The sequence below is a fragment of the Leptodactylus fuscus genome, chromosome 7 (genome assembly GCF_031893055.1).
Source record: "Leptodactylus fuscus isolate aLepFus1 chromosome 7, aLepFus1.hap2, whole genome shotgun sequence".
NCBI classification, from domain to species: Eukaryota; Metazoa; Chordata; class Amphibia; order Anura; family Leptodactylidae; genus Leptodactylus; species Leptodactylus fuscus.
Window position 1 is genome coordinate 140,369,392 of NC_134271.1, and position 72,089 is coordinate 140,441,480.

The 72,089-nt window shown below is 42.4% G+C and overlaps 6 protein-coding genes and 1 pseudogene across 6 annotated transcripts; all 7 read right to left on the bottom strand.

Annotated features, from left to right (window-relative positions):
- Positions 1–11,832: 11,832 nt before the first annotated feature.
- Positions 11,833–12,768, bottom strand: LOC142214282 (olfactory receptor 5AP2-like). Its single transcript, XM_075283183.1, has one exon. It carries the CDS (start codon positions 12,766–12,768, stop codon positions 11,833–11,835), a length of 936 nt encoding a protein of 311 aa, XP_075139284.1.
- A 14,554-nt stretch (positions 12,769–27,322) lies between these two features.
- LOC142213018 (olfactory receptor 5V1-like) lies at positions 27,323–28,259 on the bottom strand (annotated as a pseudogene).
- A 3,611-nt stretch (positions 28,260–31,870) lies between these two features.
- On the bottom strand, positions 31,871–32,821 carry LOC142213389 (olfactory receptor 5V1-like). Its single transcript, XM_075281706.1, has one exon. The coding sequence runs from the start codon at positions 32,819–32,821 to the stop codon at positions 31,871–31,873; it is 951 nt and encodes a 316-aa protein (XP_075137807.1).
- An 8,641-nt stretch (positions 32,822–41,462) lies between these two features.
- Positions 41,463–42,398, bottom strand: LOC142213019 (olfactory receptor 5AP2-like). Its single transcript, XM_075281163.1, has one exon. It carries the CDS (start codon positions 42,396–42,398, stop codon positions 41,463–41,465), a length of 936 nt encoding a protein of 311 aa, XP_075137264.1.
- An 8,284-nt stretch (positions 42,399–50,682) lies between these two features.
- On the bottom strand, positions 50,683–51,618 carry LOC142213020 (olfactory receptor 5AP2-like). Its single transcript, XM_075281164.1, has one exon. It carries the CDS (start codon positions 51,616–51,618, stop codon positions 50,683–50,685), a length of 936 nt encoding a protein of 311 aa, XP_075137265.1.
- A 6,147-nt stretch (positions 51,619–57,765) lies between these two features.
- On the bottom strand, positions 57,766–58,719 carry LOC142213021 (olfactory receptor 5AR1-like). Its single transcript, XM_075281165.1, has one exon. It carries the CDS (start codon positions 58,717–58,719, stop codon positions 57,766–57,768), a length of 954 nt encoding a protein of 317 aa, XP_075137266.1.
- Positions 58,720–64,158: 5,439 nt separating this feature from the next.
- On the bottom strand, positions 64,159–65,112 carry LOC142213022 (olfactory receptor 5AR1-like). Its single transcript, XM_075281167.1, has one exon. The coding sequence runs from the start codon at positions 65,110–65,112 to the stop codon at positions 64,159–64,161; it is 954 nt and encodes a 317-aa protein (XP_075137268.1).
- Positions 65,113–72,089: the final 6,977 nt, after the last annotated feature.

Genomic DNA, 72,089 nt, shown 5'->3' on the forward strand with positions numbered 1-72,089 from the left:
CCCAGTATTATACACCCCACCCAGTATTATAAGCCCCCTCAGTATTATACACTCCCCCCAGTATTATACACTCCCCCCAGTATTATACACCCCACCCAGTATTATAAGCCCCCTCAGTATTATACACTCCCCCCAGTATTATACACTCCCCCCAGTATTATAAGCCCCTTCAGTATTATACACTCCCCCCAGTATTATACACCCCACCCAGTATTATAAGCCCCCTCAGTATTATAAGCCCCCCCAGTATTATACACTCCCCCCAGTATTATACACTCCCCCAGTATTATAAGCCCCCTCAGTATTATACACTCCCCCCAGTATCATACACCCCACCCAGTATTATACACCCCACCCAGTATTATACACTCCCCCCAGTATCATACACCCCACCAAGTATTATAAGCCCCCTCAGTATTATACACTCCCCCCAGTATTATACACTCCCCCCAGTATTATAAGCCCCCTCAGTATTATAAGCCCCCCCAGTATTATACACTCCCCCCAGTATTATACACTCCCCCCAGTATTATAAGCCCCCTCAGTATTATAAGCCCCCCCAGTATTATACACTCCCCCCAGTATTATACACTCCCCCCAGTATTATAAGCCCCCTCAGTATTATACACTCCCCCCAGTATTATACACCCCACCCAGTATTATACACTCCCCCCAGTATTATACACTCCCCCCAGTATTATACACTCCCCCCAGTATTATACACTCCCCCCAGTATTATACACTCCCCCCAGTATTATAAGCCCCCTCAGTATTATACACTCCCCCCAGTATTATACACTCCCCCCAGTATTATACACTCCCCCCAGTATTATACACCCCACCCAGTATTATAAGCCCCCTCAGTATTATACACTCCCCCCAGTATTATACACCCCACCCAGTATTATAAGCCCCCTCAGTATTATAAGCCCCCCCAGTATTATACACTCCCCCCAGTATTATACACTCCCCCCAGTATTATAAGCCCCCTCAGTATTATACACTCCCCCCAGTATTATACACCCCACCCAGTATTATACACTCCCCCCAGTATTATACACTCCCCCCAGTATTATACACTCCCCCCAGTATTATACACTCCCCCCAGTATTATACACTCCCCCCAGTATTATAAGCCCCCTCAGTATTATACACTCCCCCCAGTATTATACACTCCCCCCAGTATTATAAGCCCCTCCAGTATTATACACTCCCCCCCAGTATCATACACCCCACCAAGTATTATAAGCGCTAACCCCCAACATCATATACACAGTGAGCCACTCTCATACTCACCCCTGAAGAGCCGCCGGCATCCACCTTCTTGTCACTGGCGGCGCTGACGTCATCGCGCCCGCGTCGGGGCAGAGGTCAAACTCTGCAGCCAGTGTAGGCCGCGGTCGCGCGATCCGCGGCCTACCCTGACAGCTTTCAGCTGTATGTGCATTTGCACATACAACTGAAGGCAGTGATCGCTCATCAACGGGGAATCCTGTACCGGATTCCCTGTTGGTGAGCGATCCGGGCGACCGCACGCGTGCCATAGGTTCGCCATCACTGGTATAGAGAGTTATATTTATACTTAGAGACTATAAGGAGCTTCAGCAATAAGTAACTTTGTATAGAGTGAGGAAAGTGAGTATATACTTTATATATAGACATCCATAGTCAGAGATTGTGAGTATATATCTATAGACATCCACAGTCAGAGATTGTGAGTATATAGCTATAGACATCCACAGTCAGATAATGTGAGTATATATCTATAGACATCCACAGTCAGATAATGTGAGTATATATCTATAGACATCCACAGTCAGAGATTGTGAGTATATATCTATAGACATCCACAGTCAGATAATGTGAGTATATATCTATAGACATCCACAGTCAGATAATGTGAGTATATATCTATAGACATCCACAGTCAGAGATTGTGAGTATATATCTATAGACATCCACAGTCAGATAATGTGAGTATATATCTATAGACATCCATAGTCAGATAATGTGAGTATATATCTATAGACATCCATAGTCAGATAATGTGAGTATATATCTATAGACATCCACAGTCAGATAATGTGAGTATATATCTATAGACATCCACAGTCAGATAATGTGAGTATATATCTATAGACATCCACAGTCAGAGATTGTGAGTATATATCTATAGACATCCATAGTCAGATAATGTGAGTATATATCTATAGACATCCACAGTCAGATAATGTGAGTATATATCTATAGACATCCACAGTCAGATAATGTGAGTATATATCTATAGACATCCACAGTCAGAGATTGTGAGTATATATCTATAGACATCCACAGTCAGATAATGTGAGTATATATCTATAGACATCCATAGTCAGATAATGTGAGTATATATCTATAGACATCCACAGTCAGATAATGTGAGTATATATCTATAGACATCCACAGTCAGATAATGTGAGTATATATCTATAGACATCCATAGTCAGATAATGTGAGTATATATCTATAGACATCCATAGTCAGATAATGTGAGTATATATCTATAGACATCCATAGTCAGAGATTGTGAGTATATATCTATAGACATCCACAGTCAGATAATGTGAGTATATATCTATAGACATCCACAGTCAGATAATGTGAGTATATATCTATAGACATCCACAGTCAGAGATTGTGAGTATATATCTATAGACATCCACAGTCAGATAATGTGAGTATATATCTATAGACATCCATAGTCAGATAATGTGAGTATATATCTATAGACATCCATAGTCAGATAATGTGAGTATATATCTATAGACATCCATAGTCAGAGATTGGAAGTGGAGAAACAGTTTGTGTTATCATTCATATTCTCTGACAAAAGGCTCAGAAATCTGCCGGGGGAGGGAAACTTTTGAGCTCAACTGTATATATATATATATATATATATATATATATATATATATATATATATATATAATGTCTTATCCATAGTGATGTTATACACATGCTATACATCCCATCCACCACTTAGTGTTTCGATGGGTCCCTATACTAACACTTTATACAGGACAGGAGATAATCTTCTTATATAGTCACTGTTACAGTGCAGTCTATATGTACTTTCTCTCTGGGGTCTTCCCTATAGGGGGCAGTACAGCATTTATTATAGAGGTATATTAGTCTTATTGTAGGGACCCATCTGAATGAGGTCGCCGTGACGGGGCAGATGGGCTCTCACAATTCATCCAACTGTGCGCTAAGAACCTCACATTTATAACTGGAGTTAGTGACAGAGGAAAGTGAAGATGAAGAATTTTATCATTTGGATGAAAAAACAATGTAATAACAAAATAGTTTTTTAGGGTTTTTTTCAGTCTGAAATATTATAACTGTGAAAGTTTGTGTGTTTGTTCCTCAATCACGCAAAAAAGTGAAAAAAAATGAAATTTGGCATATAGATAGTTTGTAACCTCGATTAACACTTAGGCTACTTTTTATCCCAGTAAATGACATGGCTTCACAACTGTTATGAATTTATGTTCACATACTATATTACACTGCTCTTGCAGCATCTTATCTCAAGTTCTGATAAAGCCAAGTCTGTTATCTCTCTGTGTAAACACACAGCTAACCCTCAGTGGATTGTGTACATGCATTTGCATATTATCTGATCTGCTCCAGACAACATGCTGACACACTGAATGGGAAAACACCTTTAATCCACATTGGCAGTTTGCTAATTTTGAACATGCCTGGAAAAAGAAAATCTAATTTGTCGCAAACAACGAGAGCTATGAAGGTAGCCAGAAGTCACAGAGTTCTCAAACGGAGATGAGGAGGATCATTGCCGCCAACAACACACTCATTATATGGCATAATATGGCGAGATGCCGGAGCAATCACAGGCATGGCGTGAAGAACAAGTTTAGCAGCAGGATAGCTTAAGAGCTGCCGAAACGCCGGTGCAGGCAAACCATCGATGGGAGCAATTTGCTGAATATAGGACAAAGTCGCAGGCAGAGGCTAGTCATTCATAAATCAGATTTTAAGCTTAGCATATGCCTGAATAACCTTTAAAAAGGCTATTTCAACCTCCAGTTCTTCCAAAGACCCCCACCCCTGTTTCTAGTAAAAATCGGTAAAAACGATATACTAAGGAGGCTCACCGAGCGCTCTGGGCGTTCCCCAGGGCCATAGAACATGCGTCATACCTCAGTAACGCCCCTCCGTGGCTTGTGCTCTGTTATGCCTTTCTACTCCACACTTGCTTTACCAATTACATCCTCTGTTGTCTCACTCCTTGCACTTCAAATCTTGTGCATGCGCAGTAATGCTCTGTTCTGAGTGCTACTGTGCATGCCCGAGCGCCATTTTCTTGTAGCTACCTATAGAACTCAGCATACCGCTCAGTATGATGTTCTATAAAAAGCTACACCACAATGGCGCTCGGGCATCTGCAGTACTGTGCGTCAGAGCGCCATTTTGGTGTAGCTCGCTATAGATAAGCATACTGAGCAGTATGCTGAGTTCTATAGGTACCTACAAGAACATAGAAGAACATACAAGAACATACAAGAACATACAAACTCCTAGCAGATGTTGTCCTTGGTAGGATTCAAACGCAGGACTCCACTGAAAAATGTAACCAATTTTGTATCCAACATGGTGAACACCATAAGTGATCAAAAAGTCATATGTAGCCTTCAACCAGCTCCATCCAGAAGCGACCTTCCCTTTCTTGCCGCAGATTCTGCTGCAGCATCCGCCGCAGTCTGATACCTCTCTCCTGCCAAGGCCCATTCATTTGGGCCTAATTGGAAGTGGAATGCCGCGACTGGATGCCAGTGCACTAGACGTTTTTTGGACCTGTTTCTGAGGCGGCCTCCACATCAAAATCCGGTCCAAAAATCCTCGTTGGCACCCAGCCTTACAGTCTTTCCCTTTAGTTATCTGTATGTTTTTGTCATCTTTTAGATCCTTCATTAAGCAGTTGATCAGTTTTGTCAGTAGAGGGAGCCAGAGTCTCATTATTTTCGGCTTCATAGAAAGGAGGTTTCTTTACATGAAGTGACCAGATAAGGGAATTAGACTGAATAAGTAAATTTCATTCACTCCAAGACGGCAACATTGAGATGATCCCAGTCTGCTCTAACTCCAGAAACAGATTTGTTCCTTTCTAATGTAAAGTTAATACCCCATGAAATTCTAGGCAAACAGAATACTGTTTATTATGTGCAGAAACAATATATGGCGGCTATACTAATCTATGAAGGCTGTCTTCTACAGTACACAGAACAAGGATCTCCATCTAAAGGTGAACATATAGGGTTTATTGCAACAAGCCCATGTGTACACAGAGGGCATCCATGTGCAAGCAATGCAGGAGGCAGTGACAATGTCCCGCGCCATTCACCCCAATAGGAGAGGACACATAAGGTGTATTAGAAGAGGAAAACTCAGTGTGCTCCTGATATATTCATCTCTTATAGTAGGAAAAGGGTAAGAATTACTGTGGAAAGGGAAAAGGTGTCACTGTTACTATAAGAAGAACAAAAGAGGCGCTAATATAGGAATAATGGGGGCACTGCTGTGACTAATGGAGGAAAAAAGAGGCACTAACATAGGAATAATGGGGGGCACTGCTGGGACTACTGCTGGAAGAAGACAGGCACTGATATAGGAATAATGGGGGGCACTGCTGTGAACTAATGGAGGAAAAAAGAGGCACTAATATAGGAATAATGGGGGACTGCTGTGACTAATGGAGGAAAAAGAGGCACTAACATAGGAATAATGGGGGGCACTCCTGGGACTACTGCTGGAAGAAGACAGGCACTAATATTGTACTAATGGGGGGCACTGCTGTGACTAATGGAGGAAAAAAGAGGCGCTAATATAGGAATAATGGGGGGAGAAGAGGCACTATTATTAGAGATGAGCGAACAGTAAAATGTTTGATATTCGATATTCGTTTCGAATAGCTGCTCAATATTCGACTATTCGAACGAATATCGAACCCCATTATAGTCTATGGGAGAAAATGCTTTGCTACAGCGGATCCTACTATTCGACTCAGGAGAGTCACCAAGTCCACTAAGACACTCCAGGAAATGATGCCAACACCCTGGAATGCAACTGGAACAGCAGGGGAAGCATGTCTGGGGGCATCAATACCTTTATTATGTCGGGATCCCTGTCAGCTTGTGATATGCCGGGGGTTACTTTTTCCAATCAACGCTGGTTCTGCCTGAGGAGGAGAGTCTAAGAGCCGTCCACAGCAGTTTCCATTCTGGTCCGATTTTAGACTCCGCCTCCTCCGGCAGAACCAGCGTTGATTGGCCGAATGCTGTACACTGGCCAATCAATGCTGGTCAATGCATACCTATAGCGAGATGAAGCAGAGCTAGCCATGCGGTTAGCTCGGCTACTCCGGACACTGGAGATGAAGCAGAGCTCAGCTCTGCTACACCCAACCATCCCTCCAACTACTCCTCCTGTCACACACACAACTCTGCACTACTGCCAACCATCCCTCCAGCTACTCCTCCTGTCACACACATCTTTGGTGTAACAGAGCTCAGCACACACTCAGCTCTGCTACTTCTCTACACTCTGTTGTAGAGATGTAGTAGAGCTGTGTGTGCGCTGAGCTCTGTTACACATAAGATGTGTGTGACAGGAGGAGTAGTATCCGATACTGCACACTCAGCTCAACTACTCCGGAGTTGATCTGAGCGCACGGCCCGATGTAGCAGAGCTGGCAGATGCCAGATGACAGCTCTCCTACATAGGGGTGTGTGCTTAGATCAACTCTGGAGTAGTTGAGTTGAGTGTGCAGTATCGGATTAACCCCCTTCCCCCCACAATTGTCCACTTACCTGCAGCTCCCAGCTTCTCTTCTTGGTCCGGTCTTCAGAGCGCCCTGCCCCCTCTCCCCCGACTAGTATTATAGAGAAGGCGGGGCTTAGGAGTTGTGGGCGGGTACTGGGTGGGGAGATGTTTTCCGCCTCAGTACCCGCCCACACTCTCCTAAGCCCCACCTTCTCGATAATACTAGTCGGGGAGAGGGGTGGGGCTTAGGAGAGTGTGGGTGGGTACTGTGAGGGGAGAAATGAGTGATGCACTCACTTCTCCCCACCCACACTCTCCAGCCACACTAAGCCCCGCCTACTCTCTGCATCTCTACAATACTAGTCTAGGGAGGCGGGGTGCAGGGCGCTCTGAAGAGGACATATATAGCTGTATAATTTCTGTAAATAGTTCAGCTATTTCTTATTATTTTCTAAAATTTTATAAAATTTCTAGAATTAGTTCAGTTATTTCTATTACTCTATACTTTCTAAAATTAGTTTAGTTCTTTCTATAATTCTATAACTTCTATAATTAGTTGAGTTTTTTCTAGAATTCAATATTTTTTGTAACTAGTTCAGTTATTTCTATAGCTCTATAATTTCTATAACTAGTTCAGCTATCTTTGTATAATTGTATAATTTCTTTAACTAGTTTAGTTATTTCTATAGTTTTGTAACTTCTATAATTAGTTCAGTTTTTCTAGAATTCTATAATATGTATAAATAGTTTAGCTATTTTTTTTATAATTTATAAATTTTATAAAATTTCTATAATTAGTTCAGTTATTTTTATAATTCTATCATTTTTATGGCTATAACTCTGTAATTTCTATAATTAGTATAATTTGTAATTTGTAGTAATTTGTATAATTCTATATGTTCTATAACTATAAGTTCTGTAACTAGTTCAGCTTTTTTTTTTTTATAATTCTATAATTTCTTTAACTAGTTGAGTTATTTTTATAATTCGATATTTTGTATAACTAGAAATTCTGTAACTATTTCAGTTATTTTTTGTAATTTTATAATTTCCATAACTTTTTTTTTATTCTATCATTTCTATAACTAATTCAATAATTTCTAAAACTTTATCATTTCTAAAATTAGTTCATTTATTTTATGATTCTATAATGCTATAACTACTTTACCTATTTTTTTTTTTTTATAATTCTATATTTTCTGTAACCAGTTCAGTTATTTCTATAGATTTACAATTTCTACAAAGTTCAGCTATGTTTTATAATTCTACAATTTATATAACTAGTTCAGTTTTTTTTTTTACAATTCTATAATTCCTACAACAAATTAAATTATTTCTATAACTTTATAACTGCTATTCAGGTTTTTTTTTTTTATAATTCTATATTTTCTGTACTAGTTCAGTTATTTCTATAATTCTATCATTTCATTAACAATAATAATTAGCTTAACCACTTCAGTACCAGGCCAATTTGTGGTCCAGGGCCAGACATATTTTAGGTTTATTCTGTATGTGCGGTTTTGAGGGCTGTAACATTTTTCTTGTATGTCTCAGTCAACTAATTTTTGCGTCTTTTTTCGGGGACACATAGGGCTTTATTTTTATGTTATTTTTATTTTTGAATGTGTTTTAATTTTTTTTATATCCAGGAAAATATAAACAAAATAGGAGGGAAATTGTGTCTGGTTTTCAATTTATTATTTTTTTTAATTTAATAACACAAAGTGTCACTGAAAAACTTTATAATATAGTTTTTCCTCTCCTTTATGGTAATTTTTATTTTGTATGGTGTCATCGGGGGTGGGGCTATAACCTTTAATAACCGCGTTTTATTAGCGTATTATTTATTTATTTTTTATTATTATTTTATTTACATTTTTTTAAAACTTTTTTATTATATTTTTTTTTTTTTTTTTTTTCAGATTGTGTCCCCATAAGGTGATGAGACCTTTGGGGACATCTGATCACTTATTTTTTGTACTGGAGGCTGATTTCTCCTATAACTGCGGCTGCTACATTTAACCCCAGTTGCAGGAGAAATACAGCCTCCTGCACCCTGTATACACAGCTTACTGAGCTGATCTGGGGTCCTGTAGGACCCAGCAGCTCTTGTAAGACTCTGCTCCCGGCGGATCACGTGTCCGCCGGGTCAGAGGGCAGCTGATTTATGGCAGCGTCCATAGCTGTGTATACAGCGCTCATTGAGTGCTGTATACACAGCGAACGAGAAGGCAGGAGAGGTAATAAATCTGCCCTGTCTTCTCTCTGGGAGCTCCGGCTGCAGTTACAGCCAGCTCCTATTGAAAGCAGCTGCACGATCTGTCTCTAACAGAACAAGAATAAGTACTCATTGGCTACTTGGCGTCTTGCAGTCTGAAGTATACTCCTCAAGATGCCACACACACAAGCCACTATTTGCTGTGCTAAGACTTCTCTTGCCATGTCAATACCAAGTTGCCATAAAAAGCCCCAATATCTGTCAATGCCCCCTTATAGCCAAAGTTATGGAATGACGGAATGTCACCAATACCATTGATGGCCAAATGGGTGGCTGTCCCACATAATTGATGCTCAATCAATGAAATGGCCTACCAAAAGAGGTAATAAATTCCTGCCTTGACCTGTGTCTTTTTTTTTTTTTTTAATGATATTTTCTGTCCTCTGCCTTGGTACCACACTCTACGGTAGTTATTGCTAATGGAGATTACTTTGCGAGCGCCAATTTACTAATTTCCTACGCCAAATACAAATTTACCTTCATGGGATTAAAGGTGCAGAGCTCCCCTAGACTTTGCTTCCCAAGTTAGCCCTACAGAAATATATTAGCAACCACGTGTGTCCTCTTCACCTTTAGTAGGCCTCAAAACAGCTCTTACAGTCCTCATTCCTTATTCTGCAGATGATGAATTCATTGGAGGTGTCATGGCTGTACCTAAGATGAAACCAGTGTAGTCTTTTTGCGTCAAATGGATAAAGTGAAATTTGAGATGTCAAATACATAATAATATAATAGTTATGTGGCAGAGGGCCACCACTGGAGAGAGGCCCAAAATTAAACAGAGTCAGGCCATTTTTACAAAATTATTGGATTTAAAAATAATCCAATTTTTTGTGGTTTGACAAAAATGGGCTAAAATGGTGGCAGGCGTGTGAAAGCATGGAGAAAGTAGAGAAGAAGGATAACATGACCTTAGGGATCACATGCACTTAGCAAAAAAAGGTAGAGACCGCCATGCTAAATAGCATAGTCCGAGATAACCCTTTTAGCCCTTTCCTGCACTGCCAAGAGCTACTGGCACCCAAGGTCCAGGCGTTGGACACCCACAGATCACACACCAGAATGACACATGTATTAGACACCAGAAAACACCTTTAAGCTTATGGCTGAGCCAAACACTTTTGATTGAACCTAAACCCTCCATCATTGTAGAGAATTTGGGGCAATTGTAAAAATAGAGCACACATTGTAAGAAGATGACATCAGCACTATCAAGTGTCCTCCTACTACCGACCATTGGCTGAGAGGCTGTGAGATGATGTCAGGTAATGCCAGAACATCAGAGTGAAACGTGAAACAAATCACCATTTATTCAGATTTGTTAAAAACTGAACAATTTGAATTATTTTGTTCGAATCCTGCTCAGAACTAATTGGTTTGTCCATCCCTAGGCAAACATTTTGCCCAAGATGTTCCTGTTAGTACTACTTATTAGAGATGAGCGAGTAGTGTTCGATCGAGTAGTTGTTTGATCGAATACTACGGTATTCGAAATTCTTGTACTCGATCGAACACTACTAGCTGTTCGAAGTTTAAGGTTCGATGCAGAACCAGCGTTGATTGGCAGAATGCTATACATTCTGCCAATCAACGCTGGTTCTTCTCTTACCTTTAGAAGTCTTCTCCGTGCAGCGTCCCCGCGGCGTCTTCCGGCTGGAATTCACTCTGCCTAGGCATCCGGCCTAGGCAGAGCCGACTGCGCACGCGCGGCATGCCCACGCATGCGCAGTTGGCTCTGCTCAGTCGTCGGGCCGGGCAGAGACGACTGCGCATGTCCGCGTATGACCACGCATGCGCAGTCGGCTCTGCCTAGGCCCTGATGCCTAGGCAGAGTGAATTCCAGCCTGAAGAAGACACGGGGACGCTGCGCCGGGATAAGACTTCAAGGAGAATCCAGCCCGACCATTACTCGTGGACTTGGTAAGTATAATTTTATCGAAGTTTTCATACCCCTGAAACGAGAATTTCCCCCCATAGACTATAATGGGGTTCAAAATCCATTCGAATAGTCGAACAGTGTGTGGCTGTTCGAATTGGATTTCGAACCTCGAACACTTTAGTGTTCGCTCATCTCTAATAATAGATATTTAAGACTGTCAAAAAAATCACCAATTTAAGTACACATAAACCGTGCTCTAGATAAAACGCGTTGGGTTGAAGGAAATAAGGGTAACTTATCTAATTTGATAGGGAGATACAGGGAGAGCTCTGAGGACTGTCTTTATTAGGACAGGAGTCATTGTGGCACATAGGGAAGAGAGGGTATAATTATATCAGCCCTTCATCTGCAAGTCCCATTGAGTCCTCCATGTCTCTCAGTAGGTCCAGGTAAAAATAGATTTTCCTGCACACACTGTTTTGTGATCAAAGGAATATAGAGATTTATTTTACAATATAGTTAACGCCTTTTGACACAATGCAAAATATTGGCATAGAAAGACAGGCTAGATCAATTGCATATGACGTTTCGGTCCTTAGACCTTCATCAGACGCGATCTAGTGTGGTAGCAGGATCAATATAAGTGTCAAGGCATGGGAGGCATCAAGGGCCATGCCTTGACACTTATACTGATCCTGCTACCACACTAGATCGCGTCTGATGAAGGTCTAAGCAACGGACATTAGCAAAGGTAGTGTGAACTCCCCTATCAAGATATTGCCAACCATTTTGGTCCATGTAATTCATGTTTAAAAAAAAAAAATAATTGAAAATTATCTGGTTACATCATGTGTCAACGGTTTGACCACTTAAAAAGTTTCAATCTGATGGTGTCTTTAACATCCTTGTTCCTTATGCTATAGATTATGGGATTCAACATGGGTGTCACCACTGTATATAATATGGACATGGTCTTGCCAATCTCAGGAGAGTATGCGGAGCGAGGTTTTAGGTACATGAAGATAATAGTCCCATAGTACAGAGACACCACGGTGAGGTGGGAGGCACATGTGGAGAAAGCCTTATCTTTCCCTTGTGAAGATATTGTCTTAAAGATGGTAGAGATGATGTTGATATATGAAATTAACGTTAATAAGAAAGCAAAGAGGATAATGATCTGTGCCGCAACGTACATGACTATCTCATTGGGGCGAGTATCTTTGCAGGAGAGTTTAAAGAACGGAGGCATCTCGCAGAAGAAGTGGTTGACATGATGGGATTTGCAAAAGGGAAGTTGGAATGTGAGGGGCGTATGAATAGTGGCGTTACCAAAGCCAACACCCCAAGACATGGAAGCCAAACAAATACACATCTTCTTGTTAATAATTGTTTGGTAGTGCAATGGTCTACAGATGGCGGCAAACCGATCGTAGGCCATGACAGCAAGAAGGACGCATTCTGTGGCTCCTAATGCCATATGGAAATACATTTGCATCCCACATCCCACCCGAGAAATACTTCTGTCCTTGGATAGAGTGTTTTTCAGAATATTCGGCACAATGGTGGAGGAGAAGCCAATGTCAATCATAGAGAGATTACTCAAGAAAAAGTACATGGGAGTGTGCAGCTTGGCGTTGATCCTCACCACAGTGATCAGTAGAACATTTCCTGTCAATGTCACCATGTACATTAATAAGAATATTAGAAAGCAGATGATCTGAAGATATGGGACATCTGACGGGCCAAGGAGGATGAATCTTTCAGTATATGTTTCATTTACGTGTTCCATCATATGTTCTAGTGAATGATAGTCAAGAGACAAAACAGTTAAAGGTACCCATAGTTAATATTTGTATATTCTGAGTGAAGAACATTGGCTTTGTACTGTTCGAAAGGACACAAACTTCATTTTGTAAAATTGTCCCGATTCAAACCGAACATCTTGTCAGGTCACCCTGATAATCCTAAAGACGTGCTGTGAGTCGTGTTTGCCATGCTACTCATAGAGGGGGCCTGTGAGTCCTCCTTACACCACACAGTCATGGAGAAAGTGCATGAGTCCTCCTTCCACCACCAATGCCTAATGGCAGCTCAAAATGTGGATAAATTCTGCTTGTCCGATCAGTATTGGCTTCAGGATTGTTTTCTGATACGTTATGTTCTGTTTATTCATCTGCTAGACCTGGATCTGTTTAACCCTATTTTCCTATCTGTGGATTCTACTTCTTCAATCCAGTTTCCAGTTCTTCCTGGAAGACTTGAATCTGTTTGGACCCCGAAACTTGAACTTGTAGCACGTATCATGAAACCCGGGCCTGTATTGTGGTATCCTGAGGACCCTGAAACCTATTCCCGTATCCTGAGCCTCAAACCTGTCAGTGTCCTATGAATCCTGAAGCCTGAGTTGTGTCCTAAATGATGTATGGGCCTTTATCCTGAGCTTGAATCTTACCTGCATCTGTTACCCCTATAACTTGAGACGAATCCCAAAACATGAGCCTGTATTTTGTCTGTATACAGAGTACCCTGAAACCAGTGCCGGTATGCCGGTATCCTATGTCTGGCCTAGTGAAACCTGCCTATAGTCTTTGAACCCTGAACCTGAGATGAACTCTTATACCTGTACCTTTGTACTGATCCTGAGCTGGGATACTGGTTCTGAGTCTAGGTCCTATGCCTGGCCACTGTCCTATCTAATGTTGTGTTAGTCCATGTCTTGCTATTGCACTGCCCTGCCTGTGCCATGCCCTGGCTTGACCATGATCTACCCAGCCATTTTGGTGTTTCTGACCTGTCTACAGCCATTGCTACTTCCTATTCCTAACCACTTGTAGTTTCAGGAATCCATAATCTCAAGCAAGAGTCACATTCCCACAAGAACTTCTATACAACATATACTTCTACGCTGTAATTTTAGTAGATATACAAAAGCTGAATTTGTCATTTAGTTCTCAGTTCCTGTACAATGTTCCCCACCATAATCTCCGAGACTTCTGTATTTTCTCGGCTAATGTATGTTAATAGCAGGGAACGCACATCTATATGTTTCCACAAACCCGGAATTAACTCGGACTGCAAAATGGGCAAGGATAGGACCTGTCCTTAGACTTCCAACCTGGTCTCACAACTCTCACTAGACCTGAGCTATTGTCTATTCCCAAAATGATTACTATATCACGAGACATACCTTATGAGTAAGACGTCTTTGGTTGCTCATTGACCTCTTCTGAAGACCTTCTGATGACTGATGTCAAAATGGTGTCTGCTCATTTCCGATCGGCATGGAGCAAGCTATTATGCTGACAAGACCCCTCATATATACCGTGCTGTGCTATTTATATAGTATGAGGTGTCACGCATACCTTCTTAATGAGTGCTTGGAGATTTGATACAGAGCTCTCCTGACACCCAATTATCAGAAGAACTAAGTTGTCTTAAGAAGTCAAGAAAGTGAAAAAAAGTTTACTTATTTCTAGAAGCAAAAATGAAAGCCAAAGTCAGATATTTGATGGAGTTGGCCATTTTGTGGTGTAAAGACCCTTAAAAAAGACTAATGTATATGTATGGATTCTATCAGGATGTATGGATATAGCATGTCTAATAGAGATGAGCGAACAGTAAAATGTTTGAGGTTCGATATTCGTTTCGAGTAGCCCCTCAATATTCGACTACTCAAATTGAATATCGAACCCTATTATAGTCTATGGGGGGAAAATGCTCGTTTCAGGGGTAGGCAACGTTCGATCAAATTATACTTACCAAGTCCACGAGTGAGGGTCGGGCTGGATCCTCCGAGAAGTCTTCTCCGTGCAGCGTCCCCACGGCGTCTTCCGGCTATTCATTCACTCTGCCAGGCATTGGGCCTGGGCAGAGCCGACTGCGCATGCCCGCACTACAAGTGGACATGCGCAGTCGGTTCTGCCCAGGCCCGATGCCTGGCAGAGTGAATTCAGAGCCAGAAGACGCCGCGCGGAAGCTGCACAGAGAAGACTTCTAAAGGTAGGAGAAGAACCAGCATCGATTGGCCGACTGTATTGCATTCGGCCAATCAATGCTGGTTCTGCATCGAACTTTTCCATTCGAATAGCGAGTGGAACTCGATCGAGTACGAGTATTTTGAATACCGTAGTATTCGATCGAATACCTACTCCTCGATCGAGTACTACTCGCTCATCTCTAATGTCTAACTATATAACTGTACATGAAGAGGAGCTTCCACACTGGGGGTTAGAGAAGACAGACTCGTAGTGAGCTTCACTTGGAAAAGGGGTTTCTAGATAAGACTGCCTTATATAAAGTTATAGAGAGTCCTTTGTAGATTTTTTTTCATTGTGACTTTTTTATTTTTCCTTTTAAGAAATTTAAGAAAATGAAATCACTTAAAACAAATAATCCGTGTCTGTGTTGGTGGAGCCATCTTCTTAAAGTTGGGCCTTTTTTTAGTTGAGGGCTCACTTTTTGCCAGACAAGATGCGCTTTATATTGTAACTCTTCTGGAGTACAAATCACATTTTAATTACTTTACTGAAGGCAAGGTGACAAAAAAAAATCTGTATTTATAACTTCTAATTCATAGCTTTTAATTTTTCATCTGATGGAGTTTTGGGTGTTTTTTTTTTTTTTTTAGGCTGATCTGTTTTTTTAATTGGTTCCATTCTGTGGGACTGTTCATGCCACTTTTTGATAAGACTATTAAATTTTTGAAGAAGGTGACCAAGAAACAGCATTTCTAGAGATGTTTTTTTTAATTTTTTTTTTTTTTAATTTATACTAACCAAATGGGATATACAATACATTTATGTGAAATTATGAGTCGTTGCAGATGTGACAATACTACATTTATAGTGGCTTTTATTGTGTATAATGTTTTTACATCAAAGAGAATTTTTAAATAGAAAAAGATTTTTGGTTATTGATAGCTTATAATTTGTGTTTCTGTACAAAATAATGTAGAGGAAAGAAGGTTTCCAAGTATTTTCCCACTGTCATAGAGGTTCTATTGAGTTTGGAAAGTGTGTAGTTGATAGGCTGTGATAGTGGGGTAATCCTGGGACTTGGGCTTGTTAGATGTCCCCAGACATGCTTCCCCTGCTGTCTCAGTTGCATTCCAGAGGTGTTGGCATCATTTCCTGGGGTGTCCAATTGGTCGAATGTTGGTTTCCCTGAAACGAGCATGTTTTTCCCATAGACTATAATGGGATTTGGTATTCGGTCGAATAGTCGAATATTGAATTCAAAATGAATATTGAATATTTCACTACTCGCTCATCTGTAAGCCCTACCTTAGAGCAATTTGTGAATTTCCAGCTGTGTCAAACTAAAACCCCCTTCTACCACAACAGTGGAAAGCCATAGGTTGGAGACCATAGTTCCAGAGAACAGAGGTACCTTTTTATTACCTTACTATATATCTTTCCTGTTTTTAATTTTCTACCAAAAGCAAGATGTCTTAGCCCACTGGTATAATAGAAGGTCAAAAAAGTCAAAGAAACTTTGTTGACCTTAGACCACATCTTACAACTTTAACTGTCCTTTCATGATAATTTCTATATGGTCAGAAATTGGCAATTACAGAGCACCTATTGAAATTGTAGCTTTTAAAGCTTGTCGTGTGTGGTATCTTCCCTCGAGAGGTTTAGCTTTATAAATAAAGACACAATTAAAAACATTTACACAAGAACTCTATTGGCTACTCTCCCTTTAACATCAGCTATTTCTTCCTTTTTTTTAAAAAAAAAAAAAAACTATTAAGAACTAGAGATGAGCGAACAGTGTTATATCGAACTCATGTTCGATCGGATATTAGGCTGTTCGGCATGTTCGAATCGAATCGAACACCGCGTGGTAAAGTGCGCCATTACTCGATTCCCCTCCCACCTTCCCTGGCGCCTTTTTTGCTCCAATAACAGCGCAGGGTAGGTGGGACAGGAACTACGACACTGGGGGCATTGAAAAAAGTAGGCAAAACCCATTGGCTGCCGAAAACATGTGACCTCTAATTTAAAAGAACAGCGCCGCCCAGCTTCGCGTCATTCTGAGCTTGCAATTCACCGGGGACGGAGGTTTCCGTCCAGCTAGCTAGGGCTTAGATTCTGGGTAGGCAGGGACAGGCTAGGATAGGAAGGAGAAGACAACCACAACAGCTCTTGTAAGAGCTAAATTCCAGGGAGAAGCTTGTCAGTGTAACGTGGCACTGACGGGCTCAATCGCCGCAACCCAGCTTTCCCAGGATCCTGAATGGAATACACTGTCAGTGTATTCCCGTATACCCGATATATACCCCCGATACCCGTTCCAACAGTGTGCCCCCCCACCTTCACCCCAGAAATACCCTGCAAGTCCCCTAGCAATAGAATTGGGGCTATATACACCCACTATTTTTGCTACTGCCATATAGTGCCATTGTCTCACTGGGAATTCAAAGAATATATTGGGCTTACATATAACTTCAATTCCAGGGAGAAGCTTGTCAGTGTAACGTGGCACTGACGGGCTCAATCGCCGCAACCCAGCTTTCCCAGGATCCTGAATGGAACACACTGACAGTGTATTCCCGTATACCCCATATATACACCCCAAATCACCGTTCCAACGGTGTGCCCCCCCACCTTCACCTCAGAAATACCCTGCAAGTCCCCTAGCAATAGAATTGGGGCTATATACACCCACAATTTTTACTACTGGTATACAGTGCCATTGTCTGACTGGGAATTCAAAGAATATATTGGGGTTACGTGCACCCACAATTTTTACTACTGGTATACAGTGCCATTGTCTGACTGGGAATTCAAAGAATATATTGGGGTTATAAATACCCTCATTTCTTGCTACTGGTATATAGTGCCATTGTCTGACTGGGAATTCAAAGAATATATTGGGGTTACGTGCACCCACAATTTTTACTACTGGTATACAGTGCCAGTTTCTGACTGGGAATTCAAAGAATATATTGGGGTTACGTGCACCCACAATTTTTACTACTGGTATATAGTGCCATTGTCTGACTGGGAATTCAAAGAATATATTGGGGTTACGTGCACCCACAATTTTTACTACTGGTATACAGTGCCAGTTTCTGACTGGGAATTCAAAGAATATATTGGGGTTACAAATACCCTCATTTCTTGCTACTGCCATATAGTGCCAGTTTCTGACTGGTAATTCAAAGAATATATTGGGGTTACGTGCACCCACAATTTTTGCTACTGGTATATAGTGCCAATTTCTAACTGGGAATTCAAAATGCGCAAGGCTCCCGGAAAGGGACGTGGACGAGGCCGTGGGCGAGGTCGGGGGAATGGTTCTGGGGAGCAAGGTAGCAGTGAAGCCACAGGGCGTCCCGTGCCTACTCCTGTGGGGCAGCAAGCATTGCGCCACTCCACAGTGCCAGGGTTGCTTGCCACATTAACTAAACTGCAGGGTACAAACCTTAGTAGGCCCGAGAACCAGGAACAGGTCTTGCAATGGCTGTCAGAGAAAGCTTACAGCACATTGTCCAGCAGCCAGTCAGACTCTGCCTCCTCTCCTCCTATTACCCAACAGTCTTGTCCTCCTTCCTCCCAAAATTCCCAAGCTTCACAGAACAATAACCCCAACTGTCCCTGCTCCCCAGAGCTGTTCTCCGCTCCTTTCATTGTCCCTCAACCTGCCTCTCCACGTCACGATTCCACGAACCTAACAGAGGAGCATCTGTGTCCAGATGCTCAAACACTAGAGTCTCCTCCATCTCCGTTCGATTTGGTGGTGGATGACCAGCAACCCACCCTCATCGACGATGATGTGACGCAGTTGCCGTCAGGGCATCCAGTTGACCGGCGCATTGTGCGGGAGGAGGAGATGAGACAGGAGTTGGAAGAGGAAGTGGTGGATGATGAGGACACTGACCCGACCTGGACAGGGGGGATGTCAAGCGGGGAAAGTAGTGTGGATGTTGAGGCAAGTGCAGCACCAAAAAGGGTAGCTAGAGGCAGAGGCAGAGGTCAGCAGCTTAGGCGAAGCCAGGCCACACCCGGAATCTCCCAAGATGTTCCAGTTCGTACCCAGCCCCGAAAAACTCCCACCTCGAGGGCACATTTCTCGAAGGTGTGGAGTTTTTTCAAGGAATGCGCCGAGGACAGATATAGTGTTGTCTGCACAATTTGCCTCTCGAAATTGATTAGGGGCTCTGAGAAGAGCAACCTGTCCACCACTTCAATGCGCCGTCATTTGGAATCCAAGCACTGGAATCAGTGGCAGGCAGCAACGGCAGGACAAAGGCCGCCTGCCGTTCACGCCACTGCCACTGCCTCTGCCACTGCCTCTGCCTCTGCCACTGCTGACTGTGCTGGCGATGCACTCCAGAGGACGAGCCAGGACACCACTTCATCTGCCTCCGCCACTTTGTTGACTTCTCCCTCATCCTCCCCTGTTCCTGTCTTATCTCCTTCTCCTGCACCATCAAAGGCACCATCAGGCGCTTCTTTACAACAACCCACCATCTCTCAGACATTGGAGCGGCGGCAGAAATACACTGCTAACCACCCACACACGCAAGCCTTGAACGCCAACATCGCTAAACTGCTGGCCCAGGAGATGTTGGCGTTCCGGCTTGTTGAAACTCCCGCCTTCCTGGACCTGATGGCAACTGCGGCACCTCGCTATGCCGTCCCTAGCCGTCACTACTTCTCCCGGTGTGCCGTCCCCGCCTTGCACCAGCACGTGTCACTCAACATCAGGCGGGCCCTTAGTTCCGCGCTTTGCACAAAGGTCCACTTGACCACCGACGCGTGGACAAGTGCATGCGGACAGGGACGCTACATTTCACTGACGGCACACTGGGTGAATGTAGTTGAGGCTGGGACTGCTTCCCAAACTGGCCCGGTGTACCTCGTCTCCCCGCCTAACATTCCTGGCAGGGACACGAGAAGAACACCCCCCTCCTCCTCCTCCTCTACCGCCTCCTCCTCCGCCACCGCCTCCTCCTCCGCCACCGCCTCCTCCTCCGCTGTTAGATTGACCCCAGCTACGAGTTGGAAACGTTGCAGCACTGGCGTTGGTAGACGTCAGCAGGCTGTGCTGAAGCTGATCAGCTTGGGGGACAGACAGCACACTGCCTCCGAGGTGAGGGATGCCCTCCTCGATGAGACGGCAATATGGTTTGAGCCGCTGCACCTGGGCCCAGGCATGGTCATTTGTGATAACGGCCGGAACCTGGTAGCAGCTCTGGAGCTTGCCGGACTCCAACATGTTCCATGCCTGGCCCACGTCTTCAACCTAGTGGTGCAACGTTTCCTAAAGAGCTACCCCAATGTTCCAGAGCTACTGGTGAAAGTGCGGCGCATGTGCGCCCACTTTCGCAAGTCGACAGTAGCCGCTGCTAGCTTAAAATCTCTCCAGCAACGCCTGCATGTGCCACAACACCGGCTTTTGTGCGACGTCCCCACACGCTGGAACTCAACGTTTCAGATGTTGAATAGAGTGGTTGAGCAGCAGAGACCTTTGATGGAATACCAGCTACAAAACCCTAGGGTGCCACTAAGTCAGCTGCCTCAGTTTCACATCCATGAGTGGCCATGGATGAGAGACCTTTGTGACATCCTACGGGTCTTTGAGGAGTCCACAAGGAGGGTGAGCTCTGAGGATGCGATGGTGAGCCTTACAATCCCGCTCTTGTGTGTTCTGAGAGAATCCCTGATTGACATCAGGGATAACTCAGATCACACAGAGGAGTTAGGGATAGCATCCGATCCGTCACAGCTGGAGAGTAGGTCCACACATCTGTCCGCTTCACTGCGTTTAATGGAGGAGGAGGAGGAGGAGGAGGAGGAGGAAGAAGAGTTGTCCGATGATGTGATGGTGATACAGGAGGCTTCCGGGCAACTTCGAATCGTCCCATTGTTGCAGCGCGGATGGGTAGACATGGAGGATGAGGAGGAAATGGAGATTGAACTTTCCGGTGGGGCCAGAGGAGTCATGCCAACTAACACTGTGGCAGACATGGCTGAGTTCATGTTGGGGTGCTTTACAACCGACAAGCGTATTGTCAAAATCATGGAGGACAACCAGTACTGGATCTTTGCTATCCTTGACCCCCGGTATAAAAACAACATCTCGTCTTTTATTCCGGTAGAGGGGAGGGCCAATCGCATCAATGCTTGCCACAGGCAATTGGTGCAGAATATGATGGAGATGTTTCCAGCATGTGACGTTGGCGGCAGGGAGGGCAGTTCCTCCAGTAGGCAACCAAGTTCTCACCGGTCCACACAAACGAGGGGCACACTGTCTAAGGTCTGGGACACCTTGATGGCACCCCCTCGCCAAAGTGCCGCCACGGAGGGTCCTAGTGTCACCAGGCGTGAGAAGTATAGGCGCATGTTGCGGGAATACCTTTCCGACCACAGCCCTGTCCTCTCCGACCCCTCTGCGCCCTACACGTATTGGGTGTCGAAGTTGGACCTGTGGCTTGAACTTGCCCTATATGCCTTGGAGGTGCTGTCCTGTCCTGCCGCCAGCGTCCTATCTGAGAGGGTGTTCAGTGCAGCCGGTGGCATCATCACTGACAAGCGCACCCGTCTGTCAGCTGAGAGTGCCGACCGGCTCACTTTGATAAAAATGAACCACCACTGGATAGAGCCTTCATTTTTGGGCCCACCTGTGTAAAGCACCCCAACATGAAACTCCATGTCTGTACTCAACCTCTCCAATTCCTCCGCATCCTCATACTCATCCACCATAAGCGTTGCACAATTCTGCTAATACTAGGCTCCCTCCACCCTGATTTCCCCCAACTCTGCTGGTTAGAGGCTCCCTCCACCCTGCTTTCCCACAACTCTGCTGGTTAGAGGCTCCCTCCACCCTGATTTCCACCAACTCTGCTGGTTAGAGGCTCCCTCCACCATGAATTGGTCCAAACTGGGCTGTTTAGCGGCTCCCTCCACCATGAATTGGTCCAAACTGGGGTTTTTAGAGGCTCCCTCCACCATGAATTGGTCCAATCTGGGCTGTTTAGAGGCTCCCTCCACCATGAATTGGTCCAAACTGGGGTTTTTAGAGGCTCTCTCCACCATGAATTGGTCCAAACTGGGCTGTTTAGAGGCTCCCTCCATCATGAATTGGTCCAAACTGGGGTTTTTAGAGGCTCCCTCCACCATGAATTGGTCCAAACTGGGGTTTTTAGAGGCTCCCTCCACCATGAATTGGTCCAAACTGGGCTGTTTAGAGGCTTCCTCCACCATGAATTGGTCCAAACTGGGGTTTTTAGAGGCTCCCTCCACCATGAATTTGCCCAAACTGGCCTGTTTAGAGGCTCCCTCCACCATGAATTGGTCCAAACTGGGGTTTTTAGAGGCTCTCTCCACCATGAATTTGCCCAAACTGGCCTGTTTAGAGGCTCCCTCCACCATGAATTTGCCCAAACTGGCCTGTTTAGAGGCTCCCTCCACCATGAATTGGTCCAAACTGGGCTGTTTAGAGGCTCCCTCCACCATGAATTGGTCCAAACTGGGGTTTTTAGAGGCTCCCTCCACCATGAATTGGTCCAAACTGGGCTGTTTAGAGGCTCCCTCCACCATGAATTGGTCCAAACTGGGGTTTTTAGAGGCTCCCTCCATCATGAATTGGTCCAAACTGGGGGTTTTTAGAGGCTCCCTCCACCATGAATTTGCCCAAACTGGGCTGTTTAGAGGCTCCCTCCACCATGAATTGGTCCAAACTGGGGTTTTTAGAGGCTCCCTCCATCATGAATTGGTCCAAACTGGGGTTTTTAGAGGCTCCCTCCACCATGAATTGGTCCAAACTGGGGTTTTTAGAGGCTCCCTCCACCATGAATTTGCCCAAACTGAGCTGTTTAGAGGCTCCCTCCACCATGAATTGGTCCAAACTGGGGTTTTTAGAGGCTCCCTCCACCATGAATTGGTCCAAACTGGGGGGTTTTAGAGGCTCCCTCCACCATGAATTTGCCCAAACTGGGCTGTTTAGAGGCTCCCTCCACCATGAATTGGTCCAAACTGGGGTTTTTAGAGGCTCCCTCCACCATGAATTGGTCCAAACTGGGCTGGTTAGAGGCTCCCTCCACCATGAATTTGCCCAAACTGGGCTGTTTAGAGGCTCCCTCCACCATGAATTGGTCCAAACGGGGGTTTTTAGAGGCTCCCTCCACCATGAATTTGCCCAAACTGGGCTGGTTAGAGGCTCCCTCCACCATGAATTTGCCCAAACTGGGCTGTTTAGAGGCTCCCTCCACCATGAATTGGTCCAAACTGGGCTGTTTAGAGGCTCCCTCCACCATGAATTGGTCCAAACTGGGTTTTTTAGAGGCTCCCTCCGCCATGAATTGGTCCAAACTGGGGTTTTTAGAGGCTCCCTCCACCATGAATTGGTCCAAACTGGGGTTTTTAGAGGCTCCCTCCACCATGAATTTGCCCAAACTCTGCTGGTTAGAGGCTCAATCCACCCTGATTTTCAAAACAAATGTTGGTGCCAACCTCAACTTACTACAAGGGCCAAATTCACTGCTGGTGACAAGCTCTCCTCACTGCAAGTGCCAAATACACATGTTTCAAGGTGTTTTCCTACTGTCAGAGAGGTGGTATTGCGTGTGTAAAGTGTGTAGTTGTTAGGCTGTGATGTTGGGGTAATAGAGGGTCTTTGGTGTGTTAGATGCCCCCAGACATGCTTCCCCTGCTGTCCCAGTGTCATTCCAGAGGTGTTGGCATCATTTCCTGGGGTGTCATAGTGGACTTGGTGACCCTCCAGACACGGATTTGGGTTTCCCCCTTAACGAGTATCTGTTCCCCATAGACTATAATGGGGTTCGAAACCCGTTCGAACACACGAACAGTGAGCGGCTGTTCGAATCGAATTTCGAACCTCGAACATTTTAGTGTTCGCTCATCTCTATTAAGAACCCTATTTTTTCCATTATTCCATCAACTGGGTCTTGTTTTTTGGGGGGATGATTTGCAGTTTTAAAATTTTACGGTACAAATAATGCTTTTTAATGCTCACTGACTATGTGCTTAAAGGGGCTCTATTAGCAAAATTTTGCTGTATGAGCCCCATCTATGTGTGAAAAAGGCTCTTCAGGCACCGCAAATGTTATTTTAAACCTCCCCCCCCCCCCCCCCGTTTTAAAATAAAACTATAAAAACATATATGTAAATCATACCTTAGCGTGTACGCTGGGCGGTTGTGCACTGTCCGACGTCATCCTGCTGTCACACCTTCTTCTTCTTTCTTCTTCCACGACGCCCTCCTGTCCTCGCTCTTCCACGCCTTTATCCTCTTTTCTTCCGGAATGAAGAAGCTCGCGAGCGTACTGTGCATGCTCGCATAGTTCTAAGGGATACTTAGAACACAACAAAAATGGCACCAGCGTCTGCACAGTAGCCCTCCGGAGGGAGCGCTACTACGCATGCGCAGGATTTGAACACAAACCGCTGGAAGAACAGAAGATCAAGGCGGAGAAGAGCCAGGACAGGAGGACATCGCTGGAAGAAGAAAGAAGAGGAAGGAGTGCCAGAAGATGACATGGGACAGTGCACGACCGCCCAGTGTGCACGCTAAGGTATGATTTACATATATGTTTTTATAGTTTTATTTTAAAATGGGGGGGGTGTTAAAATAACACTAGTGGTGCCTGAATAGCCTTTTTAAAGGCTATTCATGCATATGTGCGGCTCATATAGCATAATTTTAATGATAGAGCCCCTTTAAGACTAGAGATGAGCGAGTAGTGATTTGAGATTCGATATTCGTTTCGAGTAGAGCCTCAATATTCGACTACTCTATCGAATATCAAATCCCATTACAGTCTATAGGAATAAAATACTCGTTTCAGGGGAAACCACTATTCGATTAAAGAAGAGTCACCAAGTCCACGAGTAGCAGGAGGAGAGTGATTAGGAGGAGCGAAGTGCAGTTGAGGAGTCTTGAGGAGGAGTGCTGTGCAGTTTAAGCGCATGGACCCCATAGACTATAAAGGGGTCCGTGTGCTTGCAGCGAACTGCCCGCACGAATGCAAGCACACAGACCCCATTATAGTCTATGGGGTCTGTGTGCTTTAACTGCACAGCTCTTGCAGTTTCGCTTGTATTCCATCCGGGGGGGTCCTCATGTGGACTCCTTTTGTACGGAATACATAAGCTAGTGTGAACCGACCCAAAGAACCGTACAGAGCAGGACATGGTGCAGGGATAGTATTTTACCTTTGAGCAGCAATCCCCGCATCCGTCCTGCAGAACCAGGGTTGATTGGCCGAATGCTATACAGTGTACAGCATTCGGCCAATCAACGCTGGTTCTGCAGGACAGATGTGGGGATTGCTACTCAAAGGTAAAATACTATCCCCGCTCCATGTCCTGATCTGCAGACTGCATGTTTAACATTAGAACAGTCTACATTGTGTTCTGATCTTAGACTCTGCCTCGTCAAAGATGAGCTTTCTGCAGCACCAGCATTGATTGGCCGAATGCTATACATTGTATAGCATTTGACCAATCAATGCTGGTTTTGCAGGATGAAAGTGCAAGGAGACGGCGTGGGTAGAATGATAGACCCGCAGGATAGTATTGCAGCATCCCTCCTGCACAACCAGCGTTGATTGGCTGAATTCTATACAGTGTATAGCATTCAGCCAATAGCAAGTCGTATTCGATCGAGTATGAGTATTTCGAATACCGTAGTATTCGATCAAATACCTACTTGATCGAATACTACTTGCTCATCTCTACTTAAGACCCTGGTTGACGGTACTTTACCATGCCGTTTTTGTCTGGTTCTTCCATCCTGAGGTGTTACAGAAGTCTTCTACAGTACCAAGCACTTGACAGTCTACTTTTAGTATTTGAAGAAGTTGACTAAGTGTTCATTTAGGTCCTAGTCAGGTAGAAACAAGTATTCAGTAAAAGCCTAGTCTATATGGGAAGGGAAAAGGTCGGGGGAAAGTAAACATAGGAGTTTGCCTCCATTATCCACCCATAGAGAGGAGAAGACTCCAGAACTGGACACCAGGCAGGGATATCTGACCGCTGCCTTGGAAGGTCCATTGGCCTGTTTACTGGTCAAGCCACTATGGAAGGCCAGAAACATCTTTGCAAATAATACATACAGTCCAAATCTACACAAATTTATCTGAGGTATCTGAGTTTATTTCCACCAACCAGACACGTAGGGAGGAGATCACTGTGGACATCCAATGCTAAGGGATAGCGTTTCTAGCTGCAGATAAGAGGTGCCTGAGTAGTCCATTTTTCAGTTTGTAGAGCAGGATAGGAACAATGGTAATAAGGTGCGCAATCAGAGGTGCCACAATTGTAAAATCAGTTACCCTTTCATAAAGGCTGTGGATCCTCCAAAAGGTATGTAAGGCAGTACATTCCCACCAGATATGAAGTATTGTTCCAGGTGCCCTGATGTAATGCCAGAAGGCAACTGAAAATCCCATGCAGAAGAGTAGGAACCTGAGAACTTCTCTTGAAAATGTTGTAGTTCTTCTCTTGAGAAGAGCAAGCCAATGGGGGAATGTGCTTGAGAAGAAATTATTTTTGCCACTCCTCTTTGGATAGTTTCAGCTCCCAGGATTTGGCATAGGAGAAAATGAGGGCTAATGTAAGTCATGAGTGGTGTAGAGATTGGTGATGCATAAAATCATCTAAACAGGTCTTCTGATGTGTCAATTGGAGGGGGTGTGGTAAGAAAAACAAATTACCTTAGTTACCCCTCGCTCATTTCTGTGTTTGGATTCCATCTGGGGGAGTCCATATGGGGAACCTATCCAATTTCCTGCTCTCTAAGATAAACTCAGCAGACATTATTATACTCTGGGGTGTCTTCAAATCCAAAAGTATAATAAGTGGAGGCCCAGGAGATGTGTAAAAAAAAAATTTTAAAAAATTTATACTCACCTTTCTTTACTACTTTTGGGCCTTCTTGCGGTATCCAGTGCTCTCTCCCAGAGCCCTTAGTGATGGCATGCTCAGCATGCCCATATGATCGTTGGTGGCCCGAATATAAGCTTCAGCGTTGATCCCGGGCACATAAGGTGACCAGGAGAGTGCCGGATGCCTCAAGTGGTCACAAAAGAGGTAATAAAGGGCAAGTATGTTTTTTTTTTTTTTTTTTAACCTCCTCTGGACATCCAGACATTGTACTCTGGAGTCTGAAGAGACCACAGAGTATAATGTGATGACCATTTTAGTTCACCTGAGATGAATCTCCATTTTTGGTTACATAAAAAAACAAAAGATTTGAAATATTCGGGACAAACCCAACTTTATTTTCTCATCTCTAATTTTGATCAATAAAATCCTTGTGTTTAAAAGAAAAAGAACTCACTAAACCATTGTGTTTGATGGGTGTATCCTCGTTCAATAATTTGATTGCCTAAAAAGTTTAATTCTGATCATGTCTATAACATCCTTGTTCCTCATGCTGTAGATGATGGGGTTCAACATGGGTGTCACCACTGTATATAAAAGGGACATGATCTTGTCTATCTTGGGAGAGTATGCGGAGCGAGGTTTTAGGTACATAAACATAATAGTTCCATAGTACAGAGACACCACAGTGAGGTGGGAGGCACATGTGGAGAAAGCCTTGTCTTTCCCTTCTGAAGAACTCATCTTGAAGATGGTTGAGATGATGTTAATATATGAAAGTAATGTAAAGAAGAAGGCACACAGAATAATGATCTGTGCCTCAAGGTACATGGATATCTCATTCAGGTGAGTATCTTTGCAGGAGAGTTTAAAGAAAGGAGGTATCCCGCAGAAGAAGTGGTTGACATGATGGGATTTGCAAAAGGGAAGTTGGAAAGTGAGGGGCACATGAATGATGCCACTGCTGAAGCCCACGCTCCATGGTATGGAAGCCAAACAATGACACATCTTCTTGTCAATAATCATTTGGTAACGCAACGGTCTACAGATGGCTGCAAATCGGTCACAGGCCATAACAGCAAGGAGAAGACATTCTGCGGCTCCCAGACACATATGGAAAATACATTTGTATTCCACATCCCACCCGAGAAATACTTCTGTCGTTGGACATGGTATTTATTAGAATTTTAGGCACAATGGTGGAGGAGAAGCCAATGTCAACCACAGAGAGATTACTCAAGAAAAAGTACATGGGGGTGTGTAGCTTTGGACTGAGCTGCACCAAAATTATCAATAGAACATTTCCCGACATTGTCACCATATACATTGTCAAGAACACAAGAAAGCAGATAATCTGGAGATATGGGACATCGGAGAGGCCAAGGAGGATGAATCTTTCTGTAGATGTTTGATTTAAGTCTTCCATTAGATCTTCTGTATCTAGTGAAGGATAGCCAAGAAAACAAAACTGTTGAAGGTAGCCATGCTTAATTTTTTGAAGACCGTCTTTGGATGTTCATTAACCAGCCTGGAAACCTTCTGATGACTACAAAATGGTGTCTGCTCATTTCCGACCAGCATGGAGCAAACTGTTATGTTGGAAATGCCCCTTCATATTTACCATGCTGTACTGTACTATTTATATAGTATTAGGCATCACAAATATCATCTTTTTTAATGAGTCGTTGGAGATTTGATACAGAGATTTAAGTGCTAAGTGTTAATTCTACTGAAGGTCTCCTGATACCCAATTACCATAGCAAGGAAGGTAACAAAGGTAAAAAAAATAAATAATAATAATAGTAAAAAATAGAGGATGCAACACCAAGAGCATTACTGCAAATACCTGCTGTATATTGAAATACATGAGGTTCTTGGTTCTACGTTTGATAAAAAGCCCATCCGCCTGTTAGAAAAGTCTAATGTATCAGTACCTCAGGGACTCTATCAGAGCATATGGATTACAGATAAGCGAGTTGATTCATTGTGAGCCGACTTTACCTGAATATTTCACAATCCTTTGGGATGTATCTAAAAAAAAATGGTCTCCACTACATGCATTGGGCAGTAAAAAGACAGCCAGTACAGTTGAGCCGATCTTGCGATTTCAGGATCGATTTTAAAATCCGATTTCCGATAATTTTCCAGCCAATTCTGATTGGGAAATTCGCTTGATCGCCGATCGGGATCCGATCTTTCCCGATCCCGATTGCTCAACCCTAGTCAATGCTTCTCTATGGGAAAAGTCACTTTTAGGGTTGAGCCGATCTTGAGATTTCAAAATCTGATTTCTGATAATTTTCCAGCTGATCCCGATCGTGAAATTTACTTGATCGCTGATCGGGATCCGATCTTTTCTGATTCCGATCGCTCAACCCTAACAGTCAGCCAATGTCTGTGATGTTGGCTGGCTTCGGGTATCACCTGACACCACTTGACAGCTTCTCACCTAGTAATGACTGGCAGTGGCGTAAATAATGTCTTGTGGGTCCCGCTGCAATCTTTTTTCTGGGGCCCCCTACCTCCTCCCTACAGTGAATCCTTTATAGTGATGGGTGTGGGTGCTAAGAAGTTTAATCCACCTTAGTGTGGTTAGGATAATCTGTAGGTCTCCTTGGTTTATGGGATAGATGGAAGCTGCAATCTCAATATTGATGCCAGTGCTTATGATCCCCCTAAGGCTCCTGGGCACCCGCTGCACCCCTTCAAGTTACACCCCTGATGACTGCTAGTTGGATATATTACAGTGCTGATGCCACAGACACAATATAAGATTTTAGCTGAGGAAGGCAGGGCCATTTTGAGAGGTGTTTGAGCTCAGAGACACTTGTGCTATTGTCATCGCTGCATGACATAACAGCAACAGTGCAATAGAACTACACAATAATAGGATGAGGAGGAGAAGAATGAGCTTAATCATATTTGATCAATTTTAGTTAGTAAAGCAGATATATAATGAGGATAGACTCTGAAGGAACAGGAAGAATTGGTGGCAGCAACGATTCTAGTCAAAGTACAGCCTCAACATCATAGACTATTCATGTGCTTTCCTCGCGGTGTCCACATGGAACGTACTTTACAATCTACTTTCCTGTGCGCATGACTCAAGACGGCGTGGAAAGCACACGGACCCCATTGTAGTCTATGGGGTCTTTTTGCTTTCACTGCACACTGCTTGCCAAAGCTTTCGGTAGTCCATTCGGGGGGTCCCTATGCAGACTTCCCGAGCTGATTACCGAACACAGATGTGAACTGGGCCTAAATAAGAATTTACAGGGACCTAAAAAGTCCTAGAAGGTAGAGATCAGCTGTGGTAGAGCCATATTTCGGGTACCCTTGAACCTGAATATTGTTTTGATGGTTCCACTTTTCATGATCTTCAGCAATATATATTTTCTGGGTATGTACATCTAAAGTCCTTTCTTGGGTGTCTTGGGTTTGTCACTTGTCCTTCTCCTTAACGTATGCATATTGTATATAGGCTTTCTTTCTTATGGATGCTGCAGTGTTGGTGTCCGGATCCCTATCCGTGTCCAGGCTCCGGGACATTCAACGTTACGTAAATTCATGTCAAATTTAGGGAAAAAAAACTCTGGCCCACAATGCTCACACTTCCTCCTGGTCCTAGAAGAAGTGAAGTTGTATGGGCCAAAAAAAGCATATCCAAAGGAAGAGCCAATATAAATAAATGTCAAAATGGGCAACCTTTTAACTTTTAAATCTGCCGAAGGCCATTGCAAAAATAAAAAAAATGCTCATACTCTGTCCCTAATGCATTCGGAGTCATCTGGCATGTTCTGGTCCTTCTGCTGAACTGGTCTCCTCCTGCTGCTGAAGCCGCTGATTGCCCCCAGTGGTCATGTGACCAATGAGGCCAATCAATAAATGGCCTACAATGTCACTACCTGTGATATTTTGGGTCCCTTCCTGAGGCTTGCTGAGGCTGATGATTGGCCTAAGTAGTCACATGACTGTGGAGGCCAATCAGCATCTTCAGTGGAAGTCTGGAAGAGACCCGGGAGAAGTCGCTGGAGCAGAAGAATAAGGACTCATCGGAAGGACACTGGAGAATCGGGCACTGGAATTGTGGGCATCATGGCAGTTACCCTCGGAGCCAAACAAGCATTTCTTTTTTTTTTTTCTACTGCCCCCGTTAAGTTAAAGGGGTTGTCCAATTTTGTCTGGATAACCGTTTTAACTTTAACTTTACAACAGTAAAGGAAAGCTTTACTTATAGAGATGAGTGAGTAGTACTCACTATTCGAATGGAAAAATTTAATGCAGAACCAGCGTTGATTGGCCGAATGCTATACAGTCAGCCAATCAACGCTGGTTCTTCTCCTACCTTTAGAAGTCTTCTCCGTGCAGCGTCCCCGTGGCGTCTTCCGGCTCTGAATTCACCCTGCTAGGCATCGGGCCTGGGCAGAGCCGACTGCACATGCCCGCGCTACAAGAAAATGGCCGCTTTGACTGTATGCGAATATTGAGGGGCTACTCAAAACGAATATCGAATATCAAGTATTTAACTACTCGCTGATCTCTATTTATTTATATTGACAGTTCCTTTGGATATGCTTTTATGGCACACATATATCAATGGTTCTTCTAGGCCCAGGAGGGAGCACAAGCATTGTGGATCAGTTATTTTCACCCAATTTGACATGGAATTTTTCTAAGATGGATCTGAGCCTTATTTTTCATCTTTAGTCTGCAGATGTGCCCCTCCATACTATGTTTGGATGGAATGTCATTGATGTATATTGGGAGTATTTTGCGAACATGGTAGGAACAGGACCCTATAGCCCCCCTCTTTCACAATGCATTGTACCAGATCCTTTTGGATATACCAGAAACAGCAACCGATCGGGAGAAGTCATGTCCTGAAAACCGTTGTCAAGATTTGGGGAAGTTCCAGAAGTTGATCTATCACCGTGAAGACATCTATGGTATTTAGAAAAGAGCCAATAATTGTGATTAAGAAAAACAATTTGTCAAAAAAATTAGGGTAAAACTACTGTATTCGCTTCATTTTATCCATCAGTGTATCTTTTCACAACAATGTGATTGCCTAAAAAGCTTAATTCTGATCATGTCTTTAACATCCTTGTTCCTCATGCTGTAGATGATGGGGTTCAACATGGGTGTCACCACTGTATATAAAAGGGACATGATCTTGTCTATCTTGGGAGAGTATGCGGAGCGAGGTTTTAGGTACATAAACATAATAGCTCCATAGTACAGAGACACCACAGTGAGGTGGGAGGCGCATGTGGAGAAAGCCTTGTCTTTCCCTTCTGAAGAACTTGTCTTGAAGATGGTTGAGATGATGTTGATGTAGGAAAGTAACGTCAGAAAGAAAGCAAACAGAATAATGATCTGCGCCGCAACGTACATGGCTATCTCATTCAGGCGAGTATCTTTGCAGGAGAGTTTAAAGAAGGGAGGCATCTCGCAGAAGTAGTGGTTGACATGATGGGATTTGCAAAAGGGAAGTTGGAAAGTGAGGGGCACATGAATGATGCCACTGCTGAAACCCGCACCCCATGATATAGAAGCCAAACAATGACACATCCTCTTGTTAACAATCATTTGGTAACGCAACGGTCTACAGATGGCGGCAAATCGGTCATAGGCCATAACAGCAAGGAGGAGACATTCTGCGGCTCCCAGACACATATGGAAATACATTTGTAGTCCACATCCCACCCGAGAAATACTTTTGTCTTTGGACATGGTATTTATTAGAATTTTAGGCACAATGGTGGAGGAGAAGCCAATGTCAATCACAGAGAGATTACTCAAGAAAAAGTACATGGGGGTGTGTAGCTTCGAGCTGACCCTCACCACAGTGATCAATAGAACGTTTCCCATCAATGTTACCATATACATTATCAAGAAGACAAGAAAATGCAAGACCTGGAGATATGGGACATTGGAGAGGCCAAGGAGGATGAATCTTTCTGTAAACGTTTGATTTAAGTCTTCCATTAGATCTTCTGTATCTAGTGAAGGATTAATTTTTCCATATTTTTCATAAAGAAGATTCGTTTAGCATTGTTTAAAAGAACACAAGACAACCTTCATCTCCTTTCATTGTTGACCTAGTGTTCAACCCATGGATGAAGACCTTAGCCCAGCAAATCTATATTCAACTCAGTACTCATGTATTATAATATTTACCTTTCTAGACTAGAATAGAAGGCCCAATGTTCATGTTATCAGCCTGATCTCGATACAATTTTGATGACCTGATATGATACCTGATACCCCCAAAACCTTTGACCATATCATGAAACCTGCCAGTATCCTGTGACCCTGAAACCTGAGCTAAATAATGCACCTGTAGTGTGAGCCTGAAACTTTCTTACACCTTATGAAACTTGAAACCTAAGATGAACTCTGAAATCTGTGCCTTTATCCTAAGTTTAAGCCTAAAATGTGCCTGTGTCCTGTTAAATTTGTAAACTGAGGTGAACCTCAAAACCTGAGCCTAAAACCTGTGTTTGATCCCATGCATCCCGAAACCCGTGCCTGCTGTATGCCAAGACCTCGATCTAGTGATGGAACTAGGACCTACTTTTGGATTCGTATCCTGGGATGTAGTGGTTCTGAGTCTAGATCCTTTTTCTGACCATTGTTCCAGCTATCTTCTGCTTGTGTCCAAAGCAATTGTTCCATACGAGGTCTGGTTGTGCAATGTCTAACTTGGTTACAGTCTTATCTTGGTTACAGTATTCGAAAACCTTGTTCCAACCTAAGTTTGATAGGTAAGTAGGACTTGGAGGAAGCCCAAAAATTCTGCTTGCTTTCTCTATGAGCTTAAAACTAAAACTTGGTCATGTTCATGGGGCCATACAAATGAGTTCATGGACTATCCGTTACAAAAAGAGTTAACAAATAGACAAAAATGTAGTCATGTCCATGGAGCGTTAAACTAAACCTGGACTATGGGCTTTTTCATATATAAAAAGACATACCTTAAGTTGAAGACATCTTTGGTTGCTTCTTCTGATGCTTGCTTCTGAAGAGCTTCTGATGTCTGTCACAATGGTGTCTGCTCATTTTTGACCAACATGGAGCAAACTACTAGGCTGGCAATGCCCCCTCATATATATATTGTGCTACACTGTACATATTATATAGTATTAACCATCACAACTATCTTCTTAATTTATTTTAATGAGTGTTTGTAGATTTGATACAGAGTTTGAAGTTTTAAGTGCTGACTATACTGAAGGTCTCCTGACACCCAATTATCATAGGAAGAAGAAAGTTATCATAGGGAATCGAGAAAGTTTGAAAAAAAGTTTACTTATTTCCCAACAAAATACATCTTGTGATTCTAAGACTGTTAGAAAAGTTAGAGTATCTCATGGATTCTATCTGGAATCTCTCAAAAACACACATACACTTTTTGAATCTATATAGAACAACTTCCACATTGGAGGTTGGACAAGACAGCCTTGGGGTTCTCTTCATTTGGAGAAGTTACTTCTAGATAAAGTTTTAAGTAGGACATAGCCAGTTTTGGCCTTCCGGAAAGTGTTTTTGTTACAATTTTTTTTTCATTGTTGAGTTTTAAAAGTTTTTTATTCTTTTATAAAAAAAAAATTTGTAGTAAAGAAATAGCAATACATTAATCTAAAAGTGCATGAAATGCCAATATCTGTCAAATCTCCAGCCAGTTGGATGAACAGAAATGAAAGTAAACAGAAAATAAGTGTGCATAGAGAAAGAATGAAAAAAACCAATAAAGGAAAATATTCACTAGAGATGAGAGAACAGTGAAATATTCAATATTCATTCCAAACTCAGGAGAGTCACCAAGTCCACTATGACACCTCAGCAAATAAGGACAACACCTCTGGAATGCAACTGGGACAGCAGGGGAAGCATGTCTGGGGGCATCTAACATGCCCAAGTCCCTGTATTACGCCACTAATAATGCGGGGCAATACACGGACTGTCCTTACTGGCTAATAAAATATAACCTTATTGGAAATACTTAAAAATGTGGATCCCTACAAGGTTCAGTTATATACATTAAGGTGGGATGTGCAAGGGTTAAAGTATATTGGAGAAGGCCAGGGTCAGTCATCAGGTGGAACCACTACTCCTCCCTATGCAGTGTATTCCCCTATAGTCTCTTCAAACCCTCCAATATTCATCAACACCCACCCAATAAATTTCAAATTTTAAATAATTAATTATAACAATTAATAATAATTAATAATTAATAATGCAATAATAAGAGTTGAGTGGGAGCTGAGCGGGAGCTGACTTTTTCCCATAGGAATGCATTGATCAGCGTTGATTGGCCGAATTCCATACAGAGTACAGCATTCGGCCAATTAACGCTGGTTCTGCCAGAGGCTCGTCTGTGAGGAGGAGGCGATGCAGCAGAGCTGACTGTGCGCTGAACCCTGCTACATCTGAGATGCAGCAGAGCTGACTGTGTGCTGAACCCTGCTACAGCAGGGTTCAGCGCACAGTCAGCTCTGCTGTATCTCAGATGTAGCAGGGTCAAGCGCGCAGTCAGCTCTGCTGCATATCAGATGTAGCAGGGTTCAGCGCACGGCCAGCTCTGCTGCATCTCAGGTGTAGCAAAGCTCAGCACACAGCCAGCTCTGCTGCATCTCAGGTATAGCAGAACTGTGTCAATTCTGCTACATCTGAGATCGGACCACAATGGAGACTGCTGTGGACGGATCTTAGACTCCGCCTCTTCCGGCAGAACCAGCATTGATTGTCTGAATGCCGTACATTGTATGGCATTCGGCCAATCAACGCTGGTCATTGCATTCCTGAGAAAAACTCAGCTCGCACATATCACAAGCTGACAGGGATCCCGATGAGATAGAGCCCCAAAGAGTTGTTTGAATAACATTCCCCCATAAATAAAGGTAATCCCTAGCTAACCCTGCCTGTACAACTGTCCCTGTCTCACAGTCACATAGTTCACAGTTTCATATGAATCGAATCTGAAATTCACCATTCGTATGAATTGGAGGTCACCTGATTTCGGCAGTCAATTACTTTTTCCGATTTTTTTTTTCGATGCCTACGTTGTCGTAGTTCCTGTCCCACCTCCTCTGAACAGTTATTGGTACAAAAAAAGCACCAGGGAAGGTGGGAGGGGATACGAATTTTTGCTGCTTTTGCCTCGTGGTATTTGTTTGAAATCGAATATATCGAGCAGCCTGATATTCGATCGAATACCAATTCAAGCGAACACCGTTCGCTCATCTCTAATAGTCACGATATATGCAAGGGACCAAAGTTCTGGAGAATATACTAAGTGTAAGTTCACATAGTGGAAAATGAAGAAGAATTCCAGCCATTTTCCAGCCGTGGTTCTCTTGACAACACAGGGCATCGGCATTCAGTTGCGGCTTTCCGCTGCTTAGTAGATCTAGATGAATAAGCTGAATCAGCGAGGAGTCTTGAGGAATGGAAGCTGCCGCTGAATCATGTGGCATCTGTGTCAAGATCACGCAGGATGCTTATTTTTTTAGTGGGATTCTGGAATTTCTGCCTCCCACTGAAAACAATGGGAGGCAGAATCTGGATGGAATCTGCCACGTATTTAGGGGCAGAATCTTCCACCAAATCCATGGAATATTCCTCCTTGTGAATTTACCTTAAGTCATAAGGCCCTGAAATTAAATTAGAGGTAAAAAATGGGAAGATTGAGGGGAGAGAAAGCGACACAAAGTAAAGGATGGGAAGGTATTCAATACTACTCAACCTCAAGGACCAACTCCGAATTAGGGTCAATGATCAGGTAGCCCAGAGGGATCATTGTAATAGCAGATTCTTGAATTCCATTAAATCTTGAAAAGATGACTCTTACCTAGGTACCCCAAAGGGATGTGGTAAGCTCCTCCATCCTCTAGAGCTACTGAATTTTGCTGAGCAAATTTATTTTTGTATTTTTTATTAACTCTTCAATTAACTCTTCTTATTTAACTCTTCATTAAAATTACAAAATCCTGGAATTTATTTTGTATTCTAAATGTTGTGCCGTTGACCTTACAGAAAACATAATATATCATCTTTATTCTTCACTTCAGTATTTTATGGTCATACCTAATTATCCCCTTCTCGACATCTGCCATAATAGTATGGTGGTGCGAGGAAGGATTTCCTGTGTGTGCACCCTGCCATGCGGGTATCAGCCATATGTTACGGATGACACTGTCCTGTAACACCCGCGTTTGGAACTGGGTCCTATCGTGGGTGTTAACCCCTGAGATGCTGTGGACAAACATGACTGCGGCATCTCAGGGATTTCGGTATGTCCTGGAGTCCCGAACAGCCCTCCATGACGTTGATCACTTTTTATTCAAATTTTTATCAGAATCAAAACAGTGAAAAAACGGCGGTTTGGCAGTTTTGACTATTTTTCCCGCTACGGCGTTTACCGAACAGGAAAAATATTTTTATAGATTTGTAGAGCGGGCGATTTTGGACACAGCAATACCGAACATGTATGTGTTTCACAGTATTTAACTACCTTTTATATGTGCTCTAGGGAAAGGGGGGTGATTTGAATTTTTAATACTTTTTATATTTTTTTTTACTTTTTTTTTTTTTTTTTTGCATTTATTAGACCCCCTAGGGGTGTTGAACCCCAGGGGGTCTGATCTCTAATGCAATGCATTACAATGCTAATGCATTGCAAAAAAATCATCATTTCTTTTGCAGGCTGCATAGACCAGCCTGCAAAAGAAAGAGATTGCAGACAAGCCTGGGAGCCTTGTAAAGGCTCCCGGCTGTCATGGCAACGTGACGTTCGCCCTGGAGCATGCTCCAGGAGCCGGCGATCACCGGCAAAATGGTGGCGCCCATGCGCAGCCGGGAAAATGACGCCTCTGGCACCTTTGACCGTGGCGCCGGAGGGGTTAATGCCTCCAATCTGTCCCGGGACCGATCGGAGACATTAGAGCCGGTTGTCTACTGCTTAAAGCAGTAGACACCCGGCAGCTATGGCGGCTGCCCGGCTTCCGGGCGGTCGCCAAAGTTACACACCTGGCAAGCGCCGTACTATTATGGCGGATGTTGGGATGTCCGCAGGGGGCCGCAAACTGTTGTCCCAAGGGCCGCGAGTTTGAGACCCCTGGTGTACAGGGAACATTTTTATCCTCCAAGTGTTGAATAAATTTATTCTCTAGAAATGAATGCACCATCAGCTGCGCAAAGTGAAAATGACAATTCCAGGAATTTGTCATTTCATCGCACAATATGTAGTGTTCAGCTTGTATCAGAGACTTATTTTCTGAGGCTTGCCATATTTGTATGCAAAAGAGTAGGGCAACATATAGGGTGCTTCCGAAATCAGGAGACAGGGCCTAATAACTGGAGAGCTGAAATTTTACAGTGCCGTGATATGGGCAGGACCTATTGGGCACTGAAATTGCCTAACTGGGAAAATGTTAATTTTCATTTTGCACCATCTGCTGTGTATTTCTTTTTGGGATAAAAATGACCATTATACTCTTTGAGGGGTGCAGTTTCCAAAATTAAGTCACTTCATTGTACTCTTCACTGCATTAGCCCCTTAAGGGCAAATGTGTCATGACATCTGAACTGCCTTCCAAAAGCCTAATGGCGTTCCCTGCCTTCTTTGCCCTGCCGTGTGCCAATACAGTAGTTTTCCTCCACATGTGGGGTATTTCCGTAGTCAGGAGAAATAGCGTAACAAATTTTTTAATACGTTTTCTCCTTCAACCCCTTGTAAAAATGAAAATTTGTGGATAAAGCGTCATTTTATTGCAAAAAATATAATTTTTCATTTTCACTGCCCAATGTTAATAAATCTATGAAACGGCTGAAGGATCAAAATGGTCAGTATAGCCCTTGATAAATTCTTTGAGGGGTGTAGTTTATAAAATTGGGTCATATTTTGGATTTACATTGTTCTGGTACTTTAGGGGCTCTGCCATTGAGACATGGCACCCAAACACTATTCCAGCTAAATTTGCCCTCTAAAAGCCAAATAGCGCTCTTTCCATTCCAAGCTCCGCCATGTTCCCATACAGCAGATTATGATCACATATGGGGTATTGCCGTGTTCAGAAGAAATTGTGGGGGACTTTTTCTCCTTTAACCTTTTTTGAAAAATATAAATTTGGGTCTAATATGACATTTTACTGGATAAAAAGTCATTTGTCATTTTCACATCCCATTGGCAGTAAAATTGGTGAAACAACTGTGGGTTCCAAATGCTGACTATACCCCTCGATAAGTTCCGTCACGGGTCTAATTTCCAAAATTACATCATTTATTGGAGCTTTCCACTGCGCTGGTACCTTATGGGCTCTGCCAATGTGACTTGGGGCCTGAAACCAATTCCAGTAGAATCTGCCCTCCGAAAACCTTGATGGTTCTCCTTCACTGCTTTTTACCAATACAAAAATTTATATCCACATGTGGGGCATTTCTATGGTCAGGAGAAATGGATTAGCAAATTTTGGGGGGCATTTCTCCTTTAACCCCCTTGTAAAAATGAAACATTTTGGGTTAAATCTACATTTTATAGATAAAAATGTAATTTTCCATTTTTATGGTCCAATTCCGTGAAACACCTGTAAGGTCAAAACACTCACCATACCCCTGGATAATTTCCTTGAGGGGTCTAGTTTACAAAATAGGGTCACTTTGGGGGGGGGGGGGTTCCACTGTTTTGGCACCTCCTAGCTGTTCTGCAAATTGGACATGGTACCTGAAAGCTATTCCAGGAAAATCTTTTTTTTTCTTTCTTAATGTAAAGGGTGGGCCATTTATATGGACACACCTAAATAAAATGGGAATAGTTGATATCAACTTCCTGTTTGAGGCATATGGGAGGGGGGAAACTTTTCAAGATGGGTGGTGACCATGGCGGCCATTTTGAACTTGGCCATTTTGGATCCAAATTTAGTTTTTGCAATAGGAAGAGGGTCATGTGACACATCAAACTTGTTGAGAATTTCACGATAAAAACAATGGTGTGCTTGGTTTTAACATACCTTTATTCTTTCATGAGTTATTTGCAAATTTCTGACCATTTATAAAATGTGTTCAAAGTGCTGCCCATTGTGTTGGATTGTCAATCTCTTCTCCCACTCTTGACACACTGATAGCAACACCGCAGAAGAAATGCTAGCACAGTCTTCCAGTATCCGTTGTTTCAGGTGTTGCACATCTCGTATCTTCATAGCATAGACAATTGCCTTCAGATGATCCCAAAGATAGTGGGGCCATTCTTCATCAATGGAAACCTCAATGTCACTGGATATCTGAAATTTCTACATGATGATGTGTTTCCCTCTTTATGCCCTGAAGCTGGCACGTTCCCTGCTTCCAACACATTATGGGTGTCAGGTCCAAGGATTCCTAGATGAACAGTTTTCTGGAAAGTGGATTGCTTGTTGTGGGCCAGTTGAATGGCCACCAAGGTCTCCTGATCTGACCCTCCTAGACTTTTATTTTTGGGGTCATCTGAAGGCAATTGCCTATGCTGTAATGATATGAGATGTGCGGCACCTGAATGTTCAGGTGTTCAATGATATCATGGATATCTGTGGATAAAGGGATTATCTCTAAGGTAAGAGCAGTCATCTGCACAAGTATCACTGATAGTAAAGATAATGACAGCCCTCGAAACGTTCCAGAGACTTCGTTCAAGAATAGGTAATGTTGTGGTTCTGAAGTTACCCTATGCTTGTCCAAAGTCATCCTATAAAAGTTAGATGACAATTGGATTTTGGAGTCATCCATCTCCAGGCTTCCGAGCTGTACAAAGGATTTTCTCTATAACTGCATTTGATGTCTTGGGGCTGAATGTTTTGTGGGCTAAGTTTTCTAAGTCATAAACTGCAGGAAGACCAAAAAGGACCCAAATAAGCCCAGGAGGGTAGGAATCATCTCTACAGTAGCTAAAGTTTTGGGGGTCATTTGAACCCAAATATTTTTCTAAAGTTTCCTAATATTTGATACATGTTTTCTAATATTTTCATGATCAGCAGCAATATTGAAGCACACACGGTATATTTTTAAAATATTTTTCCAAGGTTTGTAGATATAACATCCATTGTTGGGTGTCTTGTATCCTTGCTGTACATATTTCTTCTTCCTCAAGTCTACACTTGGTCAGTGAGTTGGGTCAAATTCATTTTCAAAGCCTAGATCTCAGCCATGTATGTCAAATTAATGTAACCACATTTACTACTCAATATATCAGAAGTAGCAACTGTTCAGGAGTAGTCATGTCTTGAGAACCTTGTTGGTGGAAGTTGTAGAGGTTGGTCTCTCACTAAGGCCCGGTTCAGATCTGTATTTGGGTTTCCGATTGGAGACCCTCCCGAACGGAAACCTAATCCGCAAAAAAAGTGGTTACCTTAGGAAACCCGAGGACCCCATAGACTAGAATGCGGAGAGAAAAATGCTGCTTGCAGGACTTTTCTCTCCTCATTTTTCATGCGGAGAGGAGAACGGAATGGCCCAAAGTCAGATGTGAACTTGGCCTAATAAGTTGGCGATGACATCTGGACACAATCCAACCATTTTGATCTATAAAATCTGTGTTTACAAAAAAAACATAGGGTAAAACTATTGTATTTGCTTCATGTTATCAGTGTATCTTTTTTCAATAATTTGATTGTCTAAAAAGTTTCAATCTGATCATGTCTTTGACATCCTTGTTCCTCATGCTGTAGATGATGGGGTTCAACATTGGTGTCACCACTGTATATAAAAGGGACACTGTCTTGTCTATCTCGGGAGAGTGCGCGGAGCGAGGTATTAGGTACATGAAGATGCTAGTTCCATAGTACAGAGACACCACGATGAAGTGGGAGGCGCATGTGGAGAAAGCCTTATCTTTCCCAAGTGAAGAACTTGTCTTAAAGACGGCCGAGATGATGTTGATGTATGAAAGTAACGTCAAAAAGAAAGCAAACAGAATAATGATCTGTGCCGCAACGTACATGACTATCTCATTCAGCCGAGTATCTTTGCAGGAGAGTTTAAAGAAGGGAGGCATCTCGCAGAAGTAGTGGTTGACATGATGGGATTTACAAAAAGGAAGGTGGAAAGTGAGGGGCACATGAATGATGGCTCCGCTGAAGCCCACGCTCCACGGTATGGAAGCCAAACAATGACACATCTTCTTGTTAATAATCGTTTGGTAGAGCAATGGTCTACAGATGGCGGCAAACCGATCATAGGCCATGACAGCAAGGAGGAGACATTCTGTGGCTCCCAACGTCATATGGAAATACATTTGAAGACCACATCCAACCCGAGAAATACTTTTGTCTTTGGACAGAGTGTTTATTAGAATTTTAGGCACAATGGTGGAGGAGAAGCCAATGTCAATCACAGAGAGATTACTCAAGAAAAAGTACATGGGGGTGTGTAGCTTCGAGCTGACCCTCACCACAGTGATCAGTAGACCATTTCCCATCAATGTCACTATATACATTGCCAAGAACACAAGAAAGCACAAGACCTGGAGAGATGGGACATCGGACAGGCCAAGGAGACTGAATCTTTCTGTAGATGTTTGATTAATGTCTTCCATTATATTTTCTGTATCTAATGAAAGAAAGTTAAGAGACAAAACAGTTAAAGGTGCCCATGCTTAATTTTTCCATATTTTTAGTGAAGAAGATTGGTTTAACATTGTGTAAAGGAAATAAGACACAACTTTTATTAGCTTTCGTTATTGACCTGGTGTCCAACCAGGGGTGCACCTACAAGGAGGCAACATGAGGCAGTCGCCTCAGGCGGCGCTACTCCTGATAACCTAGAGGATCGGCAGTTTGACAACTAAACCAGCCCAAGACAGGCCGCATTTAAAACCCTGTTCTTGGCTGGCTTAGAAGTGTAAGCAGAGCAGAGGAGGTTGGCTAGGGAGCTCAGGCCAGGCCGTGTGGAGAATGCGCAGTGGTGCCGCTCTTGTGGTTCACATAGGCATTTATATGGCCTGCTCTGTCTCCTGCCTCCTGTATAGGGAATTGCGCCCTTCCACCTACACTGTGCATCAATTTGTCAGTCAGGTCACCATAGTGTTGTGACTCAGCCCAAATTACAGTGGACAAAACCACTGCTACAGTTTGTGGTGCGGCTCCTGTGGTCTCCCTTCACTCAGCTTTAAAGCTGCTGGCTGCTGCCCTCCTGGATCCCATACCTTACCTGTGCCCCCTGGCTCACCAGCTGAAGTAAGCACTATATTCACTGAAATAATAGTATTTATCCTCTATCCATAGGATAAAGAAGAAATAATACCTAGTGAGGTGGAGGACCCAACCGAGATTGAAAATTGAGTTTCCCCCCCCCCCATGACTCCAGGTTCACACCTGCATTTGGGTTTCCATTCATGGACTATAATGGGGTGTGCTGGGTTTTCACCCGGTTTCTGCCCAAAAAGGGCAGAAAAATGCAGAGAAAAAAAGTCAGCGCTTGCCCTAAAATTTGTGTTTGATCATATGCATCCCAAAACCTGTACCTGCATGCTGTCATGTGCTGCATGCCAAGACCTCAATCTAGTGATGTCACTCCCATCTATTTTTGGACACAGATCCTGGTTCTGAGTCTAGATCCTTTTTCTGACCGCTGCTCCAGCCATCTTCTGCTTGTGTCCAAAGTTGTCTCCATTGGAGGTCTGGCTGTGCCATGTCCGACTTGTGCCTTGCTCTGCTTACCCTGCCACATTGGTGTTTCTGGACTGTCTCTTGTCATCATTGTCTTTCTCCCAGCTCCTAGATGATTATGCTTTCACAATCCTTTTGAACGTCATGCTATTTTATGAGGACACTGCTTGACTTTCATTGTCTTTTGCCCGTTTTTAATAAAACTTCGTTACAGTATCCTAAAACCTTGTTCCAACCTAAGTTTGGACTAACCATTACAAAATGAGACAACAGATAGACAAAAATTCAGTTATGTCCAAGGAGCTTTAAACTAAACCTGAACTACGGGCTTTTCTCAAAATTGGTCATGAATAGAGATGAACGAGTAGTACTTGATCGAGTAGGTATTCAATCGAATACTACGGTATTCGAAATACTCGTACTCGATCGAGTACCACTCGCTATTCGAATGTAAAAGTTCGATGCAGAACCAGCATTGATTGGCCAAATGCTATACAGTCGGCCAATCAACTCTGGTTCTTCTCCTACCTTTAGAAGTCTTCTCCGTGCAGCTTCCCCGCGGCGTCTTCTGGCTCTTCATTCACTCTGCCAGGCATTGGGCCTGGGCAAAGCCGACTGCGCATGTCCGCTTGTAGTGCGGGCATGTGCAGTCAGTTCTGCCCAGGCCTGATGCCTAACAGAGTGAATTCAGAGCCGGAAGATGCCGCGGGACGCTGCAAGGAGAAGACTTCTCGGAGGATCCATCCCGACCCTCACTCGTGGACTTGGTAAGTATAATTTGATCGAACGTTACCTACTCCTGAAATGAGAATTTTCCCCCCATAGACTATAATAGGGTTCGATATTCGATCCGAGTAGTCGAATACTGAGGGGCTACTCGAGACGAATATCGAACCTCGAACATTTTACTGTTTGCTCATCTCTAGTCATGAATAAAAAGACATACCTTATGATGAAGATGCCTTAGTTACTTCTGAAGAGCTTCTGATGTCTGTCACAATGGTGTCTGCTCATTTTTGACCAACATGGAGCAAACTACTAGGCTGGCAATGCCCCCTCATATATATTGTGCTACACTGTACACATTATATAGTTTTAGACATCACAACTATCTTCTTAATTTATGTTAATGAGTGTTTGGAGATTTGATACTATACTGAAGGTCTCCCGGCACCCAATTATCATAGGAAGAACAAAGTTGTCTTAGGGAATCAAGAAAGTTTGAGATAATCTTCTTACTTCAAGACAAAAAACTTCTTGTGATACTAAGGCTGTTATAAAAGTTAGAATATCTCATGGATTCTATCAGGAATCACTTAAAAAACACACACACACACACACACACACACACACACACACACACTCTTTTTGAATCTATACAGAACAACTTCCACATTGGAGGTTAGACAACACGGGCTTGGAGTTCTCTTCATTCGGAGAAGTTGCTTCTAGTTTTACGTAGGACATAGCCAGTTTTGGCCTTCGGGAATAAGTGTTTTTGTTACTGTTTTTTCATTGTTGAGTTCTAAAAGATACAACTTCATTTTTTATGTTTTTATAAAAAAATTTTGGACTAAAGAAATAACAATACGACAATCTAAAAGTGAAATATAAAAATTTGTCAAATTTCCAGCCCACTGGATGAAATAAGTGCATAGAGAAAAGAAACAAAAACCAATAAGGGAAGGTAGTCACGATATATACAAGAGACCAAAGTTCTAGAGAATTTACTAAGGGTAAGTTCACATGGTAGAAAATGAAGAGGAATTCTTGTTCAATTTCCACCACCATTTTCAGGCCATGCTCTACCATGATGAGATGCTAATATGGTCAAAACCTCTGGCTGCTTATAAGCCCCAGATGACTAGGTCTTATCAGGAAGGAGTCTTGAGCATTAGAATCCGTGGAAAGTACGAGTAGTATGCTTATTTTTTTTTTCTGTGTCCTGTGATCTCTGCCTCCCATAGAAAACAATGGACAGAATCTTCCCCTGATTCATGGGTGGAATCTTCCCCCAAATCTGTGGCAAATTCCTCCTTGTGAATTTACCCTAAACCAGTGATGGTGAACCTATGGCATGCATGCCAGAGAGGGTAAGCGGAGTCCCCTCTGCCGGTATGCGTGTGGTCGCCCAGATCACTCACTAACGGAGAATCTGATACAGGATTCCCCGTTAGTGAGCGATCGCTGCCTTCAGCTGAAAGCTGTCAGTTTAGGCTGCGTTTACCATGCGGCCTACAGTGACTACAGAGTGTGACCTAAGTCATCAGCACCCGCAGTGAACAGAAGACACCCGGTAGCTCTTCAGGTAAGTATATTTGTGTGTGTACTGTCTGGGGAAGGGGCTACTGTGGATCATTTTATGCTGTGTGGGGAGGGGGCTACTGTGGACCATTTCATGCTGTGTGGGAGGGGGCTACTGTGGACCATTTCATGCTGTGTGGGAGGGGGCTACTGTGGACCATTTCATGCTGTGTGGGAGGGGGCTACTGTGCACCATTTCATGCTGTGTGGGGAAGGGGCTACTGTGGACCATTTCATGCTGTGTGGGAGGGGGCTACTGTGGACCATTTCATGCTGTGTGGGGAAGGGTCTACTGTGGACCATTTTATGCTGTGTGGTGATGGGGAGTACTGTGGAGTATACAAGTATAATCCTGTGTGTGGGCCAATGCGGGGCAGATTGTACTGTGTGTGGGGGCCACTGCGGGGCAGTTTTCGCTGTGTGTGGGGGTCACTGAGGCGCAGATTGTACTGTAGGTGGGGGCCACTGCGGGCAGATTGTACTGTGTGTGGGGGCCACTGCGGGCCAGATTGTACTGTGTGTGGGAACCACTGCGGGACAGATTGTAATGTATGTGGGCCACATTGTACTGTCTGGGGGGGCCACTGGGGGCCAGATTGCATTGTGTGTGTGGGCCACTGTGGGCCAGATTGTACTGTGTGTGGGGGCCACTGCGGGGCAGATTGTACTGTGTGTGGGGGCCAATGCGGGCCAGATTGCACTGTGTGTGGGAACCATTGCGGGACAGATTGTAATGTGTGTGGGCCACATTGTACTGTGTGGGCAGGGCCACTGGGGGCCAGATTGTATTGTGTGTGGGGGCCACTGTGGGCCAGATTGTACTGTGTGTGTGCGGGCCACTGTGGGGCAGATTGTACTGTGTGTGGGCCACTGCAAGCCAGATTGTACTGTGTGTGTGTGTGGGGGGGGGGCACTGCGGGGCAGATTGTATTGTGTGTTGGGGCCAATGCGGGCCAGATTGCACTGTGTGTGGGAACCACTGCGGGACAGATTGTACTGTGTGTGGGGGCCACTGCAGGGCAGATTGTACTGTCTGGGGTCCCCTCACTATTTATATCACACAGTATCTGTTTTATATCAGACATAATATAATAACATAACGTAACGTACATTTCAGGGTCACTATAACACAGATCCTGTGCGATGTATATAGTGAACATTAATTGTTCAAAGTACAAAATGCAGAGACCTTCACCTTTCAGTACAAGCTCTGTAAAGTCCTAGTCACACTGTAATTTGTGGGTCCATAATTGTCTGCAATTGTGGATCCACAGAGTGTTAAGGTTAAATTGCCATGTTGGCACGCCGCAATAATTTATTGGGTTTTGGGTTGCAGTTTGGGTACTTGGTCTCAAAAAGGTTCGCCATCACTGCCCTAAACCAAAGGGCCCTGAAGTTAAATTAGAGGGAAAAAAAGGAAGAGTGAGAGGAGGTAAAGAGACACAAAGTAATGGATGGGAAGGTATTTTAGCATAGTCATACCAGTCAACCTCAAGTACCAACTCTGAATTAGGGTCGATGATCAGGTAGCCCAGAGGTCTCATTGTAATAGCAGATTCTTGAATTCCATTAAATCTTGAAAAGATCCCTAGGTACCCCAAAGGGTGTGGTATGCTCCTCCATTCTCCAGATCTACTGAATTGTGCTCATCGACTTTATTTTTGGATTTTTCCTACTATGTAGCTGTCAATAACTTATTTACTACATCTTATTAACTCTTTCTGGAAAAAAAAAAAAAAAAATCCTCAAATTTATTTTTTATTTTAAACTAGTAGAATACCTGCGGCTTCGCTCGCGGAAAATGTGTTAGATTGTTGGTGGTGCTAGAGTAAAATTTTCAGTGTCACTCCAAAATTGATATTTTGAGATTACTACAGTAAATATTTTTTTCCACTTTAAATTTTATTATTTTGGCATTTTACTAATTTGTCATAACATTGATATGAACAACTTTTTTTTCATTTCAACATTTTTATTGATTTTATATATTCAATACATACCGTATGTACTCGAGTATAAGCCGACCCGAATATAAGCCGATTGCCATCATAACCAGACTGACTGCAAGAGAGTTAATGCTGGTGGCTCCCATAAGAATGTATCTGATATTCCATTGGAAGGAGATAGGGAACAATTCAAGAGATGTTATTGTTGGGAATGTCTTAGATGCAACAGGTGTTACAGACCCTGGAATCTTAGGGGTTATGTGTATGTTAGTTATCTCTTGTCCAGGCGCAATAGTGTGTTAGTTGTATGGGGTCCATTTCCATGTCATAATCCTCCAGTGGTGGTGGTGTGCAAATGTGTTACTTAAAGAGGACTTTTCATGAGTTGGGGCACATGCGGTTTTATATAACGCTGGAAAGTCGGCAATGCACTGAATTCAGCGCACTGTCAGCTTTCACGATCTGTGCGCCAGGTGATGAGCTATTGGTGCCAGTACCGTAGCTCTTCACCATCAGAAGGGCGTTCCTGACAGTCAGTCAGGAACGCCCTTCTTCACAGCAGCACCTATAGCTCTGTACTGTGAGAGCGGGGAGGTACGCCTCCCTGCCTCTCCTCACAGTACTTGTCCATAGACGAGTAATGGGGGAGGGGGCGTTCCTTACCTCTCTCACAGTACAACGCTATAGGCGCTGCTGTGAAGAAGGATGTTCCTGACTGACTGTCAGGAACGCCCTTCTGATGGTGAAGAGCTACGGTACCAGCACCGATAGCTCTTCACCCGGGGCAAACATCGTGAAAGCCAATTGTGAATTCAGCGCACTTTCGGCTTTCCAGCGATATATAAAACCGCATGTGCACCAACCCATGAAAGGTCCTCTTTAAAAAGAGCATGAATGTAATTTAATATCTGGAACAGCTTTCTATAACATTTTCTAGCGTTTTCAAACTGTGAAACCCCTCCAATGGTAAGCGAGTGACAGATGGGGTGCTAAATGTGACAAAATTAATTCAATATCACACAGGTCTTTCTATGGGTGCAATAGACTGTGGCTTAGAAACATAATGTACATCTGTGTGCTTATTTTCATATGTTTTACTATATTCAATAGACTAATCATTACCATTCGTGTGTGCCACATTCTACTATACGGAGAGAGAGAGCGTGCATACTGGTTCAATTTTTGGGAATCTAATTCCCTAAAACCACAGTCTGCGTTCCATGGACTCTGTTGAGTCGTGAAGCCATCCATCTCGGATAACACCAATCACGCTTATCGATAATCGAAGTGCACCACCCATTAACCAATCCAATGCCACGCTTATAAAGCACGTTTGGCCATTCGTATTGGGTTCCTAAGGAGCATGGCCATTCTTGATCCATTCTTGATCCTACAATATAAGGTATATTAAGGCTTTTTTTTTCTTTTTTTCCATGGATTATAGTTAATGGCGAGGCTCAGGCATGTCCATGTTCATGGCTGGTGAAACTATACTCTAACAAGCTTCAGAAGCTTTATTCTAGAGTAAAGTGAATTTCCAACTGTTGTCACACTACAACTGCAATACGAGTGGACAGTTACAGGTTGGAGACCATATTTCTAGGGAACAATAGTACTTTTTTTTTTAGGATCACTATTAGAGATGAGCAAGTAGTTAAATACTCGATATTCGATATTCGTTTCGAGTAGCCCCTCAATATTCGACTACTTGAATTGAATATCGAATCCTATTATACTCTATGGGGGAAAATGCTTGTTTCAGGGGTAGGCAACATTCAATCAAATTGAACTTACCAAGTCCATGAGTGAGGGTCAGGCTGGATTCTCCGAGAAGTCTTCTCCGCGCAGCGTCCCCGCGTCGTCGTCCGGCTCTTCATTCACTCTGCCAGGCATCGGGCCTGGGCAGAGCCGACTGTGCATGCCCGCACTACTAGAAAATGGCCGCTTACAGTCAAAGCGGCCATTTTCTTGTAGCGCGGGCATGCGCAGTCGGCTCTGCCCAGGCCCGATGCCTGGCAGAGTGAATTCAGAGCCAGAAGACGCCGCAGGGACGCTGCGCGGAGAAGACTTCTAAAGGTAGGAGAAGAACCAGTGTTGATTGGCCAACTGTATAGCATTCAGCCAATCAACGCTGGTTCTGCATCGAATTTTTCCATTCGAATAGCGAGTGGTACTCGATCAAGTACGAGTATTTCGAATACCGTAGTATTTGATCGAAAACCTACTCGATCGAATACTACTCACTCATCTCTAGTCACTATATATATTTCTTGATTTTAATTTCCCACTCTATGCAAGATGTGTTTAACCACTCGTGTAATAGAAAGTCAGCCATATGGGGTCTTATATTGTATGAGATGAGTTGTATTTAATTTTTGGGGTACATAAAATTCCCATCTTATTGGCATAGATCCTACCAAACCATGAAAGGTTCCTCCTGCTGTATTCTAAATCAAGAAATGTAAGATGGAGAAGGAAAGATCCTTCAGTATAAATAATTCAGTTAGGGTTGTAAGGCTATGGTTCCCTATAGGAGGAAACTTACCACGTGAAGGGAAAGCTTGGAGAGAGGCAACCAACAAGAGGCAGAGGCAGACAACGTTGTTGTCTAGAGAAATATTAAGAACCTCCGATTTGCAATTGACTTAAAAATTCTAAGTTAGCCAACTCTGTCAAATTTTCCAATCAAGGAAGGAATGGGAGTCAAATGGACCATCAAGTATAGCAATAGGGGATGTATATGGGATGCATACATGGATCTAGTGAACAGGCAACGGGACAGTCACAAACCCACAGACAAAGGGAAACTGACACCAGGAGAAGACTCAAGTGAAACCAGCTTGGTTAGTCTCTCACTAATAAGACAGTGATGACATCTGGAAATAATCCAACCATTTTGATCTATAAAATCCATGTGTTTTATAGAACAAATTAAAATCTAAGGGTAAAATTTCTGTATTAATTAATAATTTGATTGTCTACAAAGTTTCATTCTGATTGTTTCTTTAACATCCTTGTTCCTTATACTGTAGATGATGGGGTTCAACATGGGTGTCACCACTGTATATAAAAGGGACATGATCTTGTCTATCTCAGGAGAGTGCGCGGAGCGAGGTTTTAGGAACATGAACATAATAGCTCCATAGTACAAAGACACGACAGTAAGGTGGGAGGCACATGTGGAGAAAACTTTTTCTTTCCCTTGTGAAGAACTTGTCTTGAAGATGGTAGAGATGATGTTGATGTATGAAAGTAATGTCAAAAAGAAGGCAAACAGAATAATGATCTGTGCCGCAACGTACATGGCTATCTCATTCAGCCAAGTATCTTTGCAGGAGAGTTTAAAGAACGGAGGCATCTCGCAGAAGTAGTGGTTGACATGATGGGATTTACAAAAGGGAAGTTGAAAAGTGAGGGGCACATGAATGATGGCTCCGCTGAAGCCCACGCTCCATGGTATGGAAGCCAAACAATGACACATCTTCTTGTTAATAATCGTTTGGTAGAGCAATGGTCTACAGATGGCGGCAAACCGATCATATGCCATGACGGCAAGAAGGAGACATTCTGTGGCTCCCAACGCCATATGGAAATACATTTGAAGACCACATCCCACCCGAGAAATACTTTTGTCTTTGGACAGAGTGTTTACTAGAATTTTAGGCACAATGGTGGAGGAGAAGCCAATGTCAACCACAGAGAGATTACTCAAGAAAAAGTACATGGGGGTGTGTAGCTTCGAGCTGACCCTCACCACAGTGATCAGTAGACCATTTCCCATCAACGTCACTATATACATTGCCAAGAAGACAAGAAAGCACAAGACCTGGAGAGATGGGGCATCAGACAGTCCAAGGAGAATGAATCTTTCTGTAGATGTTTGATTGAAGTCTTCCATTAGATGTTCTCTATCTAGTGAATGATAGACAAGAGACAAAAAAGTTATTTACCCAGGGTTCATTATTGCATATTCTTACTTAAGGTAATTGGATTAGCATTATTTGAAGCTCAGAACCTTCATTTCTTTCATTATTGATCTTGTCTTTAACCCATGCAAGAACGCCTCATCCCAGCTGGACGAAACTCAATGAAGTACTGATATAGTATAATATTTACCCTCCATTATCAAATAGAAATGGACATGTAATGGCCCAATGTTCATCCTGTCAACATGGCCTCTGTGGTAGGATACCAGATACACTGCAAACACTTTTCCTTCATTGGCATCATATTATAGTAATGTTAGAATTGGGGTACGAACCCACGCCTGTAAGTCCGCGCACCATGACAATGCTGCCCAATCTATTGCCACCGAATTACAGACAACGAGGAAGCTGATATATAATTTTGTTGTAGAAAATTAAGTATAACATTAAAAAATGATTGAAATCCTTTCTCATTCTGGACTTAGGAGTCCCGTGGGTGGACAGACTGATTGACAGCTTTCCTTATATGAGCATGCATACACAGATAGTTATCAGTCACCGATAAGGACCAACCACTAGGCTTTTCATATCGATCCCCTATCCTTAGGGTAGGTCATCAATATCGGTTAGTGGTCCATCACCCACATTCATCTATTCTCAGCTACACAGAGGACCCCCCACCAATATGATGAGAATGACCTATTCTAAAAATAAGTCATCAGTACGAAAGGACTGGAAGACTCCTTTATATAGGCCTAAGAGATCTTGAATTACACAGAGAATATATAATTCTAGATGAAGCAAACCTCAATGTAAAGAAACTCTTTTGGCCACATCCTACATTCTTTGTAAGTGGAGGTAAGTTGGTCTAAGTGTTCGGCCGCTTCCATTCATATCCAAAAAAATTTGATTATTTTTTATAGTAATGGTAGATGTCAGCTTTTACAATAGGATTCGATTTTAGACTTTGAGCGTTATATTGCATGTTAAATACTATGTTGTTGGGGATACAAGCTTGATCCAGGTGTTTATTCTGAATTTCTTCCCTAATATGGGGTCATTGATGTCTACCTCATAGGAGTGTTTGCTTTCCTCTGGATCAACACTAAGGGATTATTGGTTGGACAGGACAGACATGGAGCTTTTTTTCCCCAGCCTTCTCAAATGTAAAATTATGTGAAATTAAAGTTTCTTTTGATTTTTTAGTTTGAAGATTTCTGGATCTTCTTGGCTGTGTTGACGGCCGTTTCATTGTATCTTCTGACACATCTCCTGTTATAGTGAAGTGGAGCTAAATATCCAATCTAGGTATACATCTGTACCACTCACATCTCTCTTTGACCCATTTTAAACTAAACCTGTTCTTTCCCAAAAATATTATTAGATAAAAAAACCCACATACCTTATGAAGAACACCTATTTACGACTGAGGACCTTCTGATGACCACAAAAATGGTGTCTGCTCCTTCTCATCCAGCATGAAGCCAACTATTATGCTGGTGATGCCCCTTCCTATATACCATGCTACCATGAACTATTAGTCCCTCCGGTACACGAGTTTAGTGAAAGACGTAGTAAAGTTCCTGGAACTCCCTGCAGAGCTATTACCTTGTAGACATCTGAGATGTTCAAAGTTGTTCAAAGTTGTTTGAAATTTTGACTTTGTTTCAGTAAACTTTCTTCAAGTTGTACTTTATATTTCAAAGACATTTTTATACCAAACTTTTTTTTTAAACTTTATTCATTGCAGACCAAATATAACTATTTCTACTGTGCCTGAATCAGGCGAACTGCCATAAACATCTCAAAAATTGTTAAAAAAATGTTGTACTTTATTAAATTTAACACATTAAAAATACACAATAATAAATGTACAGAGGATAGTACAAACCATATAATACATGGAGGTTAAGTTGTAATACTGCATCAAAGGCTGTAGGTATAACTCATGTTACATATATACACTCACCGGCCACTTTATTAGGTACACCTGTCCAACTGCTCGTTAACACTTAATTTCTAATCAGCCAATCACATGGCGGCAACTCAGTGCATTTAGGCATGTAGACATGGTCAAGACAATCTCCTGCAGTTCAAACCGAGCATCAGTATGGGGAAGAAAGGTGATTTGAGTGCCTTTGAACGTGGCATGGTTGTTGGTGCCAGAAGGGCTGGTCTGAGTATTTCAGAAACTGCTGATCTACTGGGATTTTCACGCACAACCATCTCTAGGGTTTACAGAGAATGGTCCGAAAAAGAAAAAACATCCAGTGAGCGGCAGTTCTGTGGGCGGAAATGCGTTGTTGATGCCAGAGGTCAGAGGAGAATGGCCAGACTGGTTCGAGCTGATAGAAAGGCAACAGTGACTCAAATAGCCACCCGTTACAACCAAGGTAGCCAGAAGAGCATCTCTGAACGCCGCACAGTACGTCCAACTTTGAGGCAGATGGGCTACAGTAGCAGAAGACCACACCGGGTGCCACTCCTTTCAGCTAAGAACAGGAAACTGAGGCTACAATTTGCACAAGCTCATCGAAATTGGACAATTGAAGATTGGAAAAACGTTGCCTGGTCTGATGAGTCTCGATTTCTGCTGCGACATTCGGATGGTAGGGTCAGAATTTGGCGTCAACAACATGAAAGCATGGATCCATCCTGCCTTGTATCGGTAACGGTTCAGGCTGGTGGTGGTGGTGTCATGGTGTGGGGAATATTTTCTTGGCACTCTTTGGGCCCCTTGGTACCAATTGAGCATCGTTGCAACGCCAAAGCCTACCTGAGTATTGTTGCTGACCATGTCCATCCCTTTATGACCACAATGTACCCAACATCTGATGGCTACTTTCAGCAGGATAATGCAATGCCATGTCATAAAGCTGGAATCATCTCAGACTGGTTTCTTGAACATGACAATGAGTTCACTGTCCTCCAATGGCCTCCACAGTCACCAGATCTCAATCCAATAGAGGAGCATCTTTGGGATGTGGTGGAACGGGAGATTCGCATCATGGATGTGCAGCCGACAAATCTGCGGCAACTGTGTGATGCCATCATGTCAATATGGACCAAAATCTCTGAGGAATGCTTCCAGCACCTTGTTGTATCTATGCCACGAAGAATTGAGGCAGTTCTGAAGGCAAAAGGGGGTCCAACCCGTTACTAGCATGGTGTACCTAATAAAGTGGCCGGTGAGTGTATATCAGATGTCATGGTATATCTGTGCGTCTGAACAGCACTTCATTAGTTTAAACATGGTTTGCATAGAGTATATACACATAAATAGAATTAAGGTCGTGCAGGGTTACATTTACCTATAAGTAGACCTCCATGTACATAAACGCGCCCCGACGCGCGTTTCGCCACTACCATGGCTTCGTCAGGGGGGAAAAAAGATGATATGGCCATGAGGTTTGTATGGAGAATATATAGGTTATATGCTTAATAAGCAAATTGAGGCAGCTGATAGTATTGGAAAAAGCTGGTGAAGACATGTGGAATAATGAAGTGTTGTAGCTAAGCTTACTGAAACACAAGCCTGGATTGTTGTATCTCAAGCATATTTATATACACAAGTATTAGAAAAAACGCTAAGTGTGAATAAGTACAAAGAATCAAGGTGCACATAGGGCAATAATGAAGTGTTGTAGCTAAGCTTACTGAAACACAAGCCTGTATTATTGTATCTCAAGCATATATGCACACAAGTACTAGAAAAAAAACGTTTTTTTTCCAGGCAGTGACAGATTTTTTTTAGAGAAATAATGGCAGCTATGTCTTGTCCATCAAGACTGAGCCCATGCCATCAGTTGGAAAAAATGCAATGGAATGATTCAACTACGTGGTATGGCAGGATCGCTCCACCTGCAACTTGGCCAGGCATGAGTTAAAATTGTAGACATCCCGGCTGACTGGATCCATATTGCTGTATCCTGGACACACATTTCCATATGGATGACTGACTTTAGCATGGAGGAGAAGGAGGAGCAGATGGAGATGATAATGATAACTATGTCAACCATGTGGTAAGTGTGTATGTGGCCTGCCTGCAAAGAAGATCATGGTGAAGAGTAGGATGGTCTTTCTCACTTGTCAGTGACATTGACAATTCTATTATGACAAATGAGCTTGTGACGCCCCTTTAGGAGAAATCAAGGAGACTTAGTTCCTATATTTGTGCTTTCATGGTTATACCTTACTTTCTGCTTCATATAATGTAATAGTTGGAGTCCCAGAAGAGGTGAGAAAAAAAAAAAAAAAAAAAAACACATTTATACACACCTTCCCTTTCCTCTTTTTGGCTTTCCCGTGGCACCCAGTGTCCTCCTGGTGACATCATCCCCCTGAAGTCACTGCTGAAGTTTGTGATTGGGCCACAGTGGTCACATGGGTATGCCAAGTGTCATCTACTGACCCTTTTTTAACGGCCATCACTCAGAAACAGACCCATTGATCTGTATCGGTACCGTCCAAACCAGCCAAACATCGGACAAGTCTTCAAACCACAAAGTATAATAAGTAGAGGCCCAGGGAGTTGTGAAAACATAATAAATAGATAGAATCACGTTAAATCATTATGATACCAGCATGCCCCATGAGAATTACTGTAGACCACTGGAGAAGCTTTATCCACTATGGAAACAAATGTAACTATGGATGCAACCTATAGTCCAGAAAGAGTCTGAAAAATTTAGAAAAATTCCATATGAATTAAATTTGTAATAGTACGGTGTAACTAGGGTTGAGCTGATCTTGAGATTTCAGGATCGTTTTTAAAATCTGATTTCCGATCATTTTCCATCCGAACCCGATTCCGATCCGATTTTAAAAATGATTCTGCTCAATACACAGCGTCGAGTCCAAAAATTGAAGGCTTCAAGTTTTGGACTCCATGCTGTGTAGTGATTAAAAAATCCACCGGCTACTAAGTCTTACCTGCACAGAACTGCTGCCGCCTCCCCTCCCAATGTGTACGCTGCTCCCCGGAGCTCAAGGTGTCCCTGCCTTCCTAGGCTAGTGTTACTGATGCTGGGAGAAGGTGGGGCTTGTTATGGTTTAGGAGAGAAGGCAGGTACAGGACGGGGAGACATGAGTGCATCACTCATGTCTCCCCTCTCTGTACCCGCCCACACTCTCCTAAGCCACAACAAGCCCCATCTACTCCCAGCATCAGTAACACTAGCCTAGGGAGGCGGATGTGCACATGGCGCTTTGCCAGCATCTGAAAGAGAGGAGAGGACTTAGAACAAAGGCCAGGAGCTCCAGTGAGTGGCAGAGGTTCTGTGCAGGTAAGTGGGTTGAGCGATCGAGATCGGAATTCCCATCCTGATCTTTTTAGGCGGGATTCAAACCCAATTGCGATTGTGAATTTAACTCGATCGCTCAACCCTAGGAGTAACTAAAAATAGGATTAATAAAGTACATTTAGGAGATGACGTGATGGCTGTGAGAAGGTGACCGGCAAAGTACTGAACTTCAGGTATATCAGCCCAAGGTTTCTGATGTATATGTGGTCCAGGGTGGATTTCTAGTAGGCTTCAGCCCAGGTGTAGATCCTGGGCTCATTACTGACCTATAAAAGGCTGAAGATACTGCAGTTCATGGCAGTTCTATGAGGGAAAAGGAGGTGTATAGTTCTTTCCTGTAACCCTGAGTCTGGGTAGACTATATTGCTTCTGTTTTGTTCATGTGGCTGGTATGTAAACCACAAGTATAGTTAGGTTAACCTACTGTTTAGTTAGCGCTCAGACGAGCAGGAATTTATTTTGATTTTTGCCGAAATTAAGGCTGTATTTTGTATTGTTTAGTTTGTGCCTGAAGTCAAGGCTTATTTATTTTCCTGTTTTTTCTAAATAAACCAGTTTTCTGCACGTTTTGTGTCTATCTTGACTGTTTGGGCCCGCACCACTGCTTCTATATATGATTTTGTGAAATTCTGTGAATATGTGATATGCTATATGTCTAATAACAACAGAATTTAGGTTGTGAGATTTCTAGTCTTCCCAGGGTTTTGCCTGAATGTCCTTCACCAAATTTGAGCTAAGTTAGAGACAAACACATCTGTTTGGTGTCATAAGAGGTTGCTGCTTTATAATGTTTTGAGCACGTTTGTCTTTGATAACTCACATCAGAAGATTTTGATACAATTTCACAACTTTTTTGGTGTTTGCTATTATATTATTCTTTACATCCGTATTTCTGATGCTGTAGATGATGGGATTCAACATTGGAGTGACCACCGTATAGAGAACAGATGCAATCTTGTCGCTTTCTACAGAGTTGGAAGATGGAGGATGAAGATAGATGGACATAATGGTTCCATAATAAAGGCTGACAACAGCGAGGTGGGAGACACATGTAGAAAAAACGGCATGTCTTCCTCGTGAGGAATGGATTCTCAAAATGGTGGAGATGATGTACACGTAGGAAACCAATGTCAATAGAAAAGAACTTAAAACTATGAGACTGGCTGCTACATACATTGCTATTTCATTAAGCCAAGGATCTATGCAGGACAGTGACAAGAGGGGAGGCACTTCACAAAAGAAATGGTTGACATGATGAGTCCTACAGAAGGGAAGTCTCCAAGTAATTGGAATTTGTATAGAAGAGTTTGTGAAACCTACAATCCATGGTATTATTGCTAAGATGATGCAAAACCTCATGTTCATAATACTGCTGTAGTGCAATGGTCTACAAATGGCTACAAACCTATCATAAGCCATAATGGCGAGTAAGGAACATTCGGCTCCACCAAGCCCTAAATAAAAGAACATCTGGAAAGCACAAGCCCCTACTGAAATACTCTTGTCTATGGATAAAGTATTTTTGAGGAGTAGAGGAGCTACAGTGGTAGAAAAACAGATGTCAAAGAAAGAAAGATTACACAGGAAGAAGTACATAGGAGTATGTAACGTTGGACTGGTCCTCACCGTGATGAGAAGAAGACAATTTCCTGTCAATGTGACAATATATATTATCAAGAATAGAATAAACCCTATAATCTGAATATGAGGACTAGTAGATAATCCAAGTAGATAGAACCAACTTGGAAGAGTTTGATTGACGTTCTCCATAGATTCATCCAGAACCTTGAACAAAGAAGAAAATTGAAGACTAGTTGGTGCTAATATACAGAAGAGTAATAACAGGCCCCAAGTGTAGACCACTGAGAGTAGCAACAAAAATTAAGGAAATGGGATTGGTTGTTATGATGTCCTACTCAAACTATTCAATAACTGATATCTTGAACAATTAAGTGAACCTCTTTGCTAAATACTTTCCAAAGATGTAATTGTCAAAAAATATTACTTACTTGGTTTTTCCACTTCACTTTTCAGAAAGTGTTCTTAGGACATGTAAAATTTGGCACAAATACACAATGCTACACACGTGGACAAAATTGTTGGCCCCCCTTGTTTAACTAAAAAAAAAAAAAAAAAAGCCACAATAATCACAGAAATAACTTGAATCTGACAAAAGTAACAATAGATAATAATTAGAGATGAGCGAGTAGTACTCGATTGAGTAGGTATTCGATAGAATACTACGGTATTCGAAATACTCGTACTTGATCGAGTACCACTCGCTGTCCGAATGGAAAAGTTCGATGCAGAACCAGCATTGATTGGCCGAATGCTATACAGTCGGCCAATCAATGCTGGTTCTTCTCCTACCTTTAGAAGTCTTCTCCATGCAGCTTCTCCGCAGCGTCTTCCGGCTCTGAATTCACTCTGCCAGGCATCAGGACCAACCACTAGGCTTTTCATATTGATCCCTTATCCTTAGGGTAGGTCATCAATATCGGTTAGTGGTCCATTACCCAGATTCATCTATTCTCAGCTACACAGTGGACCCCCCACCAATATGATGAGAATGACCTATTCTAAAAATAAGTCATAGGCATAGTCATAAGTCAATAGGCCAAAGAGATCTTGAATTACACAGAAAATATATAATTCTAGATGAAGCGAACCTCAATGTAAAGTAACTCTTTTGGCCACATCCTACATTCTTTGTAAGTGGAGGTAATTTGGTCTAAGTATCTGTATAGGAAATAGAGATGAGCAAATAGTATTCGAAACTATAGTTTAGAAGACCTCGCTCCATAGGAATGCATGGAAGCGGCCGGCGCCAGCGCTTAACCCCTTGGTGTTCGTCCGCTTCCACTCATTCCTATGGGAGTGAGGTATTCAAAATTATAGTTTTGAATACTATTCGCTCATCTCTAATAGGAAATAGTTCCTTATAGTTACAGTAGAGAAATTATATAAAACATAGACAAGCTTAAGCTCACCTCCTTCTGAAGGTAAGTAATCCTATGGATGCACGAAAACTCCGGTCAATGATGAGCGAACCATAAAAAGTTGTACAAAAACTTGCAGCCTTATTTATATCAACATGTAAAATCCATCCCATCCACAGATACATTTTGGATTGTAGATCTTAATTTATCCATCTCCAAAAATTTTTGATTTACTTTTTATAGTAACCAAATTACGAAATACTAGACCCCAAGAAGAAGTAATGGTAGATGTCAGCTTTTACAACAGGATTAGATTTTAGACTTTGAAAGTTATTTTTCATGTTATATACAGTGTTGGCCAAAAGTATTGGCACCCCTGCAATTCTGTCATGCTTCCTCACAATTTTGCTTCTCAAGTCCTCAGACAGTTCTTTGGTCTTCTTTCTTTTCTCCATGCTCAATGTGGTACACACAAGGACACAGGGCAGAGGTTGAGTCACCTTTAATCCATTTCAACTGGCTGCAAGTGTGATTTAGTTATTGCCACCACCTGTTAGGTGCCTCAGGTAAGTAACAGGTGCTGTTAATTACACAAATTAGAGAAGCATCACATGATTTTTCAAACAGTGCCAATACTTTTGTACACCCACTTTTTTATGTTTGCTGTGGATTTATATACAATTTGGCTTTTTGACTATTCTTTTTGTGGTTTTCCATTGAAGACAAATTAAATGAAGATAATAATACCAAAGAATTTGTGCTTGCAATCATTTTCTGGAAGAAACTGAGTATTATCTGACAGAATTGCAGGGGTGCCAATACTTTTGGCCAACACTGTACTATGTTGTTGGGGATACAAGCTTGATCCAGGTGTTTATTCTGAATTTCTTCCCTAATATGGAGTCATTGATGTCTACCTCATAGGAGTGTTTGCTTTCCTTTGGATCAACACTAAGGAATTATTGGTTGGACAGGACAGACATGGAGCTATTTCCCCAGCCTTCTTAAATGTAAAATTATGTGAAATTAGAGTTACTTTTGATTTTTTAGTTTGAAGATTTCTGGATCTTCTTGGCAGTGTTGACGGCAGTTTCATTCTATCTTCTGACACATCTCCTGTTATAGTGAAGTGGAGCTAAATATCCAATCTAGGTATACATCTGTACCACTCACATCTCTCTTTGACCCATTTTAAACTAAACCTGTTCTTTCCCAAAAATATTATTAGATAAAAAAAACCACATACCTTATGAAGAACACCTATTTACGACTGAGGACCTTCTGATGACCACAAAAATGGTGTCTGCTCCTTCTCATCCAGCATGAAGCCAACTATTATGCTGGTGATGCCCCTTCCTATATACCATGCTACCATGAACTATTAGTCCCTCCGGTACACGAGTTTAGTGAAAGACGTAGTAAAGTTCCTGGAACTCCCTGCAGAGCTATTACCTTGTAGACATCTGAGATGTTCAAAGTTGTTCAAAGTTGTTTGAAATTTTCACTTTGTTTCAGTAAACTTTCTTCAAGTTGTACTTTATATTTCAAAGACATTTTTATACCAAACTTTTTTTTATTTATTTTATTCTTTGCAGACCAACTATAAGTCTACTTATTAACCCTGGGGTTTACTAGGACGAAGAAAATTCTGAACTATCCTTAAGAAAAGTCCAACACTTGGGACCTTGCTGACAATAGCATGATTTCATAGCATTAAAAAAAAAAAATCATAGACTTACGATAAAAATTTAGTATTTTCTCAATGCAATTTTTTTAAAAAACTTTTGGCGCATAATTCATGCGGGCAGGGCGCGGCAAGCACACGGACCCCTTTTATAGCACAGCGCTTGAAATTGTGTTTGTATTCCGCCCGGGGGTCTCCAGGCGGACTCCTTCCAAAAGCAGATGTGAACAGGGCATAAAAAGCCAGAACAGAACATGACTTTTCCTGCCAGTTATCCCTTTATTGGAGCAAATGCCACAGCAATATTGTGTAGGCGGAGTGACAATTTACAGAATTTCATGAAACATTTATGGCACAATGCTTGGCTTGCTGAAAAAGCTGGAATATCTTCTAAAATGGAAAGGTTTCCCAAAGTTTTAGAAAACAGCACTTGGGAGTCTGAAGAGGTCTGGAACTTTCCTGCATGTGATCTTTTCAGACCCAAGAATATAATAGGTGGAGTCTTAGGAGAGGGTACAAAAAAACCACTCATACTCACCTTCCATTACCTCTCTTGGGCCTCGATGCAGCAACCTGCGCTCTTCTGTGACATCATAACATGCCCATGTGACAGTTGGTGGCCCAATCACAAGCCTGAGCCATGACGCCATTGAAGAGAGTCGAACACCACAAGAAAATTGCCAGATGCCACAAGTAGGCCCCAGAGAGGTAACATAAGGTGAGTATGAATGTTTTTCTATTTTCTACACCTCCCTTGGGCCTTCACCTGTTATACTCTGTGGCCTGAAGAGGCTCCAAAATCAAATAGTGCCACTTTTCACTTTGACAAACTTCATCTGTTTGCCTTAGAGAGCTAGAAACTAGACAGATAGGTTCCTAGGAGCCCTAAGAATATTTAACATTATGATTTAAGCCAATTTACAGTATGGTACCATCCAAACCAGCCAAACATCGGACAAGTCTTCAAATCACAAAGTATAATAAGTAGAGGCCCAGGGAGTTGTGAAAACATAATTAATAGATAGAATCACGTTAAATCATTATGATACCAGCATGCCCCATGAGAACGCTGGTGCCCAATTAGAGGGCTTTGGAGTTGACAACAACCAGGAGTGGAAAAGAGGGTCCCACAATGCCACAAGAATGGAAAGACAAGGCGAGTATAACTCTTTAACCCCAAAGAATAATAATTTTACTCCTGGTTCGTGGATGACAAACTCCCAAAGTTTCAGATTTGGGCCAAACCTGAAACTTTAGATAAATTTGGACTGAATCTGATCTCATCCAAAGTTTTGTGACCCTCCCAAAAAAATCTCTAATTATCAGTAGTAAATGCAATGATATGTCAATACGGGCGCTATCTGTAGAGGTATTAGCTTCTATTGTAATCCTTTTTTTTTTTTTTTTTTTTTGTAGATTGTGAGCCCCACATGGAGCTCACAATGTACATTTTTTTTTCCCTATCAGTATGTCTTTTTTGGAATATGGGATGGAAATCCATGCAAACACGGGGAGAACATACAAACTCCTTGCAGATGGTTTTTTGCCCTTGGCGGGATTTGAACACCAGGACTCCAGCGCTGCAAGGCTGCAGTGCTAACCACTGAGCCACCGTGTGGCCCCGGGACTTCTATTGTAATCCTGTCTGTTTTGTCTGTGATTTATCTATGTTGGGAGGTAAATCTATAAGCTGTGACATCATCCATTGTTAGTAGAGGCGGGCAAACTTCATCTTAAAGAGAAGACTTAGGACAATGGCTGGGAGCTCTGGGGAGAAGCATCGGTTCTGTGCAGGTAAGTGGGTTGAGCGATCAGGATCGGAATTCCCATCCTGATCTTTTTAGGCGGGATCGGAACCCAATCGCGATCGTGAATTTAACTCGATCACTCTACCCTAGGAGTAACTAAAAATAGGACAAATAGAGTACATTTAGGAGATGATGTGATGGCTGTGAGAAGGTCCCAGGCAAAGTACTGAACTTCAGGTATATCAGCCCAAGATTTCTGACGTATATGTGGTCCAGGGTGGATTTCCAGTAGGCTTCAGCCCAGGTGAAGATCCTGGGCTCATTACTGACCCATAAAAGGCTGCAGATGCTGCAGTTCATGGCAGTTCTATGAGGGAAAAGGAGGTGTATAGTTCTTTCCTGTAACCCTGAGTCTGGGTAGACTATATTGCTCCTGTTTTGCTAGTGTGACTGATATGTAAGCCACAAGTATAGTTACATCAACCTACTGTTTAGTTAGTGCTCAGACGAGCAGGAATTTATTTTGATTTTTGCCGAAATTAAGGATATATTTTGTTTTGTTTGAAATCAAAGCTATATATATATATATATACTGTGTATATATATATATATATATATATATATATATATATATATATATATATATATATATTGTGAATATGTGATATGCTATATGTCTAATAACAACAGAATTTATGTTGTGAACGTCCTAGTCTTCCCGGGGTTTTGCCTGAATGTCCTTCACCAAATTTGAGCTAAGTTAGTGACAAACACATCTCTTTGGTATCATAAGACGTATCTGCTTTATAATGTTTTGAGCACGTTTTTGTTTGATAACTCACATCAAAAGATTTTGATACAATTTCACAACTTTTTTGGTGTTTGCTACTATATTATTCTTTACATCCATATTTCTGATGCTGTAGATGATGGGATTCAACATTGGAGTGACCACCGTATAGAGAACAGATGCAATCTTGTCGGTTTCCACAGAGTTGGAAGATGGCGGATGAAGATAGATGGACATAATGGTTCCATAATAAAGGCTGACAACGGCGAGGTGGGAGACACATGTAGAAAAAACTGCATACCTTCGTTGTGAGGAACGGATTCTCAAAATGGTGGAGATGATGTACACGTAGGAAACCAATGTCAATAGAAAAGAACATAAAACTATGAGACTGGCTGCTACATACATTGCGATTTCATTGAGCCAAGGATCTGTGCAGGACAGTGGCAAGAAGGGAGGGACTTCACAAAAGAAATGGTTGACATGATGAGTCCTACAGAAGGGAAGTCTCCAAGTAATTGGAATTTGTATAGAAGAGTTTGTGAAACCTACAATCCATGGTATTATGGCTAAGATGATGCAAAACCTCATGTTCATAATACTACTGTAATGCAAAGGTCTACAAATGGCTACAAACCTATCATAAGCCATAACGGCAAGTAAGGAACATTCGGCTCCAGCAAGCCCTAAATAAAAGAACATCTGGAAAACACAAGCCCCTACTGAAATACTCTTGTCTATGGATAAAGTGTTTTTGAGGATTAGAGGAGCTACAGTGGTAGAAAAACAGATGTCAAAGAAAGAAAGATTACACAGGAAGAAGTACATAGGTGTGTGTAACGTTGGGCTGGTCCTCACCGTGATGAGAAGAAGACAATTTCCTGTCAATGTGACAATATATATCATCAAGAATAGAATAAACCCTATAATCTGAATATGAGGACTAGTAGATAATCCAACTAGATAGAACCAACTTGGAAGCGTTCGATTGACGTTCTCCATAGATTCACTCAGAACCTTGAACAAACAAGAAAGTTGAAGACTAGTTGGTGCTAATATACAGAAGAATAATAACAGGCCCCAAGTGTAGACCACTGAAAGTAGCACCAAAAATTAAGGAAATGTGATTAGTTGTTATGATGTCCTACTCAAACTATTCAATAACCGACTTCTTGTATCAACCTCAACCACGGGCATCAAAGTCAAAGAACAATTAAGTGAACCTCTTTGCTAAATACTTTCCAAAGATGTAATTGTCCAAAAATATTACTTACCTGGATGTTCCACTTTGCTTTTCAGAAAGTGGACATGTAAAATTTGGCACAAATGCACAATGCTACACACGTGGACAAAATTGTTGGTCCCCCTTGTTTAACGAAAAAAAAGCCACAATGATCACAGAAATAACTTGAATCTGACGAAAGTAACAATAGATAATAATTCTGTGAAAATGAACAAATGAAAGTTAGACATTGTTTTTCAACCATGCTTCAACAGAATTATAAAAAAAGGAAGAAAATTGATGACAAGTCAAAGCGATGGATTATACAAAAGGTAACAAAAGGACCCAGAAAAACTTCTAAAGAGATTAAAGGAGAATGTCAAGCTCAAGGAACATCAGTGTCAGATTGCACCATCCATCATTTTTTAAGCCAAAGTGGACTTCATGGGAGACGAGCAAAGAGGACACCATTGTTGAAAACAAATCATAAAAAAGCCAGACTGAAATTTGCCAACCCACATGTTGACAAGCCACAAAACTTCTGGGAGATTGTCCTATGAACAGATGAGACAAAAATCAAACTTTTTGGCAAGCCACATCAGCTCTATGTTTACAGACAAAAAAAACTGAAGCTTATCTTGAAAAGAATACTGTGACACATGGAGGAGGCTCTGATATGTTCTGGGGCTGTTTTGCTGCATCTGGCACAAGGAGTCTTGAATCTGTGCAGGGTACAATGAAATCTCAAGACTATTAAGGGGTTTTAAAGAGAAATGTGCTGCCCAGTGTCAGAAAGCTTGGTCTCAGTCACAGGTCCTGGGTCTAACAACAGGATAATGACCCAAATCACAGCTAAAAACACCCAAGAATGGCTAAGAGGAAAATATTGGACTATCCTGAAGTGGCCTTCTATGAGCCCTGACCTAAATCCTATTGAGCATCTTTGGAAGGAGCTGGAAAAGGCCCCCTTCAAGCCTGAGACAACTGGAGCAGTTTGCTCATGATGAGTGGACCGCATACCTGATGAGAGGTGAAGAAGTCTCATTGACAGTTACAGGAATCGTCTGATCGCAACGATTGCCTCAAAAGGTTGTGCAACAAAATATTAAGTTACGGGAACCGTCATCTCTGTCCAGGCCTGTGTCATGAGTTTTATTTATTTTTTTTAATTCTGTTGAAGCGAAAAGCAAAGTCTGACTTTCATTTGTTCATTTTCATAGAATTTTTATTCATTATTACTTTTGTCAGATTCCAGTTATTTCTGGGACCATTGTGGAGTTTTCTTTCATTAAGTGATCATATCTTCACTTCAATCGTGAAGCATATTGGAGGGAACATCATGGTTTGAGTCTGCTTAGTTGCTAAAGGACCTGGACTCCTTGTAATGATCGATGGAACAATGAATTCCAAGGTGTATCAATGCATTAAACAGGTAGAGTGTAGAGACATTGGGAGTAGCAACAAATCTATAATCCAAAGTATGCAAGTAAATCAAGTAAAGAACTGTTAAAAAGTAAGATTTGTTATCTGGATTAGAAAATGCAAAGTCCTGCTGTAACCCCATTGAAATAATGTAGTGTAACGTAACGAGCTTTATGGACACAAGGCATAGCAAAAATACTGAAGATCTGAAACACATTTGCAATGGTGAAAAATTCTTTTTTTAATGTTGAGCAAATCTTACTGCCAAAGAAATGAAGGACCAGTCATAATATAATGAACAGGTGACCATGAAAGTTCCTTTAGACCTGTAGTGTGTGTGTGTGGCATGACTGTGTGTGTATAGGTGAGCTGTGTGTGCGGCTGTGCTGTGTGTGTATAAGAGAGCTGTGTGTGCATCATGACTGTGTGTGTATAGGAGAGCTGTGTGTGCTTCATGATTGTGTGTGTATAGGAGAGCTGTGTGTGCTTCATGATTGTGTGTGTATAGGAGAGCTGTGTGCGCTTCATGATTGTGTGTGTATAGGAGAGCTGTGTGTGCTTCATGACTGTGTGTGTATAGGAGAGCTGTGTGTGCTTCATGACTGTGTGTGTATAGGAGAACTGTGTGTGCATCATGACTGTGTGTGTATAGGAGAGCTGTGTGCGCTTCATGATTGTGTGTGTATAGGAGAGCTGTGTGCGCTTCATGATTGTGTGTGTATAGGAGAGCTGTGTGTGCTTCATGACTGTGTGTGTATAGGAGAACTGTGTGTGCATCATGACTGTGTGTGTATAGGAGAGCTGTGTGTGCTTCATGACTGTGTGTGTATAGGAGAGCTGTGTGTGCTTCATGACTGTGTGTGTATAGGAGAGCTGTGTGTGCATCATGACTGTGTGTGTATAGGAGAACTGTGTGTGCTTCATGACTGTGTGTGTATAGGAGAACTGTATGTGCATCATGACTGTGTGTGTATAGGAGAGCTGTGTGTGCTTCATGACTGTGTGTGTATAGGAGAACTGTGTGTGCTTCATGACTGTGTGTGTATAGGAGAACTGTATGTGCATCATGACTGTGTGTGTATAGGAGAGCTGTGTGTGCTTCATGACTGTGTGTGTATAGGAGAACTGTATGTGCATCATGACTGTGTGTGTATAGGAGAACTGTGTGTGCTTCATGACTGTGTGTGTATAGGAGAACTGTGTGTGCTTCATGACTGTGTGTGTATAGGAGAACTGTATGTGCATCATGACTGTGTGTGTATAGGAGAACTGTGTGTGCTTCATGACTGTGTGTGTATAGGAGAACTGTATGTGCATCATGACTGTGTGTGTATAGGAGAGCTGTGTGTGCTTCATGACTGTGTGTGTATAGGAGAGCAGTGTGTGCAGCTGGCCTGTGTCTAGCAAGGATGTATTGGCTAAATAGTTGTGTATTCAAACTAAAAAATAATTTTTTAAAAAAACCTAAAATTGTAAAAGATTTTGCTTTGGTTAAAATAATTACATTTCACAGGCTTTAGCTTTTAGCTTCTAGACCTCTCGCCTGCCCAAGAATATCAAGAAGGCACAAGACTAGAAAGTTACTTACATTGACCCCTCTACTTTGTCAGACCACTGGATTTGGAACATTGCAAATCTAATATTGATAGCCCATCGTAATTATAGGTTAAAGTCTTACAGAGTCAATTTTTTTTTATATGATCATTTTTAATTTAGTATATTATGACTTTTATTATAATATTTTTGTACAGGTCTGGATTTAACCTACCTTGAAGCCATCTGGTTTTCATTCCAAAAAGAAAATGTTAATTTTATGTAACAACAATAACAACAGTAATAATTAAAAATTCTAGCAATTTCTAACAATAAAATAATGCAATTTTTAAAAAAATAAATAAATTTGACACAGATTATTACATTTTCTTTGTTGATGTAAAATCTCTGCATCTGGCTGTATTGCTGGAGTGGTTCCAATGAGATTCCATTACTGAGGTGTATATATGTATATATTAGGTATCACAAACATCTTCCTTCTTTATGTTAATGAGTGGTTGGAGATTTGATGGTAGATTATAGATCTCTTGATACCCACTTACCGTAAGAATAACACAATGATCTCAAGAGGTCCTTAAGCATTAATAAGGTTATTTTTTTTTGTAGGGTATTGTAAGATGAAGCTAAAGCCAGAGCTTTTATGTAAGTGTCAGATCCACCACATTTAAAAAAAAATATGAATTAAAAAAATAAATAAATAAATAAATAAATATATATATATATATATATATATATATATATATATATATATATAAAATCTAAATAGGAAATAAAAACTAACTTTTCCCCCATTTTCCAAATAAAAAAAAAAAAATGACAAAAAAAATATATATATATATTTTTTTTAATGTTGGTTCACCTCTTCTGGGCCTCTATGATGTTTTAGGGTTTGAAGAGTACCCACAGTATAATAATTGCTGAAATTCAACAAATGACTATTTTCAGTTCTTTTCGACTAGAGATGAGCGAGTAGGTGTTCGATCGAATACTACGTTATTCGAAATACTCGTACTCGATCGAACACTACTAGCTGTTCGAAGTTTAAGGTTCGATGCAGAACCAGCATTGATTGGCAGAATGCTATACATTCTGCCAATCAATGCTGGTTCTTCTCTTACCTTTAGAAGTCTTCTCCGTGCAGCGTCCCCGCGGCGTCTTCCAGCTGGAATTCACTCTGCCTAGGCATCCGGCCTAGGCAGAGCCGACTGCGCATGCGCGGGCATGTCCTCGCATGCGCAGTCGGCTCTGCTCAGGCTTCGGGCCGGGCAGAGCCGACTGCGCATAACCACGCATGACCGCACATGCACAGTCAGCTCTGCCTAGGCCCCGATGCCTAGGCAGAGTGAATTCCAGCCGGAGGAAGACGTGGGGATGCTGCGCCGGGAGAAGACTTCAAGGAGAATCCAGCCCGACCATCACTCGTGGACTTGGTAAGTATAATTTTATCGAATTGTGCGTACCCCTAAAACGAGCATTTCCCCCCATAGACTATAATGGGGTTCGAAATCCGTTCGAACAGTCAAACAGTGTGAGGCTGTTCAAATCGGATTTCGAACCTCGGACATTTTAGTGTTCGCTCATCTCTATTTACGACCAATAATATGTTTTGCAGAATAATTTGGAATTTAATTAAATTTCATAAACAAAAAGTAATAAAGATTCACATCGGAAGGTCTGTCTAATAAAATGTTATTTATACTCTAAGGCTGTATTCACACTGAGTAACGCTGGCGTTTTTTGTGCTTATTTTTTGCACATAGCGCCGCGTTAACGCCGCGTGTACACCGCGTTAACGCCGCGCTATTTTGCGGTGGCGTTGCCCGCTACGCGGCGTTAACGCGGCGCTATGTGCAAAAATAAGCACAAAAAACGCCAGCGTTACTCAGTGTGAATACAGCCTAAGAGTTGAAGATTTGAACATTATACTGACTGTCATTTGCATCGCCGGTTTAGGAAACCCAGAGAAAGTCAGCCATTTTTTGGCGTTATACAATTACTGTGAGAAATGGTGGATACTATCAGAGCATATAGAGTTGAATCCCGCTGCAGTGGCCTCCTCTTTGAGCCTGTGAGCACGTGACATGTCCACACATTATTGTGAGAGATCACTGTTGATGCCACATCCAGTTGTTAGTACACCAACACCTCTTCATCTTCTGTTCTCTCTGGCTACCACCTTCCCTGTCCTCTTTTTGGCTTCCCCATGGCATCCTGTATTCTCCTAATGACGCCATCCCCCTCCCCTGCTGAGGTTTGTGATTGGGCCACAGTGGTCACATGAGAATGCTGAATATCATGACATCATGGGTATACCGCGCATCATCTACTGATCCCTTTTTAACAGCCATCACTCAGATGCAAATTTATTTTTACAGATGTCGAAAATGGATCCATTGACTTGTATCGCTATCGTCCGGCCATGAAAACAGCCAAACATAGGACATGTCTTCAAGCTCCAGAGTTTAATACCCATATTTACGTCCATATTGGCCCAGGGAGTTGTGGAAACATAATAAATAGTTAAAGCATTATGATATCAGCATGCCCCATGTGAATGCTGATGCCCAATTACAGACCTGAGGGGTGACCCCAGGAGAGTGACAACCACCTGGAGGCCAAAAGAGGGTCCCACTGCAGCACAGGATGCCAAAAGGATACCCAGAAGGGAAAGGCAAGGTGAGTATAACTGTTTAACCCCAGAGAATAATAATAATAATAATAATAATAATAATAATAATAATAATAATAATAATAATAATAATAATAATAATAATAATAATATTAATTTTACTCCTGGTTCATGGGTGACATGGCTGATTTCTTATTGCCTATTCCATCTGTGGTTGTCATGTGGTTCATGCTAATGTTTATTTTGCTTTAAATTTTTGTTTCTATCCATACTAATGTTGAGGAAACAAGATTTCAAAGCATTTAGACTTTCTTAGAGGTTCTATTGAGTTTGGAAAGTGTCCAGTGGAAAGGATGGGATAGGATTTCACATAAGTCTGCCATCCATGGGCACTCATGGTGCAGAAACTGCGGGAGCTGACTTTGATAAAATTTATTATTATTATTATTATTATTATTATTATTATTATTATATTGATGAACTCTTGGGTTTTGGAGATGGAACTCCATTAAAGGTTTCTGCTGCTCACACACCCTGCTCAACATATGGTATCTAGGGTTTCAGTGTGTGGTGACCTCGCACAACAGCCGGTGCTTCAGGCAGATGTAGTTGTTGCTGGAATGTATTGAGGCTAGCACCAGATACTGTAAACTTGACAAAGTAGGAACACAAGTGCTGCACTTTAACCAGTAGCTTGTGTAAATTGGGGTAAGTTGTTAGAAACCGTTGCACCAATAATTTGAAAACATAGGCCATGTGTGGACCATGTTAGAGTCTGGCGAGCTCCAGATCTGCAACCAGGTTCCGGCCATTATCACATACGCCAACCTGCCTGGGCCCCGGTTCAGCGGGGCAAAAAACATTGCCATCTCATCCAGGATGGCATCCCTGACCTCGGAGGCACTGTGCTATCTGTCTCCCAAGCTGATGAGCTTCAGCACAGCCTGCTGATGTCTCCCCACGCCAGTATTGCAGCGTTTCCGGCTCGTAGCTGGGGTTAATTTAACGGCGGAGGGGGAGGAGGGTGGTATTTCAGCACTCCTTCCAGGAATATTGGGCAGGGAGACAAGGCAAGCCGCCACAGTTTGCGACCTGGTCCCAGCCTCAACTACATTCAGCCAGTGTGCCATGATTGAGATGTAGCATCCCTGG

What these genes read in the sequence shown, in the direction of transcription:
- LOC142214282 (XM_075283183.1), bottom strand. Translation starts at nt 12,768, where the DNA reads ATGGAACACGTAAATGAAACATATACTGAAAGATTCATCCTCCTTGGC.
- LOC142213389 (XM_075281706.1), bottom strand. Translation starts at nt 32,821, where the DNA reads ATGGAAGACTTAAATCAAACGTTTACAGAAAGATTCATCCTCCTTGGC.
- LOC142213019 (XM_075281163.1), bottom strand. Translation starts at nt 42,398, where the DNA reads ATGGAAGACATTAATCAAACATCTACAGAAAGATTCAGTCTCCTTGGC.
- LOC142213020 (XM_075281164.1), bottom strand. Translation starts at nt 51,618, where the DNA reads ATGGAAGACTTCAATCAAACATCTACAGAAAGATTCATTCTCCTTGGA.
- LOC142213021 (XM_075281165.1), bottom strand. Translation starts at nt 58,719, where the DNA reads ATGGAGAACGTCAATCAAACTCTTCCAAGTTGGTTCTATCTACTTGGA.
- LOC142213022 (XM_075281167.1), bottom strand. Translation starts at nt 65,112, where the DNA reads ATGGAGAACGTCAATCGAACGCTTCCAAGTTGGTTCTATCTAGTTGGA.